The sequence below is a fragment of the Notechis scutatus genome, chromosome 2 (assembly GCF_049901735.1).
Source record: "Notechis scutatus isolate UNSWTSFEM ecotype Mainland chromosome 2, rNotScu1.2, whole genome shotgun sequence".
Taxonomy (NCBI): Eukaryota; Metazoa; Chordata; class Lepidosauria; order Squamata; family Elapidae; genus Notechis; species Notechis scutatus.
Window position 1 is genome coordinate 141199470 of NC_142010.1, and position 72089 is coordinate 141271558.

The 72089-nt window shown below is 40.3% G+C and overlaps 2 long non-coding RNA genes across 2 annotated transcripts; one reads left to right on the forward strand and one right to left on the reverse strand.

Annotated features, from left to right (window-relative positions):
* Positions 1–10593: 10593 nt before the first annotated feature.
* On the reverse strand, positions 10594–34662 carry LOC148132283 (uncharacterized). Its single transcript, XR_015747802.1, has 3 exons — positions 34397–34662; positions 11243–11486; positions 10594–10827 (listed from the first exon to the last, which is right to left on the reverse strand). It is a non-coding gene; the product is annotated as an uncharacterized LOC148132283 (long non-coding RNA).
* LOC148132284 (uncharacterized) lies at positions 26259–47076 on the forward strand. Its single transcript, XR_015747803.1, has 3 exons — positions 26259–26319; positions 27492–27746; positions 46379–47076. It is a non-coding gene; the product is annotated as an uncharacterized LOC148132284 (long non-coding RNA).
* Positions 47077–72089: the final 25013 nt, after the last annotated feature.

Here is a 72089-nt window from a genome sequence, read left to right on the forward strand (position 1 = left end):
TCAGAAGAATTAGCCTGCAGTACTGTATTCTAACCACTGCATCACCACGGCTCTTACATTACAATAGCATCTCTGGGCAGTCGGTTATGGTGAGAAATTACACCGACAGCAACTATTAGTGGGGGGACTTGAAAGGGGGTCCTTGGAGAGTCAGCCTAATAATGCCCAGTTTTGATGCTGGCCAATGGCGCACTTAATAATAACAATCATAATTACATGTTTAGTAGAATGGACTTCCTAGCAACACTTTTAAGAAAACACCCTTTGCAGTACATCATAAAACCTGTGTTTGTACCTTGATTTATAGAATGCTGGGGCATACGCTTAATAAAATGGCTTTTGAGCAGGAAATTCTCCAAGTTAAACATCATCCTCTTCCAACAGCATCATCCTCCATCAACTTTGCTATGATGAAAGGAGCCTTTTCTTCCCATTTCATTCCCATTTGCACCACAATCCATTACAAGAAATTTCCAGAAATTCTGATGCTCTCCAACTGATGGCTCACCCAGTCAGGTTTGCATATGACCTCTAGGGCAAAAGTGCCCATTGAATTAACTGGGATGGTCCCATAACCCTGCCTGCCCCTTCAGAATTGTAGGAAGTTAGCACCCACCCCTTTCCTAGAAAATTGAAATATCCTAGGAAATATTAAAAAGGCAGAATATTTCCCCTAAAAAGAGTAGAAACTCAGAAGCAGAAACTCACCTCAGAAGCAGAAACTCACCCCCATCTTTGTCAGTGGGTGGGCCATTAAGGCCTGGGCCAGAATATTTTGCATAACAAAGATCTCTAGGTAAAACTATAGCAATTGCCCAAAGCCCTTTCAGTGCATCATCCAGCAAGGCTCAACCAAGCCTGGAACTCAGGACAGCCTACAGAGTTGCCCCTGCATGGCCCCATGGGAGTCTGACAGCCAATTAGAATACAAGCTCCAATTCAAATCCCAACAGAGGGTATAAAACCCAGGTACTCTCAGCACCCCAGTTCTTTTCTTGATCTCTTCCTTCACCTTGAAGCATGTGATCATCCTTCCTTTTCACTCTGGAGCTCCAGGCCGTGTGGTCCTGATATTAAACCTTCCAAACAGCCTCCATGTTTCCAGTGTCTTTTTCCCCACTTGGGAACTGAACCCAGAAGGATATTTCTTCCAACAGAATATATTCCTACTTTTCTAGGAGAATCTTCCTAAACCAAATATTGGAAAACTACCCACCTGGAAGGTTATAACTTTGTGTACAGACTTACATTCCCAATTTATGCCCTTCTCAGTTTATTTGGAGTTGGTTTTTTTTTTAAATTATCACATTTCTCCTCTCTCATTCTTGTCTTCTGAATTTCTTATCCAGCTCTTTAAACCGTACTCAGAATTGCAACCACATAGCAATAGCATTTATATACCGCTTTACAGCCCTCTCTAAGTGGCTTACAGAGTCAGCATATTTTCTCCAACAATTTGGGTCCTCATTTTACCCACCTCAGAAGGATGGAAGGCCGAGTCAACCTTAAGCCTGGTGGGATTCGATCTGCCAAATTGCAGGCAGCTGGCTGTCAGCAGAAGAAGTTTGCAGCACTGCACTCTAACCACTGCACCACTGAGGCTCTTTCCAACCACATGTTGGGAAATTAGACTCAAGTTGGTTCCTTCTTTTGTTTTCAGTTTTCTGTATGCTCTACTCATCTCATGGCTTCTAGCTTCCATCTCCTATTTGACTTTTCCTGAATGTATTGGGTTAAACTCTCGTAACTCCTCCAGAATTATAATACCTTTAGCGCTCAAGTATGTGGAATTGTGTATTGGGACTCAAAATAAGGAAGTTAGGCCAGAGCTTGGGAACATACAAAAGAGCCATTAAAGAGAAATTTGGATAAGATATGACATAGTCCAAAGAGCAAAAGAAGCATGATTCAATTTTTGTCTAGTACAAGAGGGGATAGAGATTATCTGGGACAGGTTTTCCTGAATGTATTATGTATTATTTTGTTTTGACACCCTGTAACACTGAAGCAGATGGCGTGAACTTAAATGGACTCTGGGGATGGTAGAGGACAGAAAGGCCTGGAGGAACGTTGTCCATGGAGTCGTGATTTTGCGACTAACAACAACAATAACAAACAATAAAAAAGAATTCCTGGCAGTATCTGTCTCTTGATATAGCCTACTTTGAATAGAACTCCATTATTGACAGCACCAATTCTTCACATACTTCTTTCATCTCCCTTCAGTCTATTATTGCTAGTAGCTCTGGACTGCAGTTTTGTGGACAACCACTAGATGACAACAAGAAATGTACTTTTGGTATCTCTTTGCTGTCACCTAGTGGTCATTTCAATGTTTACTTTCCAGATCTTGGGTCCTAACCACATTCTTGAGATCAGGTGCTATTTTTTTCTTGAGGAAGTATGAGAAACAAATAGACAAGTAGAGACCAGAGGTGGTATTCAGCAGGTTCTGACCAGTTCTGGAGAACTGGTAGCAGAAATTTTGAGTAGTTCGGAGAACCAGCAAATACCACCTCTGACTGGCCCCACCCCCATCTATTCCCTGCCTCCCGAGTCCCAGCTGATCGGCTGGGTCTTCTTTTGTTGCCCTGCACAGGAGAAGGGAGCTGGAAAGCAGGTTAGTGGGGTGGAGAGGGAATGGGGATTTTGTAGTATCCTTCCCCCAGGAATGGGGAGGGAATGGGGATTTTACAGTATCCTTCCCCTGCCACACCTACCAAGTCATGCCATGCTCACTAAGCCATGTCCACCAAGCCACGTCCAGCAAGCCACCTCCATGGAACCGGTGGTAAAAAATTTTTGAATCCCACCACTGGTAGAGACCTGAGTTATATGTGACCCCTGATTCTTTTCCATAACATCCTTGGAGTTCCATCCAATGAATGTTGCCAAAAGTCACTTGTATGGTTTCAAGAGAGCTTCAAAAAGCATAATAAATTCCAAAAATTGGCTTAATGCAGTTTTTAAAAATGTGGGGGAGAAGCACACACACGCAACATTGCAAGAATTTCCCTTGACTTGAAATACAGAGCTGCACCCGAGATGAACTTTTCATGCACTCACAGACACTGGCTTTTTTCTACAGAATCTTCTGCCATAATAAGCCCAGTCCTTCAGCACAAATCTGCAGTCAGCAGCAACAAGGGCAACAGGGACAAATGAAGCCAATTTAATTTAGCATAATCTTTCCATAGTAATAGTGCTTGTCTTTAGAGGCATTGCAAGACTATCGTTTTCTCTGTTGCTGTCCTTTTTTAAAAAAATAAATACAGATTTTATTATAAATTTTATGACAATTTTTGAGAACATAGAAAACAATACAAAATAAAGAAAACAAAGGGAGAAAGAAAGAAAGAAAGAAAGAAAGAAAGAAAGAAAGAAAGAAAGAAAGAAAGAAAGAAAGAAAGAAAGAAAGAAAGAAAGAAAGAACAAAAATGAAGAAAGGATAAAAGAAATAAAAAGAAAAATGTTCCAATTTCCTCTGCAGCAAATTTAAATTGATCTTTCACTCTGTGCTCACTTTTTAATTATCCAATTTGGTTTTCACTGCTGCTGTCCAACAGGACTATCTGCTGGGAGCTCAGGTAGTTAGCCAAAAGGGTACCAGGCATGGGCTGCCAAAATCCTATGACTCATGTCAGCCGCATTCCCTCCGAATGGATTGGATTACAATTCCCACATTCTTCAGACAGCATGGGTTAAGGCTGCAGCAGGGTAAAAAAAAAATAGGCAGAAATAGGCAGGGAAGATTAATACCTGCAGCTCATGCATAGAAAATGTGAAAAGAGATGCTCTCTGCCCGACTGCTGAGCCATACAAGCTGAATTTAAGCATTCACTAGATGGCTCCATTTGTTGTCATGAAACAACAAATACACAGCAATAAAATTAGGAATTCTGCATCCTTCTCTTCCCCCCTGGCTATTTCTAGCCCCATGGGACTTGATGCCCGCATTGGTGGAGCAACAGTGCCACCTTCTGTTCACTACAATAATTGCAAGCCACATCCAAATCCTTATATATATATATATTCTTGGGGATTAAAATTATATAGAGTATGCAGGATTTTCTTCTTCTTTATTTCTTTTCCCGCACCACTTCAGGAAGACAGATTGAAAATCCGGGTCTCTTAACAGGTAAGAAATAGCCTGTGCTTTGTTCTTTTAAACAGCAATCCTGGAATGTGGGAGAGAAAATGGCTTCCTGCTCTCTGAAATAATGAAGTGCCTGTTCTTAGTGGGAACTTGATTTCAATGTTTTTTTGCAATGGCTTTTTAAATGCATTAAATGTATAACTACTATTTATTACTTTTGCTATGCAGAATAAATGTTTTCCCAAGTAATAGCTTTCTGATAATTGCATATAAAAATGTACATATGTGTATGATTTATACCCTACTCACTTCAGGAGCTGAAAGCAATTATTATTTTTAATCACCGGTGTGGTACATTTGGCTGAGAAGCCAGTGGCTGGGCCAAACCCTCTAATCAGCTTCCATAACTGAAGGCAGAATTTGTGTCTCCTGGCTCCTAGTCCAGCATTGTAACTACTACACCCCATTAGCTGTGTAGAACAGGTTTGTCCAAAGTGGTCAGTGTTGATTCCAGAGGGTGGAATGGACTATCAAAGAGGACTATCAAATATTGGTATTTGTAGTTCTATTGAAGTCATATTTTCCCATCATTTTCATATAATAAATGTTTGTGGGGATTGATGAACATATGAAACAGTGGTGGGATTCAAATTTTTTTACTACCGGTTCTGTGGGTGAGGCTTAGTGGACGTGGCAGGGGAAGGATACTGTAAAATCTCCAGTCAGTTGTGGTATTTGCCGGTTCTCTGAACTACTCACCATTTCAACAACCAGTTCTCCAGAACTGGTCAGAACCTGCTGAATGCCACCTCTGACATGAAAAGGTCAATGAGCAAAGAGTTTTTTTTGGGGCGGGGGGGAGGGCTGGTGTAATATTGGGCCTAGTTCTGGGGAAGTCTACTCCAGAGATAGTCGCATACAATTACCTTCCATTTCTTGTGTTCAGAAGAGTTGTCAGAACCTTCAGTCAAAGGCTTTCTAAAAGAACAACCCATTTTTAAGGAGAAAAAGGTCGAAAGGGGGAGGGGAATGAAGGCTGAGGGTCACCTGTGGGAGCAGAGCCTCATGGGAAACGGCAAGATGGATTGGCTGAAACTGCCAAGAGGCACTCTCTACCCCCGGCTGTCTATCAGGAGAGAGTAAAGCAACACTGCGTCATAGTGACCTAAGCCCTGCCCCTTTGCAAACTGCAGCTTGATATTACATGCACGTTGAAAGTGTTACAGCTTGCAGTATGCTGGCCTTTTTATCATGGGGGAAAATGCTTCGGATGCTACAAAATGGCTGTGTACTCTACGCTGCAACACTTTATGTCGAATCTGCCCACGCCTAGCAATGGGGTGGGGTGGGGTGGGGAATGAGGCAGCTGTATGGTCCTTGTGACAGTAAGACACGCCAATTTCTCCATCTCAGCCCAGCACCAGCTTATAGAAAAGGATCATGGTACAATCTATGCAGTGTGCATAGAACATCACCTTGCTTGAAACTCTGGAGAGCCGCTGCTAAGTCAAAATTGATGTGTTCATTCATTTCTATCCTTCCTTTCATCTGGGAACTCAAGGCAATATTCCAATTCCTGGAATATTCCTTGTAAGAAGCCATTGTGAGATGTAGGATAAGGTGAGAGCATGTCTGAACCAAATTTTATTTTGCCTGGACCAGAATTTGGCCCTCTTTGTCCAATACCTTTACTGTTTCGCCAATGGCCAATCTTGGTCTAAAGAGGCATCCAGCCTTTTAACCTGGAGGACCAATCATTCGGTAGTTCCACTACCGTTCTTTCACACAGCAAACGAGCCTCATCTCCACCGGTACCTAATTAGAGGACAAACAAACCTTGGCAACACCCTCTTTCTGATGTGCTCCTGTGAGGTTGCCTTCTTTTCAGCCCTAGGTTGTCCTTGAGTATTTTCCCTCTGGTTGCACCATCACTCGAGAGCAGCCTCAAAGGTCAGTGACTTATTAAGACAGGATACGGATCAGCCAAGTGTCGTGTCTATATGACAGGGGTGTCCAACTCGTATTGTCATGGTGGCGTCACGCGACGTATCACAACTTCCCCCCCTTCGCTAAACTGGGTGTGGGCGTGGCCAGCACATGACACATCTGGCCTGTGGGCCGCGAGTTTGACAGCCCTGCTGTATGACATATTTCTCTGACTCAAGGCACTTCAAGTCAAGAGTGGGAAAAGCCCAGAGAAAATGTGTTTTTCTCAAGGAGCGTTGGCACAAAATTAGAGGATTACAAGTATGCCAGAGGTGGTATCCAAAAGGTTCTGACCAGTTCTGGAGAACCGGTAGTGGAAATTTTGAGTAGTTCAGAGAACCGGCAAATACCACCTCTGAGTGGAGATTTTACAGTATCCTTCCCCTGCCACGCCCACCAAGCCACGCCCACAGAACCAGTAATAAATTTTTTTTGAATCCCACCGCTGAAGTATGCCCCTATTTTTCCGCTACTTAGAGGGTGCCAGAACAAGCAGAAGGGTCACCTGGAAGGGAAGAAAGTAGCTAGAAGATCAGAAGTGGAAGGAACAAGTTGGAACAGTTAGAAAGTTGGGGATATATCACTAGATCAGCTTTGTCCCTCTACTGAATGGTACATTTAAGAATAAAGACTAGGACTTCTTGAGTTATAAGCAGAATATTCTGATAATGATCATTCTCTTCCACTCAAGCTCTGGGATACATGAATGTGGAACACCTTGCCCTTTTTAAATTTAAAGTCATCACTCATCCTTCCTTATCACTCATCCCCTCCCACTTGTGACTGTATGACTGTAACTTTGGCACTTGTATCCTTATGATTTTTATGGACTGTTTCCTAGTATGATTTGATTGCTTATTGTACCCTATGACTATTATTAAGTGTTTTGCCTTATGATTCTTGACGAATGTATCTTGTCTTTTATGTATACTGAGAGCATTTGCACCAAGACAAATTCCTTGTATGTCCAATCACACTTGGCCAATAAAGAATTCTATTCTATTCTATTCTATTCTATTCTATTCTATTCTGTTCTATTCTATTCTATTCTATTCTATTCTATTCTATTCTATTCTATTCTATTCTATTCTATTCTATTCTAATTCTAATTCTAATTCTAATAATTCTAATAATTCTAATTCTAATTCTAATTATATTCCATTAAAATTTCTTTATAGAGGCTTTTCCCAGGCAGTTTCGGTTATTAAAAATTTAATTACAGGCTAACTAAAAAGGTGATGAGAGCCAGTCTGATGCAGTGGTTAAGATACCAGGTTAGAGGCCAGGAAACTGTGAATGAATCCTAGTCCTTCTTCAGTATGAAACCTTGTGATGAAATGGGCAGCAAATAAATTAGATAGATAGCAAATAGATAGATAGATAGAAGATAGATATAACAGAGAGAGAGAGAGAGAGAGAGAGAGAGAGAGAGAGAGAGAGAGAGAGAGAGAGAGAGAGAGAGAGAGAGAGAGAGAGAGAAATTGCTGCCTAAGAAACAATCAGGCAAGAGAGTCAGGAGTGCCCATGGTTTAACGATTGGAGAAAGAAACTTGGGAAGAACCCTCCCTATTGGATCAAGCAGTTCAAAGTGGTGGCAGGAAGTTTGTGCCTTCAGACTTGGAAGAGTCTGTTAATGTAGCCTTACAATAAAGTAGAATTATTTCATCTAGTCCTATTTCCTGTCTGGTATGCCTAGAAGAGTTCACAGATATGATTGACAGGCAAACCAAAACCTCTACATAGAGCCATTAGATTGATTGATTACTTGCAATCAAGTTGTTTTTGACTCCTAAGGTCCACATAGATAAATTTTCTCTGTAACATCTGTCCCTAAACTGCTCTTTCAAGTCTTCCAACAGTGCAGTGGATTCCCATTTCTCAGAAATGGCGTAGGGTCTCCCGCTTGGGTGGAGTGGGGGGTTGCACTAGATGACCTACAAGGTCCCTTCCAACTCTGATTATCTGTTATCTGCAGTCATCACCACTGTAACCAAGCCTATCCACTTTGCTGCTGGCTGTCTCTTCTCTTTCCTTCCACCTTTCCTGGGATTATAGTCTTTTTTATTTTTAGAGGGCTTTGCATAATGTGCCCAAAGTGGAATAATTTCAGCTTGATTCTTTGTGCCTTAAACGAGAACTCTGGATTGATTTATTTGATGATCCTTTGGTTTGTTTTTCTTGCCTGTCCACCGCATCCTCAGGAACCTTCTCCAGCACCAAAGTTCAAAACTGTCAAAACCCTTCCTATCTGGCTTCCTTCTTCAAAGTCCAATTTTTGCTTTCATAGAGTGTCACAGGAAATAACACACGGTTTAAAAATAACCGCTGACAATTCCGTTGAGCCATTATCAGCCAATAAAACTGTTCCAGAATCATACATTTGCTCTGTTTACCAGGCAGCTGCATTTCTCCCAACTGGGATTAACAGGAGCTACAGTTTTAAGATCTGAGAGATCAGGATTTCCCCACATCCCTTGTTATAAACCTTTCTCCCATCCGCTCCCATCTTTCTAGGGCCTCCTTCCTGTCCTTTTATTATGAAGACACACAAAACTTAATCCAGAAAAGTGCTTTATTTTATTGTGCTCGATCTCTGGATTAAAAGCCCAAAGGCAAGGCCTGGTTAATTCAAACATTCAGTGGGCTAATTACTTTTTTTTTCCGTCTAGGAGTAGAGAAAAAAAAAATTATCTGCTCTTCCCAACCCAACCCATGGCTTTTATTAATAAGGCACAGGAACTGTACAGTAGAAACTCAACACGTATACCTTTCCTAGCCTCAAGAGTCTGCCCCACAGCTGGTAAAGTGGGATAGGTAAGTGGTATCTCTAGGTAATGTTGACTTCAGCCATAAGCAGAGTGGTCAGCTGGAACATGTTCTAGTCCCAAATGTCAGTTTTTTTGCCTTAGGACACAACCTGGCTTCCTTCTCACAACCTTACAGTTTGTGTGGAATCCCACTAACCCTCCAATGTTCCCAGGGGGCTGGGTAGCTTTGGTTCAAATCCTGTGGCCCCTTTGAGCATAATATGTGAAGTGAATAGCCACTATTTTATTAAGCCCGGGCTTAATTTGGGAATTAAACTAAAGTCAGGCTCATTCAAATATTTATGGAGCTGGCAAAAAGCACAATAGAAGGAGTATTTGCTTCATTTCTATGATATACTACTAACAGACGGGGAGGCTCCACATTTTGCCCACTGTGGCACAAAGCTGTTAATATGCCTATATATATATTTTTTTTTTAAAAAAATCTAAGTTCATGACTTTGTTGTGTCCTTTTCCCAAATCGTGGATGTGTATTTATTTATTTGATTTATATATAGCTAACCCTCTCATTTTTATATGACTCTAGGTGGCATACAGTGAAATAAATAAAATAACATAAACATAATGAGTAAAAAAATAAAACACATTAGTAACAGGGCATTATCTAACCAATCGTTTATACAGCCAAGAGATGGGCTCTATGCCATACCCCTAGACTCAGGCACAAAACCCTCCATTGCTCTGTAGTATTTGTGTGACATGTGGAAATTCAACAGGAAAAATGTTGGGATGATGATGTACACAGCTCCCTTCTGGGAAATTTTGGCTAAGTTGCATGCTGGTTCAAGGGAAAGGAGCCCTGTGTGCAAGCCCAAACTTGCATGTCTGCAAAATAAGTCTTTCTGTATGTGAAAGACCACAAAAAGAGACAGTTCGGTGTAACGGTGAAGATATTAGCCTAGAAACCAGGAGGCTGAGTTCTAATCTAGCCTTGGGTGTGAAAGCTGGCTGGTTGACCTTGGGCCAATCATTCTCTTTCAACCCAACCCACCTCACAGGGTTGTTGTTGTGGGGGAAAATAGGAGGAGGAAGAAGTATTAGGTATGTTCGCTGTCTTGAATTATTCCTACAGTAATAAAGATAGGATAAAAATCTAATAAATAAATAGTTACACAGTCCAGGACTTCTGCTGGGCAGCTCTTTCAGAAAAAAAAAAAATGCAACTGAGAGTTAATTCATATTTTGGCTCAGGAATCTACTCTGTATCTCCATAAAATTTAATTGTATTTGATTATTTATTTATTAAATCTGTTTGCCGCCCATCTTTCTGGGAAGCCTGTGGCGTTTCTAAGAGAGAACCATCCTGCCAATTAAGGAATGATATACTAGACCTATATATCAGATGTAGAGACACAGCAGAAAGATCTGATTCCACATTGGAAGGAGACCTGGCCAGAACAATAACTCCCTCAGAGGTGCAGTAGGCAGCCTATTTTGCAGATAGCTAGGTCAGGCCCACAGAAACATTTAAATATTCTGAGGCTATGACATCCCACGAGAGAACCACAGATCCTATTTCTTTTTTTCATTTCAAACTTCTTTATTGGGATAAATACGTCAACGCGTTGAAAGGAAGGTTCTGAGATGCTGAATCTGGGCCTTCCCACCCGATAAAAGAAAATGGAAGAGCATAGATTATTATGAAATTAAAGCAAGTGATGCTTCAAATTTCTTGGAGGAAAGTAGTACATAGCTACAGTCTTACTTGTAAGCATGTGGCAGGGTTCTTTATCTAGAATACATTGGTCTAAAGTGAGAGGTGCCCTTTCTGCATATTCAGACGTTGTCCTCTTCGGTGTAATCAATCAATCAATCAGAATAGAACTGGAAGGGACCTTGGAGGTGTTCTAGTCCAGCCCCCTACTCAAACAGGAGACCCCTTAGTTGTTACTAAGTATATCTCTGGGGACTGTGAAACTGTAAATTAAATTAAATTAGCAATTAAAAAAACACTTGTGCTCTGTCTTAACAGTTGCCTGACATGTTTATAATTTCTGAGGAAATTTTCCTTCCAATAGAAGAGAAGAGAAAACTTTCCTTGTCAGCTTCTCTATTGTTTCGTATAATCTATTGAGAATCATCTATTGAGTGGTCTTTATGTCTAGCCTTCTACATTTATTGCAAAATAAAAGCAGCTGAATTAAAAGGGACTAATTTCCAGTTAAGTTCACAATACTGATTAACTAAGCTTCAGTTCTGTATCCACTATTAAATGCTATTATAGATTTATTTCTGAGTAAAGTTTCATATTGTACACACCTCTCCAAATTGAAATAAGAGTGGCCCTTATTTTATGAGTACAATAACTCTTACCAGAAGAGGGCGCCCTCACCTGTCAACGTTGGTAAAGATTGTTGTCCCTTCCATTGAACTGGAAGAACTCTGTTTCCAGCCTGCCTTCTTGGCCTTGGGCTTTGTGTTATCAATCTTGCAGAGGACTCCCAAAATTATATGCTATAAGGACGATCCAAATCTCGTCGTTCAAGAGCTTTTGGGAATGTCATCCAGACTTAGGTGTAGTACTAGTTTTCACCAGCAGAGGGCGGGAATCCTCTTTTTCTATCTGACTTGTTGCACTGCAGGACAAATAAAACAAGATAAAAAGAATATTCTGTATTGTGAATTATTGTATGATTATCTTGACAAGATAACCAAGATAATCATACAATAATTCACAATACAGAATAGGAAGAAAAACCCAGCAAGTGCACATAAATTTGGTGCTGAATCACAGAGGATGAAAGGTAGGCTATTATTATTTTTTGGCTGGCTTCTCTCAATAATGGTTCCTGAGGCTTTTTTAAATAGAGACTTTAACGCTATCATTTTTGAATTCTAGCAGCCAGCGTCTGTCAGATAGCCCAGTGCAGGGCTGCAACAACATTTATCAGGAACAGATTCCTGCTCATTGGATCACCAGTTATAATTATTGTAGTACAGTACATTATTTAGTCATCTCAGACGTTTACTAGACTGTTCCAGGTTAACCCATTTTTTTCAGCTTAAAAAATGAATTTTATATTTTCAAGAATGGGGACCAATCATTGTCATTCTTCAGTTGGCCCACTTAAATGTAATCTGAAATTGTTATGACACTCGTACAAAACCTACATTGGATATTGTCTACGCCACCTTAACATGATATATTTAGCTGAGTGTTCAGGATGCACACACTAAGCTAAGCCAGGCTGTAATTGTATGTATTTGGAGCATAAGATAGCTTAATATGTATATCCTTAGACCCATTGGGTCATACGGTATGCTGCAGCTGCCAAAACAACCAATGTAATTCTAGGCTGCATCAACTTGTTGCAGGAAATTATGAGACTCAGACCTTGGAATCCAAAAATAAGTTGGTTTTATTTGCGCAAACAGGTTCGGAGTATTTTAGCGAGAGTCACTTCTGAACAACTTTCTTATTGAACAGCACATGCCTATATGCTTCTCTAGAAGGGGCAAAACATAGAAATATAACTTGTCAGTCATTCCTTGGTTACTTTAAACACAGCTTTCCCCATCCCCTGTTGCTAGGCTAGGATGGTTGGATGTCACAAACCTATCTTGCTAAACTCCCTAGCTTGTGGTTTTGTTACAAGCGAGACAAGGTATCTTGGCAAATATGACTTTGTGACCGATAGATTATCCTTATGGTTTGGCATTTCACAGTTCCTTGTTCTTTCTCTTGCTAATACCACGTATTTCACTATCTATAAAACTTGTATCATTATTTCTCTAAAATTAATGTATTTTTATGTCCTGCCTTAAACTGAGTGGTAATATCAAGGCCATGTGAGATGTTAGTGCCACTTTATACTGCTTTGGTAAGTCCACACTTGGACTTGCATACTGGAATCACATACTGGATTCAGTTTTGGTCACCACAATACAAAAAAGATATTGAGACATTAGGAAAAATGCAGAGAAATGCAATTAAATATGATTAGGGAGCTGGAAGCTAAAATATATGATGAATGGTTGCAGGAACTAAGTATGTGACAGACTAGGAGTGCTACAAATAGCAGTTCTCCAATATTTGAGGGTTTATTCTAATAGCCAGGTCATTTGGAGAACCGCCTCTCTCCAATCACATCTAGCCACCCCATCAGGTCTGCAGGAAAGGTATGTTGCAAAGTCATGTCATCTAATAGGTTCCAGGAAGACAGCTGTTCTTTAGAATATCCTTCCTTTCCTCCCCCGTCAGGTTAGCCCCATCCCAACCATCTTTCTGAAAAGATCTTAAGTTTTCCAATCTGATCTGGGGAACTGTTAACACAGAGGTCTCCAAACTTGGCAACTTTAAGCATGGCTGGCTGGAGAATTCTGAGAGTTGAAGTCCACAAGTCTTAAAGTTGCCAAGTTTGGAGAACTCTGTTCAACAAGTGGCTGTATTGCTAAGGGAATGGAACACACTGTCCCCCAGATTGTTTTTAAAAATGATTTTTGTTGTTATATTCATGGTTATTTTGTTGTGTTATTTTTGTGTTTTTAACTTTGCACGCTGGTCAGAGTCACATACGTGAGATGGGAGGCTATATAATTTTTATATATATAATTCTATATAATTCTTTGAGAAGCACAAAGCCGAAGACACAAGCCTGAAGATGATGAATGAGGCATCATCGAAACGTCGCCTAGATACTTCCAATTTTACGCAGGAGAAAACCCGAATAACTAAATATAAATATAAATATATATATATATATATATATATATATATATATATATATATATATATATATATATATATATATATGTATATGTATATGTATATTATATGTATATGTATATGTATATGTGTATATATATATATATATATATATATATATATATATATATATATATATATATATGTGTGTGTGTGTGTGTGTGTGTGTGTGTGTGTGTTTTCTTAATTTTTCGTGGTACTTACATGTATGATATTCAGCTTTGTTCGGGTATTTTCCACGTCATTATAGTTGTGCTTTTAAAGTTGTAGCAACGTTTCGGCAGAATCTCATCTGATGATGGCAGATAAGATTCTGCCAAACGCTGCTACAACTTTAAAAGCACAACTATAATGACGTGGGAAAATACCCGAACAAAGCTGAATACCATACATACATACATACATACATACATACATACATTCATGAAGGCATGAATAGATGACTCCACCAGACTGTCAATTATTTGGAAGCCTGCACTCACAAAACAAAAAAATCTCCACACCACAAGCCAGGCAAACACCTGGGCACAAACAGACTCCCCCTGATACCTCCAGCTCAAACACACCCCAACCAGGCACCCAGATGAAACTTAGCTTCCTATTAAATGATAGCTGTCCATTTACCCGAAGCTAAGCCGCACTAAAGGCCTCCAATACAGGAAACACAATGTTGCCAGCCAATCAAGACAAAAAAAGCTACAAAACAGACAGAAGATATAAGTAACACCAATCAAGCAGAACAAAGCAAACTCCAAGACCAATAAACACAGACCAAGACTCCCAACCAATCAGGATGAAGAAAAAACCATTGTGACTCTGACCATATAAATATATAAATTTATTTATGCAACCAAACTTTGTTTATGAATGCATCACTTATTGTGTGATGTGGGAATTGGTTCAGGCTATTTCCTCATTAGTGATTTGTATCATCCTCTAGTGCCACACAACACAACTATTGTTGTGCCAGTTTTGCAGTAATGAAGACACACATTATATTGCCACGAAGGTGATTGGATCACACTCTAAATCACAATTCAGGAAACTGTTTTGTTTAATAAATGATTCACAGATGTGATTTTCCAATGATGCCAAGCCACAATTATGCCATGCATATTGCATAAACTCAGTCAATTCTGGCTTGTTTAAATAAACTCCAATTAAGCAAACCATGTTTTCATCGAACTATCCCCATCAACTTCAGCTACTTTTCTATCACTATTATTTTATTTACAACTTGGTTTCTAGCACCCCACCTGTTTAAACATACCTGCTGCTGAAGCATACTGCAAAAGTTTATACCTTCTTTTTGACCTTCGATTTGGCCCGCAAAAGTGTTACTCTGTTGGGATTTTGATAACATCTTTTCTTCATTATTTTGTAATCCTGTGCTGGGGTGGTGGTGAAAAAATCCCTTTGCTGGTGAATATATGATCTTGTCTAGTAAATAAAACTAAGCATTTATTTGGCAGTGCACATTAGCTCCTCTGCCAGACACTTGAATGACTTAAGAAAGGGAGTAGACGCCTTAGATGGTTGGGAACAGGGAGAGGATTGCTGCATTCCTGCTCTTTTCCAGACTATCTGAAGGCTGCAAGATGGATCCAACGTGGCACTTCTTTGTTCTGCTGGGCCAGATGTCTTTCTCTCCTTACGCAGATCTGCCCCACCTCATCTGGGGAGAGATGCCAGAGGCATATGCGAACAACCATGCTCGCAGCTGCATCTCACCTGTGGGGTTGGCAAGTGCCCTATGGGTTCCTGGCAGTACGTTTTGAGCTAGTCGGCAACCACACAAAGATGCTGAAGCTTGGGAAGATGCCAACACCTGGTTGGAGGATTCTTTGGCCTCATTATATACCAGCTGCCTTGCCAGGAAAAGGATGTATTGGGCCTATCATTTGGACTGCGGGAACAATGGAAAACAGGCAAGAACCACAGATGGCCCATTGCCAGTCTCTCGCTTTTCATATTCATACCAGCAAACGATTCAACCCAGCCTGAAAGTACAGGTAGATCCAATCCAGACCAGACTAAGATGTTCCAGATTCAGCCTGGTCCAAGATTTGAGCATAAGAAGGTCCAGTTCAGTCTTGTGATGATTTTTTCCATCTTAACTTGGAAGTACTGAGGATTGAGCCTGGAATGTCTGCCTGGAAAGCCGAGGCTTTGTCATGGCTCTTATGGTCCTTTTTGCCTTTTAGGCTGGAGGTTTTCCTTCCATTTTTGGATTAAAATTTGTGGCTGGACTCCCCCTGTTGAAAAGGCGGCTTTTCCCGCATGCACTGAGGTGGCACTGACTTACTGCCTTTGGGATAGCATCCTTACTTAGAATGGGAATTGATCTCTGGTTCTCATTTCTAAACTGTGAAAGGATTGCCTAATTTATGACTTATTTATGTTCGGTTCTTAGTATTGGCAATTCAGTTGTGTTTCCCATTAGCTTGCACTAATGTGTATCAGAAGCATCAGTGGCTGCTGCTGTCTTCCAGATGTTTTCTACTGCAGCTTCCATTTCCTTGTCATTTGTTGGGGCTGATGAGAACTGCAGTCTTAAATACCCAGCACCTCCATCTCTCAGCATTAAAAATTCCCAAAATGTATGTATTTGGGAAGCATTCCATAGTCCTATAACTTATCCTCAAACGTAATGGCTGTTACTCACTCCTTCATTTTGGTCTCCATGTGTAACCATCATTGAATGAGAGGAAACTGAGCAAGTGGCTGGAAGAACTATGTCCTGGAGGCTCCTAAGTCCTATCACTTCTGCTCCAGTGACTATCACGTATTGTTGGTATTTAGCACAGACTTTAGGCTCTATAAACCTTGCTCTGTATGAGATGGCTAAAAACAATATGCCAGAGAATGAAACAGTGTGTGAAAAATGCTTAGGACTTCTCAATCACTCCGCCTCCATTTGCAAATCTTATTCTACTTATGAGGTTTATTAAACACTAGACTTGATTATATAAAGCTGCTACATAAAATCCACCCAATTCTCTATTAAAATATCAGCGGTTGAATAAAAGGGAAAAGAAGAGATTCCCAGGGTTTATATGACTTTTCCAACTGGGGAACAAATCCATCTTCAGGTGTGAGAGCCATTCACTTAACTCTAATTGCTTTAGACTAGGAGTGGCAACTTTCCTAGCTGGGATCTGCGATTTAAAAGAGATTGTTGGAATGCAGGATAATATGGACAGAACTGAACTGAATAAGCTATTGGCAGAGTCTCTTGAGTTAGGAACACTTAGCAGTACTTAGTTACTTGTTCACCATCGCTCAGACCACCCACCAGGACTGAAGTGCTGTGTTGCCAACATGATTTCAAGTTGCTGTAAAGGCTACATGTTTTCAAGGAATTGGTATTGGTTGGCTTTTTTGTTTTAGTTTGGAGTGTATTATTCACCAATAGTATCAGCTCTGTATCATTATTATATGTATAGCTTTACACAAATAAAGAAAACAGGTCTTTGCCCTGAGAAGTTTATAATCTGGCATCTAGCCCAACGTCAACCGTGGCTAGGGTAATTTTCTATTCATTTCCAAATTGATAAACAAGCAGGAATCCCATTCCTACCCCAAATCTTCTCGGGCATGTTTCTTGGCCAGATCCACATGTACACAAGGAGGCAAAAGATCTATTGATTTCAGCCCAAGAATAGATATTTCAGGCTAATGTATTTACAGGCTCCTTATGGAAGAGGCAGAGGTCCTTTTGGGGTCAAGGGTAATTTTGAGAGCATTTCATGAGCATCCTCTTAACATGCTGCAATGGGAAATTTACTCTCATAAAATGGTGGGCAGGGTGAGGCCTATCAAAACAGGCTCATACTCCATAAGATGAACGAGCATCTCAACGTATCTTTGACCATTTCAGTGAGTACAAGGTAATCCTTGACTTACGACTGGTTTCTTAGTGATCATTCTGACCCACATGAAAAAGGCAATTTATGACTTGGATCTGAAGTTAGTCATCTCCTGACTGCACTTTGAGCACTTGGCAACGCAGTCACAATTGTAGCTGTTTGCAGCATCCCACTGTCACGTGACTGTGTTTTCCTTACTTCCATTTTATCACAAAACCATGCCAGGGTGAACGATGGGTTTATTTAACAACCACAGAATTCACTCTTACAAGCACCGTGTTCATTTAATGACAGTAGCTCCATTACCGTAACTCAAGGACTATTTGTAGTACCTTAATAGGATTCAAAGGCATACGTTCTAAATAAAGAAGATGTAAGAGGTCAGTGTATTTTCCTCTTTGAAATTATATGAAGCATTATAAGAGCCCGAGGGAACTTTCTGGATGGCCTGTTACTACTGGGGGGGACATGGTATTGCGTGTTCCTTGCAGCCCTGAAGAAGAACCAAGAGGCTACACGTCAGAGATTTCCCAACAAAGCAGGTTTAAAACGGGGTGGAGAAGCGAGAGTTTCAAGTATATAGATTACCAAGGGAGAAAGAGGAATCTTTTTGACAAGCAGGAAATCTCTAAATAAGGCTGAAGCCAATTATTCTCCTAGCAAAAGTGGATAGAAAGTAGACATTTCAAATAGGCCTCAGATTACAAAAGCAATGCAGGTTACTGACAGGAAGTTATTCATACGAAAAGCCTAGCAAATTTTGCTGAGTTGTTAGATCATTTCCATGCAAAGCTCCCCATAGATCTGCCTCTGAAGGATCCTCTATTTGAATTTTTAAAAATTATTTTTCTTGTTTTCTTGTTTCTCTGTGATTGGTACTTGGATGAGTATAGGAGGATAGGGACAACGAACTTATCCAGGATTTAGGAACAGAGAGAATTTTATTCAGTTTGGAGAAAATTTACTAGCATAAGTTGGTCTACCTCAGCTGCTGAGCCATGTTCTCTCTTGGGAATGAAACACAGAAATGCTGTTCTTACTTTTATTTTTTGAATTATGAATAATTGCTTATTGTACCCTATGACTATCATTAAGTGTTGTACCTTACGATTCTTTACTCTTGACGAATGTATCTTTTATTTTATGTATACTGAGAGCATTTGCACCAAGACAAATTCCTTGTGTGTCTAACCACACTTGGCCAATAAAGAATTCTATTCTATTTTATTATAAAAGTTCTAAGGAATAATGGTGATGGTTTCCTCTGACATCAAACCCCCCTCCCACTTCTCAACATGAAATAGAAGTGACAGAAGTGGCAGGTGTTTAGGAAGGAGGAAAAAAACCCTTTTCGAGTGGCCCAAGTGACCGATTTCAGGCACAGAAGCCTTTTGCATTGGTAACGTGTCTTCTGGACCACTTCTGCACGTGGATTTAGTGTTCTTCTGAAAAAATGTTAGACTCTTATTGAGAAATAGCCCAACTAACAGTTCATAGGTACAGAAACCCTTGTGAGAAGCATTCTGGATCGTGGTTTACCCTGCACCCTTCCTGTTACTCTGTCAAATGGATTAACAGGCACAGAAAAATGGCACAGGGTGAAATAGGAGGAAAATGTTTTATGGGCAAACTGCGTCCTTGACTAGCACTGCAAAGGAAGGTGATTCTGGTTCCAAGTGGCTATAGAAGGAAGCACCCAGAGGTAGTCCATGGAGTAGGTAAAATAGTGTGTGCAAAATAGTGTGTTTTAAACACACATTGGTTGTTTTTTCAAAAGAACATTTAATCCATGTTTAAAGAACAGGACAAAATGCTAAGCTTATAATGTATATGAAGATCCTGGATAAGAGGTGCCAGTGTTAAAATGGTTAATTGTAACTTGGTTACAGAGGTACAATAACGAGCCCTTGCTTTTTTTTTTTTGTTTGTTCACTCTGAGTTGGATTTAAAAAAATAAGTGTGAGACATGGGAATACCTAATTAAAACAGCCTTCTCCAACCCAATGCCTTCCAGATGTGTGGAGGAAGGCTTAATGAGCTCCTGAATTAAAGGTGGGATATAAATCTAATAAATAAATAAAACTGTCCTAGCTAATGGTTGGTGATAGATCTATCTTCCATAATAAAATCCATGCGTTTGTCATTGGTTCGGTTAGTAGCTGTAGTATCACTTTCTACCAGCAGAGGGTGGGTTCACAGGTCTGAAGATCTGTGATTGAATAGTTCTTTACTTGTCCATTTTCTTCACTCTTCCTTCACGCCTGGCCAAGGTTTTGTCATTGGTTGGAATTGCAAATAATTGCACTAAATAAAATCCTGAGCCCTGCATCAGATGCTGCCTTATATGTTAGCAATAAAAAGAGGCACAGGCATTTTGCAAAGTCAGTTCATTTCAGTTTAGAAATATCAATGCATAGTAAAAAAAAAAAGATCTCTTACACTTTCAGGAGCTGCTTTTAGAAATGCATGCAGCTGATAGGAAAAATCTCTAGTTTATGAGCTGTCGTTTGCCCGTCCCATTTAGATCCACAGAGCTCTTTATTTACAACACAGCTGGTGCAGTTAGTGCGCTCAACCTAACTCATCGGTTTGTTTGCGGGACAAAACAGGAAAGTGTGGGAAAAAACAATGTGTACCCAATTCTTTGAAGGAAGAGCATAATAAAAACAAGAGAAGAATTTAACTTATTTTAAGTCCTGCAAAATATCTTTCAGGCCTCCTGAGATGACATCTTGAAACACAAACAACAAATCATGCGTCAGGAATGGAAAACTCTGTACCTCCTCTTGCTAATTCTCTCCAAGAGAGAGAAGCTATCTTAATAACAAATCAGACTAACGTTAAGTCTATGAAAACTACTTTTTTCCCCCTAGAACCTGATACAAAACAGAGGCTTCCTCAGACAATGCAAAACTATGGGACTAGCATTTCCAGAGCACAGGCTGAATGCAGAAATTACTCTGTGTATCAGATCTGAGGTTGGACACAGATCCTTTTGCTCACAAACCTTCTCCTGTTTTCTCTCTTCATAACTTCAGCCAATTTCTGGAGGAGAAAAGATCTTCTGTTATTGTGGTTGCTAAACTATTGGAACTCAGAACTCTTGCCAGGGCCCTGGAAATCACCCAAGGAACTAACCAGGTCATTATGATTTATCTCCTGCTGATTTGGTCTTTGTGGTAGCAAAATTCTTTTTTTTTTTTTTTAATGGGCCAGTGACTGAATAGCTCTACGTGACTTCAGCCAGCCAGCCAGACAAGCTATAATCTGCAAAGGAAGCTAAAATAAATCCCTCCCTATTTTTATATTAAAGGGTTATATAATAAATGATTATTATGAATCATTTTAAATATAAATAATCTGCACAATGTAAAATAAAATATAAACATAATAATTTATAATGAAAATTATAAGTACTCTAAAATCTAAACTCAAAATCCCATTCATTTAATGAATATGCTGTAGGATAGCAATAGCAATAGCATTTAGACTTATATACTGCTCCCATTGTGCTTTGCAGCACTCTCTGTGTGGTTTACAATGTAGAGGCATTATTCGCATATTCACCCGCAACAATCTGAGCCCTCATTTTATTGATCTCAGAAGTATGGAAGGCTGAATCAACCTTGAGCTCCCTCAGGATCAAACTCCAGGCTGTGGGCAGAGTTAGCCTGCAATACTGCACTTTAACCACTGCACTACCATATGCTCTGGTTCTGCATTTAGATTATTCTTGTGCACATGAAGATGGAGACAATGTTCTGGCTCTGGGAGAAAATATTTAATTCTTGTTGGACACTGTGCAGGAATGATAGAGCTAATTGGGATAGTAGTTTAGGTGCTGGCCTAGAGATGATGAGTTCTAGTCCTGCCTTAGCCATGAAGGCCACCTGGGTGACTTTGGGCCCATTGCTCTCTCAACCAACTCATCTTATAAGGTTGTTGTTGGGAAATAAGGGGCAGGAGTATTAAGTAAGTTTGTTACCTTGATTTATATATAAACAAGGTGGGATAAATGACTGTGGCAATAGAAAACAAGGATAGTACTAAAAATAATGAGCACCTTTGTGAAACCCCAAAGCATCTGGAGCACTGCTTGAACACCATTGGGCATTGACAGCATCACCGTCAGTCAATTGCAAAAGGAAGTTTTACTTGAAAAGCACTTACATCCTACAACAATACTTTTGCCACCATCAAACATCAACATCTGTCTATCCCAGGTCCTTGGGAAGGGCTTGATGGGTGGGCATAAATGCCAAAGCCAGTCTAAACATCCTGGCTGACATTGGGACCAACCATGATGATGGTGATCAGAGGTGGTATTCAGCAGGTTCTGACCAATTCTGGAGAACCGGTAGCAGAAATTTTGAGTAGTTCGGAGAACCAGCAAATACCACCTCTGACTGGAGATGTTACAGTATCCTTCCCCTGCCACGCCCGCCAAGCCACGCCCACAGAACCGGTAATTAAAAAAAAATTGAATCCCACCACTGATGGTGATGTAGTCATTCTCCCTTATGAGAATCCCTTTGCATTTTCAAAGATCAAACAGCAGGGGGCAGCGAGTTGCTGGATAAACAGGGGTCATTCTGAGATCGCTAAGCAACCACTGTTTACACACACACACACACACATGAAGTCCCAGAAATATGTTTGCCCTGCACTTTGAATAGTGTCATCCTGATATCACAACCATGCTGAGTGCTCCACCTCATGAGACAGCAGGTGCGCTTCAGCAGGTGACCTGCAAGAGAGCCCCAGCAGCTCCCCAATACATTCTCCTCAGCCTCACTTGGTGCTGTTTATTTTTGTGGTGAGTTGCACAAGAATCCAGTTACTGGGAGGAGTTGCTGGGAGGGAGTTTAAGGACTGCCCTTTGAGGGCTTCCCAGCGACAGAGAAGTGCAGAAGAGGCAGGAATTCCCTCCACCCCAGCCAAACCCCGAAATTTCACCACCGAATGTTGGAGAATGTAACATTTGTGCTGTCCACAGGCAGACAACAAGCATCAGTGCTTCAAGGTGAAGCAGATTAAGAAACCCAAGTTAGGCATGCCAATGCAAGTAGTCCTCACTTAACAACTGCTTGCTTACTAACCGTTCAAAGTTATGACAGACCTCCCCAAAGCTATTTCTAACCCATTTTGAAGTTACGATGGTTGCACACATATTCCTGTAGTCACATGACCACACTGATGGCCATTTGTAGCATTTTGTGGTCAGCTGATCACAATTTTTCAAAATTTTTTGGCCAGTTTCCAGCGTGTACTTCCGGTTTCGGGGAAAAATAAATTGGAAAAACAGGTTCGCTTAACGTCCAGTGTTTGCTTAATGTCCACTGCAAAAAGGTGATAACATCAGGTGCAGTCGCATTGAGACTCATTTAATGACAGCCATGATTTACTACCATAATTCAGGGCTGAATTATAGCTGCAAGTCAAGGATTTAAGAGTTATAATTCTACTTTTATTATAATGTTACAGTAACAGAATCTTTTAAGTTGAAGTGCCTCTCCATTCCCTACCTTTATCTACACAAGAACTGGGGAGGGTTGGTCTGAGATTATATTTATACTGCAGACTCAAATTACATTTATACCAGTGGTGGGATTCAATTTTTTTTTACTACAGGTTCTGTGGGCGTGGCTTGGTGGGTGTGACAGGGGAAGAAGGATACTGCAAAATCCCCATTCCCTCCCCACCCCACTAACCTGCTTTCCAGCTCCGTTCTCCTGTGCAGGGCAACAAAAGAAGACCCAGCCAATCAGCTGGGACTCGGGAGGCAGAGAATAGATGGGGGTGGGGCCAGTCAGAGGTAGGATTTGCCGGTTCTCCGAACTACTCAAAATTTCTGCTATTGGTTCTCCAGAACTGGGCAGAACCTGCTGAATAGCACCTCTGGTTTATACTCTAGACACAGATTACATTTATACCCTGGGCTCAGATACTTTTATTTGACCATTGTCTTGGTTGTGGTTCTTCCTCCTATCCCTCCAGGTTAGTCCTTTTTCTCACTGTACCACTCATGACATCCTCAAGCACTCAGAGCTGCTTTCTCAACTCAGGCGACCCATGTGAATGAGTCAAGCTGTATATTACAAAGGAAAATCTCAGATTTTTCCTAGGGGATTACTCAGCTGGTCCCCAGTATAGTTTGGGATGGGTTGTTGAATATATTTATGGACTGGTCCAAACAATGTATGATTACAGACCGTTTGGTTGTCTTTAATTTCCCACAATGCACTTGGGTGCCCAAATACTCTGGGGTATTGTGGGAAATTTAAACGAAGGCTCAAAGATAGCATCCTGCCATTTTGTACTGTAGACCAAAAACAAACACCAATCAATATCAGACCTGGTTCAAACACATTCAATAGCTTGTTTATTGATTTATGTCAGGGGAGAAGAAGGAGCTGGAAGCTGTGTCCCCTTCCCCTATTCATGGGGTTTGACTGGGGGAGCTTTCTCCAATTTGGTATCCTTGGAAATTTTAGGGGTAACACCTGGAGGATTCCAAGCTGAAAATGTGCCGCTAAAAGAAAAAGCATCATGTAATTGCTGTTTCTAATCATGGGCTGAACCTGTAAGATGCTGCCCCTATCAAAAAATACCCCCCTGGATATGTTTCAAAACATTTTTAATTATTTCATCTTCACTTGCATTAGCATTCCAAAGCTGGGCACAAGAACTGGGGAGGGCCTTTTCCACATGGTTGTTGCATAAATGCATTTGCATTGGCTAATTGCTGCAGATCGGACCAATGATAAAGTTTATCTCCTTGCTGTTAAAAAACGTCGCTAGTTAATTCCCGCCTATGAAGCTGACAAGCTGAAAAATGGCCAGTTCTGCTCCCGCTTTGGAGAAGAAGAAAAATTAATAAAATTAAATATAATAAGGGGGTGAGAGTCAGTGCTCAATAAGGACATCTGTCTGCCTTGTATCTTTAGATGAACTGGGACAGTGCCTTATTGTAATGGGGAAAGAGTGGCTGGGAAGATCTTGCAGAGAATAAATGCCGGTACAGTTTGCTTTGATGGATTTATTATTTATTGAAGATTATACGCTGTCCTTTTAGAAGCCCACTTAGGGCAGTTTTACAAATTAAAAGAGTGCAATAAAACTATCATAAAAATTTCTGCAGTACAAATCACAAAGGAGAACATGCAAAAAGGAATCTGACTGAGCAAAAAAAAAAAACCCACCCACCCTGAACACTAGCAAATCAATGGGCAACCCAACTTCAGCTGAGACCTTGTCTAGTTCTACCCACTTCCTGACTGCAGCATGGCAGCTACTGCAGTTTTGACAGTTCACCAGATAAAGTATTTTTCCCCTAACCTGAGAGTCTATGGAGATGAGAGTCTCAGTCATCCAGGTCATGGTTATCCAAAAAGTGCTTTTTTTTTTCAGGTGGCAACTGGATTTCCTTGTTTTTTTGAACCTTGCTCACTATACAGGTAGTCCTTGAGTTGTGATCACAATTGAGCCCAAAATTTATGTTGCTCAGTGAAACATTTATTTATTTTTTTAAACAAATTTTATTAATTTTTAAAAACAATACACAAACAAAACGTAGAATATAATAACATAGAACATCTTTTCTGAAAAACAAATAAAACATCTTATTTAAAGACAGGATAATTCCAAATTATCACATTTCCATACAAGCACAATTTAATATGTATATTTATCTTATCTGTTCAACTTCATATCTTTTCCCAACTTCTCTTTATTTTTCCCTTTCCTATTCAATTATATTTCTTTTGCCTTGGATTGTATATATTCATTGTATCCATCTGTCTTATTTACAATTTCATTATTCTCTTCCAACATTCTTCCAGCGTTTTATTAATTCAAACATAGACAAACAAAACACAAAACATAAATACATAAAACTTCTTTTTGGAAAGCGGCTCAGTGAAACATTTATTGAGTTTTGCCCCGTTTTATGACTTTTCTTGCCACAGATGTTAAGTGAATCATTGCATTTTTTTTTAAAGCCAGTAACATGGTGGCTAAGTGAATCTGGCTTCCCCATGGAATTTGCTCATCGGAAGGTCACAAAAGCAAATCACGTGACCTTGGGACACAGCAACCGTCATAAACATGAGTCAGTTGCCAAGCACCTGAATTTTGATCCTGTGACCATGGGGGATGCTGCAATGGTTGTAAGTGTGAAAAACAGTCACTTTTTTTCAGTGCCGTTGTAACTTCGAATGATTACTAAATGAACTGTCTGTAAATCAAGGACTACCTGTATATCCTCCCACTTTTCAGGATGACTTCCAGCTGCTACTATACTTGTTGCTGGTTCCCTTCCTCTTCCTTTTTTTATTTTTAGAACTAAGGAAACAGGATTGGTGGAGATAAGGGAAAAGGCACCCCGGAAGGAGCAAGTTTTGGGGCACTAAATGTCATCTTCATCCTTTTTGTTGTGTAGTGGCCTCTAGAAATCTCGCTAAGTTTGGGCTGCAAATTACTTGGAAATGGAGTCTTGTTTCTATTTTCGGTGGGAAAGGATCATTAAAAAGCTGCACAGCTTTTTTTTTTTTCCTGGTTTAATAATAACATTAAAAAAATAACTTCTCTTCCCCTGAGTTTAAACATACAATAGCCAGCTGCAGCCCCAGTCCCGCTAGTGCAGTGTTTCTCAACCTTGGCAATTTTTAGATAGTTGGCAGGGAGTTTTTGGGAATTGGCACATAATATGTTATCGATCGTTTTCTTGCCTGATTGTCCAGCATCCCTTCAAATGCACCCTCGGGTCACCAAAGATTGCCCACCCTCCTCGTCTCCGGTGTCCAGTTGCAACTGAAAAAAATGTCATTAACTCAGGTCAGCATAAAGTTTGTCAGAGGGATCTACTGAATGAGTTTAACCGGGGCTGATCGGAGATGTACTAAAACATATTGAAGGAATCCACCTTGAGATATGCTGTGTTAGGGGTATCCCCATCCAGAGGTGGTCTTCAACAGGTTCTGACCAGATCTGGAGAACTGGCAAATACCACCTCTGACTGGCCCTGTCCCCATCTATTCTCTGCCTCCCAAGTCCCAGCTGATCGGCTGGGTCTTCTTTTGTTGCCCTGCACAGGAGAACAGAGCTGGAAAGCAGGTTAGTGGGGTGGGGAGGGAATGGGGATTTTGCAGTAACCTCCCCCCGGGAGTGGGGAGGGAATGGAGATTTTACAGTGTCCTTCCCCTGCCACGCCCACCAAGCCACACCCACCAAGCCACGCCCACAGAACCGGTAGTAAAAAAATTTGAATCTCACCACTGTTCCCATACATTCCAGCTAATAAGGGGAGCTGTAATGGACCACAGATGTGCCAGGTAGCCATAGAGGTAGCTGCGTGTAAGGAAAGAAGACACAAAGCTGCCTTAATATTGAATCAGAAGAATAATTTGAAGAATTAAAAAAAATTATTGTGGACTCCACCCCATTCTTAAGAGGTCCTTAAAAGGGGCGTGCATAAGCAAAGCAGCATCCCTACCGTCTCTGTTTTACTGTCCCCATTTATCTGTATTGACTTTCTTTGTTCATGTTTATGTTCATACCTACTCTTGTTATCCTGTACATGTTTGACAAACAAATAAAATAAGTAAATAAAAATAAATAAGAAAAAAAATGAAATGTTGATCTTGGTTTTGTTGATTAGAAAGATCTGGTGTTATAGAAATGGCTAGTTATATATTAATGTGCAAAAGCAAAAAGTTATATCTTGTACTGTGCTAGGAAGAGTTGGAAGTCAATGCCCCCTTTTCTTCCTTTTCCTCTTCCCCCTTGTATTTCACACCCCACTTTTCCCCCCGTTCCCTTTCCCTCCCTTAATTTCCCATTTTCGTTTCTTTTTTTGTATTTTTTTGTTTTATGTATAATAAAAATAAAAACATTTTTTTAAAAAAAGAACAATACTTTGCCTAGTTTCAAAATGCTTACAGCAGAATTAAAAACCTACGGTTCACCATAAGATTGGCTTAGGCTCCAATGGTTTCTCAATCTAATAGATGCTGGCAATTTATCCAGAGATGGCTTTGTGGACTTCTATCCAAACGCTGTCTGCTTACGGCTCTCCTAGGATTTCAAGCAGGATCGTTTTACTAATCCTGTCTTAAGTCCTCAGAAGAGAATCTGGGGCTTTCTGCAAGCAAGCTGATACCACTGGATTATAGAACGTCCCTTTTGAGTCTTCTCTGTCATGAAATGCAGCAAAGCACCCCATGACATCTGAAAGACAAATACATTTTTGGCAACCTTCACAGGTAATTCTCTGCTGCATCAGATTCCAATGCATTAGAAACAATGGATTGGGATCCACTGAAGCATAGGCAATGTTGGTTTTAAAACGCCACACAGCTCTTAGTGTTGTCTACTATAAAACTCAAATAGAGCTACCAGTGCCTCTGGTTTCAACAACCACTAGAGATAATCCTCGACTTGCCACCACAATTGAGCCCAAAATTTCTGTTGCTAAGCGACTGAGTTATTGGTTTTACTCCATTTTATGATCTTTCTTGCCACAGTTGTTAAGTGAATCTGTTAGCCTTCAAGATTCCTTTCCTTTGCATCTTTTGGCTGCCATAGTAACGGGGGGAGGGTGAATTCATTGGGCTTTGTGGGTGTGGGAAATGTACTGGAGGTTTTAGAGAATGAAGTGTATAACTTGGGGAAAACTTTATTGTTTATGCTTACTTGCTTGCTTACTGCGCAGTCGCAGCTCTTTATCAAAATAGGCCAAGGTCAACGGCCAGAGGTCTGCATCACCACCTGAAGATGCCCCACATGACATTATACACATCTTTGATTGGATGGCCAGTTTGAACTATTGTGGGTGGGAACATTGCCATCACTTTGTATATGTGTTTTTCGTGCGCAATTCCTCAGATTCAGAATTACTTTGATGCCACCACTTGATTTCCAGTAAAAGATCTTTTTTCAATATTAATGGAGTCTAAGTGTTTGTTTCTTGGATTTTGAATGGAGCACCACCTGACAGAATCACTGCAGTTAAATTAGTAACATGATTGTTAAGTGAATCTGGCTTCCTAACTTCCCAACAGTGAGGGCAATTAAACAGTGGAATAGCTTGACTCCAGAAGTTGAGGGGGCTCTATCACTAGAGGTTTTAAAGAAGAGACTGGACAGCCTTTTGTCCAAAATCGTATAGGTTCTCTTGCTTAAGCAGGGGTTGGACTTGAAGACCTCTAAGGTCCCTTCCAGCTCTTTTCTGATTGATTTGATTTGCTTGTCAGAAGGTTGCAAAAGGCAAGCGCATGACCCCAGGACACTGCAATCATCATAAATATCAAACAGTTGCCAAGCTACCAAGTTTTGATCACATGACCGTGGGGATGCTGCAATGGTTGTATGAAAAAATTATAAATCATTTTCTGTGCGGTGGTAACTTCAAATGGTCACTAAACGAACGGGTTATAAGTCATGGACTACCTGTAATGTTTGAATACACCAACTTCAGGGATGCACAGATGAGTTAGTAGTACTCCGCAGAAAGAGACTCGATGTAACAACATCAACAGTGAAATAAAGCAACTTTTCTGGGAACCAGGTAATTCAGGGTTGATTTTTTTTTCCAAATCACAACCCGAAGACACCTCTGTCCTTAAATCTCAGGCTGCATACTGTAGAACAGGGGTGTCAAACTCAGGGCCAGATTCGGGCTATGGGGTGCTTAGATCTGGCTCCGGGCTCGCCCTGAAATATTTATTTATTTATTTTTATTTATTTGATTTGCCAATTGTTTACAAGATAATAAGTATAAGTGTATACATAGTTGTGAATACATGAAATGGGTACATATAAGAAAAATAAAAGAATAAGAGAAACAATAGGACAGGGACGGTAGGCACGTTGGTGCGCTTATGCATGCCCCCTACAGACCTCTTAGGAAAGGGGTGAGGTCAATAGTAGATAGTCTAAGGTTAAAGTTTTTGGGGTTTGGGGAAGAAACTACAGAGTCGGGTAGAGTATTCCAGATATTGACCACTCTATTGCTGAAGTCGTATTTCCTGCAATCAAGTTTGGTGCGGTTTACTTTGAGTTTGTATCTATTGTGTGCTCTTGTGTTGTTATGGTTGAAGCTGAAGTATTCATTGACAGGTAGGATTGACAGGTGACGCAGCATAAGGAGATTGGCCTGTAATTTTCAACTAGGCTTGGGTCTCCCTTTTTGAAGATGGGGATGACTGTGGCTTGTGACCATAGGTTAGGCAAGGAGCTGGTCCTGAAAGATTTTTCAAAGATTATGCTTAGAGGTTTGGCTATGGCAGTGGATAGCTTTCTTAAGAAGTAGGCACATATTCCATCCGGTCCAATAGATAGAGATGGTTTTAGATTGCGTAGTGATTTTTTAACATTGTCTTCTGTGAAATCGATATGTATTAGATCATTGTTGTTATCTGTGGTACGGCTAGGAAATACTGGGCATGAGTAAATAGTGAAGGACCAGCCCGCGGTGCCTCTGCTAGCAAAAACAGAGCTTCATTTTCGCTGACAGAGGGATGGCACATGCTGGCACACTTCATTTTCACAGACAGAGGGATGCAGGAGGCCATTGTGGCCGAAAACAGAGCCCAGGCGGGCCACGCAGTGCCTCCCCGAGCTCAGTTTTCGCTGGCAGAGGGCTGCAGGAGGCCGTCGTGACCGAAAATGGAACCTCGATGAGTGATGAGCTGGCCACGCCCACCCTAGCCACGTCCCCTGCCCCCCCCCCAAAGTCAAACACAACCCTGACACAGCCCTCAATGACATCTCTGCTCTAGAACTGTCACAGAAATAAACCACTGCTGCCCAACAGAGTCAGTGCCTGGGATCAGGTAGGCATGATAATGGGACAAGTGCCATGTGGTGGGGGGAGTGCCTACAGAATTGAGAAAGCTCAAAAAGCACTCCCTCTGCATTCTCCTCCTCCTCCTCCTCCTGGAACAGTTATGCTGCTAAGGAAGCTGTACTAGTAAATATTGATCCAGCTTGGAGAAGAATTTGGATGCTTTCTGTAGATCCTACAAAACTATTTTCCATACAAATAGGCCAAGTTGGCTTTAAAATTCCAGGATTGGCTCTCATGCCCTCAGGGTTTTGGTGGTTAAGTAATAGAATTACAGAATTTCCCTGTAAGATAATTACCCCCATTTTGATGGGGAAATCAAGCTGAGAAAGATGGATGGATGAAGCCCTGCAGCAGGCTTAAACTGAGAGGGACCAGAGTGTTACGGGTTTTTTTTTGAGGCCATTGAATTACAGAGCGTAGAAAACGGGAAGACCAGTGGCTTCTTATTGCAAGCATGTTTTTGCTCTTCTATACACAGGTTTTTGCATTGCTTGAAAAAACTGCTCTGTGGTAAAAACAACAAAAAATATTCTGGGTTAAAGACAACAACACATCAAGATGAGATAAATAGACAGAGACAGTATGGGTAATGCTGCCTTCTCTGAAACCATCTTGGGGCAGACTGACATCCCTCTCATGCTATTTCTTGAACAGAGTACATCCACTTGTAAGTACAGGTAGTTCTCAACTTACAACAGTTCATTTAGTGACCATTCAAAGTTTTAACATCACTGAAAAAAAGTGAGTTAAGACCATTTTTTCACTTGTACAACCGTTGTAGCATCCCCATGGTCAGATGCTTAGCAACTGACTCATATTTATGACGGTGGCAGGGTCCCAGGGTCATGTGATCCCTTTTTGTGATGAGCACAATCAACAGGGAAGCCAGATCCACTTAACAGCCATATTACTAACTTAACTGCAGTGATTCACTTAACAACGGTGGCAGGAAAGGTCGTAAAATGGAGCTAAATTCATTGAACAAATGTCTCACTTAGCAACAAAAAATTGGGGCTCAATTGTGGTCGTAAGTCGAGGACTACTTGAAGTACAGAAACGGAGTAAGAAGTTGTAAGCCAAAGAAACTGCAGGGCAAGAGATAAAATTTGCTTCCTCCTACCCCAAAGGTTTTGCAGCCTTTTTATTTATTCCTGCAGCAAATTATCAGTGCTATTTAATATGTTCAAGAGAAGAGACTCCAATTGTCCGGGGAGATGAAAGTGAGGAGGGGGAGACTTACTCTTGACATACTCCCAGGTCTCTTACAGTGATAGGAGCCCATTTTGCTCCTACTTCTTGATACTCGTATAGCTGTATTTTTTTTTTTCTTTTGCATCTGACCACCTTCCCATTTATCAAGTCAGTCCAGACCGATTCAAAGGCACACACATCCACACGCAACTTATACAATGGATGGGGCACTTGACAATCTGTAACCTCTTAAGTTTGATGTTAGCTATTTCACTGCAGCCAAATCAAACCTGGATCTGATCAGGACCTGCGTGGTGGGCCTATGAAAGAAGAATGAAAATCAGATGAATAGCCTTTGTTCGCATGTTGAGGAGAATCTTATCACTCCCCTGATTTCTGATAAAAGTACAGATGTTCTCCAAAACAAAGTGTCCAGCTTCCCTTTGGAAACATCTGCTCCAAAGAGTACTTTGGAAAGGGCGTTTCTACCTTTTGAGTAGATTTAGAGACCACAGGCAGAACTTCCAGAGTTTTTGCTGCTGTCTTTTAGTTTCTTGTTTTTAATTAATAATAGTACTTTTGTTGCCATTTTAAAAATATGTTGCTATTTTAGATTTTTGTAAGCCATCTGGTGTTGCACTTGGGTTGGGAGAGCAGTAGATTGAGCTGGGCATTTCTCAGGCTGAGTTTTCTGCTTGTAGCTATTAATCTGGACTCATTCTTAAATATCAAAGCTACAAGGAAGTCCAGATTTTCAGTTGCACTTAAAATTATTGATCTGAGGATCCCTTGAAGTTATAATAGGCTATAATTCTATAAAAATATAAAAAGTTCAGGAAATAGCCTACTGGTGATCCTCTGGTCAGTTTTTGAAAGATCAGATATAGCTTGCAGGTTGATGGGACTCTTATTTTGTCTGGATGAATTCTGGACAAAATAAGAAATAATAATATTTCACCTAGAAAAATGTATTGTTTCTAGGTGAAATATGAATTTGATGCTTTGCACAACTCTAGTAAATCCTAATGAGCTCAATATGATTTTAGGAATGTAGATTATAATTTACATCCTTCCTTCCTTCCCCTATGTATATCCTTCCTTCTTTTCAAGATCACAAAAGGGCTTAAGCAGGGATCTTTTCTCATTTTATCCCCACTATACTGAGAGAGATCCAAGTCCTTAGCTAAGTGTGGATTTAAACTTGGATCTGCCAAATTTAATCTACTTTAACCATTACACCATGTTTCTCATTCTTAGCAATTTTAAAAATCTGTGGGATTCTGGGAGTTGAAGTCCACACATCTTAAAAGTTGGGACAGATGAAAAACATGGCATTGTGACTCCTTTACAGTAACTGGTCATGGAAAATTTAGTGAAATGTTTTTTAAAAATCATGTGAGATCCATGTTAATCCTCACAAGGGCTCCTTCTTCAATACCTCCAAACCGTAATGTATATCAACTGCGTGACACTTTCTCATTTGCTTAATCATTAATTACTGAACGGAATACATGGTCTCTGCTGCAACACCAAACTCTAGACTAGATCCAAAATGAAGTACTCAGTGGTGGCACTTCTTTAGTGCCTTCAAAACTCCCTGCCCTACACAATGTAATTTTTAAAAGAAAAATGAAGGGGAAGCTAGCATACCATCATAGAAGAAAGCATGGGCATTAAGCATAACCAGTATTCATGGTTGAAAGTCTCTTGTCAGACACAGATGCCAAAAACATTCTGACAAAATTAAATGGTGAGTGGCTGTACTTCAATGCAGCATTTATCTTCTGGTACATGCAGGACTGTCATACACCAGAGTTGCCTTATCAGGAAGACTGACAGCAAATAAATGTAATAAATAATAATTGGACTGAAAAAAATCTGGATGAATACTTGATGATCTCAAAGTCTCTTTGCCATACACTAATTAATATAAGCATGTCCAGCTGCAGGACAGAAGGTAGCTCACTTCAGCAGATCTTGAAAAGTTAAGGAGCATCAGACATGATTATTATTTGGGTGGGAGACCACGAGGAAATCCCTAGGCTGTAAACTAGATTGGGGAGTTGAAAGAAACTTCCCAAAGAAAACCATGGGGAATTTCTTTCATAATGATGCCACACATACACCCAATAAATTACATAGAAAGATGAAGCTGGAGGGAGTGTGCCCTTAAATTTCCCTTAAACAAGAATGAAACAACTGAAAATTAAAAAGTTTTACTAGAGAACTCCTCGGTTCTGGACTAAAAGCGACGACGGATAAAAAAAATCCGGACGACCATTAGTTAGTATGGTAGTAGGGTACTTGCAGCCCAGACCGTGTAGCCCAATGGATGCGTCTGCGTCGGCGCTCAGCATCCGTTTTTCCTTTCTGCCTCGCATGCTGGCGGGCGCGCTCCTTCTCCACCCCCGCCCCCGCCCCTTCCCCGAGGCCTTTGTACGTATCGATTCTTCGCACCCCTCCTTTCCCCTTCTTTTTAGCAGATTTACGGCTCGTCCTTGCCGATTGGCTGATTGGGTTGACAGCTTTGATTTAGGGGAGCTCCGGATTGGCTGGCTTTTGACAGAATTATTGATGGGCGCTGCGCGATTGGCCAGTCTGGACGTTTTGCGGAAAGGAGGGGGAAAATAATTTACGACCCCGGGTCTTGGCTAGGGTGGCGTTGAGCTGCAGCTGCAGTGTGGAATGTCTCCCTGAGGGCTGAGGCTGCGGGAAGCGTTCCTGCTTCTTGTAGGCTGCCCTGTCGTCCTTCAGTTTCTGTACTCCAGATTTGGGAAAAGTGAACCGGATTCGGTTCGGGCTGGGACTTCAAAACCCCACATATTAGCGGTGCTTCATTTCACCATCGATATGTGCGCACAGACACAAACCTACTTTTGCACAGAGGTCTCTCGATGGCTCGAATGTTTCCTTCTTTCTGCAAAAACCCAGCGAGGTTGTTGCTATTATCCGATGTGGATTTGATAATCCAATTTATAGTGGCATAAAGATTCACCTTGTGAGGGAGTAAAGATGGCCTTCCTTTCAATCAATCAATCAATCAGTGTGGGTGAACACATAGGAAAGTTTGAAAGCCTAGCCTGTAATTACAAGACAGACTGCACAAGGCACTTGCTATAAGTGGGGATGTACTCGCCCTGAAAAAAAGTTATAATTAAAAAAACCTGAATTGTAAAACTTCTCCGAAATGTCAGAACTGAGCATGACAGGCAATTTTTAAACTCAAGAGTTTTTTTTAAAAAGGGAAACACTATTTTTCTTCCACAAATTAATGAACTAATTCAACAATTGGTGAGGAATATGTATGTCAAAGTTATCTTTGACTATGGCACCAAACTGCATGTGCTCCTGCTTAAGGGATAAACTGGAAATACTGGAAATGTTCAGACAGTTGCATGTTTTCCAGAACTATGTGAGAAAAGAACGGTTAAGTCTTCCCAGCTTTATGGGAGAAGCAGGGAAACTGGACCACTGGGAGTTACTTTTTATAAGTTAAAAATGATGGTTACTTGTATTTTTTTTAAAAACAGCAATATGTGATATGTTTGCACGCTCAATTGCCTAGGAAGAAGCTCTTGAGCAGAATGGAACTTATTTTTAATTATATGTGTACAAAAATATTACACCGTTAACGCTGAAGTCTCACCTGTACTTCCCAGAAAGTGCAAAAAATCTTCCAGTCTAAATTAAAATCTTCTAGACAGAAATTCTAGGGGCTTTCCCCCCCTCCTCTGTGGCTTTAAGCTTCCTCAATACATAAACTGGCTGGAAATAGAGCTGGATTAAAAAATCCCTGGATTGGCAGATTCTGCTGTTTCTTTTTTCCCTCTGAAAATCTGCAAACAGGCAAGCAAGCGACAAAACAAAAAAAGCTCCCTTCTTATTTTTTTCCAGTTACTTGGGCTAGAAAAGAAAACTCTTATCAATTTCATCTGGTTTAAAAAAGGTCTGACTTTCTACTTTTTCAGCAATAGAGAAGGAATCTTGGAAAGGAAAAAAAAGACAGGCCAACCATTTCATGTCCCATCAGTGAATTTATTAAAAAGACCCTACCCATCTTTTTACTTGCTGAAATTCACAATATGGCTACAGAAAGAGCAATGACCAATTATCAAAGAGAAGGGGGCATTCCTGCTAACGGTACACAGTAATGAGTTGGAGAGGAGGTATTGGTGTAAAATGAAATGAGTGCAGCAAGTGAACCACATAAATTAGAAGTCACCGCTTTGGGCCATATCAGAAAAAGGTGGATGAAAAATGTCTTCTCAGTGGGGTGGAGGGCAGAAATGGGATGAAACTGTATATTTCTGCTCTTAAGAAACATCAGTGGTCTGTACTTGAATAGGAGCTCTCTCTGTTTTATCATGATCACAAAGTGAGATTAAAACATTAAGAACCACCAGAAGGTGAATTTCAAAAATCCTCTGCAAAATGGAGACATCGTCTCTCTTTATTCTGGCTGGATACTTAACAGGGAAGAGGAGAGATTGGAGGAGGGGGGAGCTATGGCTAACATGTGGTGTCCCCCCTCCTTCCACATGAAGGAATTTGGCTAGTAAATTGAAAAAGGACTCTCCAACAAGCTTTCTAGAAAGATAGAAAAATCAAGAAGGTTATTCTGAAGAAAAAAGTCAAGGGAAGACAGCAAACAGATTGCTCTGGAATATGGTACCGTTATCTGAACTGTTAATCCAGTCTGTTTTCAACAGCGGAACTATAAAATGTGTGGACTTCAACTCCCAGAAATCTCCAGCCAGCACGGGGAATTCTGGGATATATCTTAAAGTTGCCATTTTGAAAAACACTGGTTTGAACACTTGTTGCACAACTGTTTCCATTCGTAGATTTTGTTTAGAATTTCCACAAGTAGCAGAAATTGTTGGAAAGAAATTATAAGTTAACAATGTCAACTTCATATAAAGAAAACTGGTATAAATTGTTTTATAGATGGTACTTAGCACCGGCGAGGTTGGCAAGGATGTTTAAAGATAAATCAACTAAATGTTGGAAATGTCACCAAATATCTGGGTCATATTATCATATGTGGTGGACATGTGTAGAAGCCAAAAAATACTGGACAAAAATACACATGTGATTGGAAAAGATGATACAACAGCATATTGATTTAAAACCTGAAATATTCCTGTTGGGGATCTTATCTGAAATTTATTGTGAAGAGAATGTATATCTGATTATTCATGTATTAATTGCAGCTAGAATTGTATTTGCTCAAAATTAGAAAAGTGAAGAGATTCCTACTGATGAAAATGTGATCAGAAAAATATTAGAATGTGCAGAAATGAATAGATTACCACTTGCAATTAAAGAGAAGGAACAAACTGAATATTACTAGATATAGGAACTATTTTATTGATGGTTGAGAAAAAATATGAAAGCTAGAAATACATAGTGAATAGACTAGTGAAGTATAGAAAATATATTAATAGAATTAAACATGTTAAGAAGAGGAGTCTTATAGTAATAGAAATATTATGAATATCAATAAGAATAAGGTAGGAATAGAGAATTAAAATCAAAGCAATGAATTGGGTTATAAAATTTAACTGTTATTGCACAATATATTTGTACCCAGATGACACACCGTTAAATGAAATATGAATCGTATGTATTTTAAATAAAAGAAAAAACTTATTAAAAAAAGAATTTCCATGGGTAGTCCAAGCAGAGATGATCATTGAACAAATGAAACATTTCTTTGACCAAGACAATATTCTTGTCTGGATTTTAATGGAGTTTTTCTTTTTTTACAAGGTCTGAGGAAAAAAAACTTAGAATTGTTTTTATTCACAACATATTGGGGGAAGTGGAGGGACAAAAGAAAAAGCAAATAGAGAAATTTGGGAAAGAGAATAAGGGAGGCTGAAAAAGCAAAGGAGAAGGAGAATGAGGTGGGGGAGGGAAGGGGAGGGAGAAATGTGGGAAGGGACACTCAATAGAGAGGAATGAAGCAGCCAGTAATGGTGACCACCAATTTCTTTGATATTTGCCTACAATACACTTCACCACTATAAACCATCTCTTTGTGTGCTGAAAAGCATCCCTAGATTAAGTGTTTAGGGCATTGTGGGAAAGGGGTACCACAGAGTCCCCTCCAAGTCTTATGCTCTGAAGTATTTCTTTGCCACACTCAAATTTACAGGTAGTTCTTGACTTATGATCATAGTTGGGACTGGAATTTCGAGGCACCATGCGGCCAGGCTCGATTTTACGATCATTTTTGTAACTATTGTAAAGTGAATCACTACAATCATGCAATGAATCGTGTGATTGTTATGTGAATCCATTCTTCTGAATGGGCTTTTTGTTTTTGGCCAGAAACCAGCCCCAAATATCAGAAAACGGCAAAAAGCATTGCAAATTGTCATCATGTGACTGTGGGACACTTTCTCCCCTCCTTTCCTGTTATGCTGTAGAAAATTAGGCAGGGTGTCTTCTGAAATATTTCCTAGGTCTTCCCTAATTCTTTAAGCTGAAATGCTTGTTACATGCCTTTCATCCAGTCTGTGATTTCTACCTCTTGTCTGCCAAAGTCATTCCCATATACAGTAGGTGTTCTTCCCCATGGACAGAGGATCATAATCAAAGAAGTGACTATATTACGGTAATACATTTTGCTTCACGCTGAAGACTGATGTATAGTTACATATCTGACTGCAGAGCTTTACAGCTACTTCCAAATTTGTACATGTTGGGGGAAAAATGAAATTTCTGCTCCCAAGAACGAGCAAAGAGACATTTTAGATGCCACCAAATTAATCCAAATCGCCAAAAGCTGCCTATGCGAAGCCCAAAGCAGGGCATGAGTGTAGTCATATTTCTTTTCTCCACTTTTAAACCTGGGAAAAATGTTTATCTGGACAGCTCTGCATTCAATCAAGTTGTTGATGGAGACTATGGAGTTGCTGGGGCTAAAGCAAATATTGGGTGGGTGGGGGAATAAACCACCCTAAAACTATGTGTGGAAGCTTGTTCTTATTCTTCTCATCTTTCCTCCACACAACCGCTGCAGTGAACAGCCAAAAACTTCTTATGAAAAATCTAAATTCTTGTTGGTCAAGATAAGTTTGATGACTATATAAGGAATGTTTGTGTAGTTTTCTTGGCGTTAGCATGGAGGTGCTTGCCTTTTGTGGGTGGATGTCTTTGAAACAAGTGATACAATGCAAGTGAGGATTGCAGATTGTTCATCCTAATCAGCCTAGGATAGAATTATGGGCTACTTAGCATGAGGGGCATTTGGTGCTCTCTGAGCTTGGTTTTCTTGCAGACATTTCAACAAGAGCAAACCCCATTCCCTATCAGTATTGATGATGTAACCTAGTTTGGTAATGAAATATCTGCAAGAAAACTACCAAGCTCAGACCCTGCAGTTCAACCCTGAGCTACTAAATATTCTCTTCTATTGGTGCTACTTGATGTGCCAGAATTCTAGAACACCTTGGAACTAGGTGTTCATTCACAGTTTCCCTGCTTGCAGATTTTTGCTCTATCCTGATGAATGAATCCACAGTATCCATTTGCTTGTAAGCAACAGGGGAAGCTTTCATTCAGAACATTCACTTAGAAAGAGGACTTCACCCACCCACCCCTCAAATATCTTGTGACAAAATAAAAAGAGCTGATGTGTGTGTTGTCCCCCCCCCCCTTCCTCCACAGACACTCCCATTTCAATTTCTATTCAGTCGGGAAATAAAAGGATGAAAATGGGAATGTTTTCACAGCAAAAACAAAATTTTGCCTCTTTGTATAAAATGAAAGGTGTGTGTGTGTGTGTGTGTGTGTGTGTGTATGAGTGAGGGTTAGCAAAATAGTTTCAGATTGCTTTTCTTCCCAGGCTACCTTGAGAGCAATGAGCTCTCTAGGCAGCTTTGAGTATGTTACTAACAGCTTCTTACCTGCTTTGATATGCAGTCCGCTGAGGAGTTGCATTGTGTATGCATGGTTGATTGCAGAGGGTAGAAGGGGGTGGGGTGTATGAATGCTCTTGCTTTGGCCTGGAGAATTGCACTTGAAGGCTTCTAGCTTCGTGTTATTATTTTTAACCTTGGGCTGGCTGGAGTCAGCAATGAAGGATGCCAAATTTCTGTTTTCAGATACAAAGGTGAACATAGCTGCCTTGCAGAATCCACATAAGAATGCAAACCCAGTCTTGCCTTGAATGAGCCTTACTCCTTTGGGGCTGGAAAGGAATGAAACAGAAACAGAAACTCAGAATGGATTATTGTTCACTCTTGGGTGGTCCGGAAGGACATTGAAAACCTCCAGCCCAATTCAAAAAATAGGGCATTACCACTAATGGAATGTGAGGGGTCCTTGGTGCTCTCTGGCCGGAAAGCAGAAATATGTGAATGGTACATCTGAATGCAGCAAAATCACTTAGAGGTTTTTAAAAGAATATTATTCAGGCTGGAGAAATTTATTGGCTGGAATCCAATGGTTAAACAAACCTATTGAGTAAAAAGGGTCTACCACTGTATTATTTTAATTGAGATGATGGATGGATAGATGATAGATACATAGATAGATAAATAGATATTTAGATAGATAGATAGACAGATAACCAGTTCAAATACTAAAAATGTGTAGATAGTAGCTTCAAAGCAATTTCATTTATTCAGAAATGATTCCTCCATGTTAGACCTGATCTGTTTGGTCAATGAAAAGCACAACCTGGTATGCAGCTGCAGGGGTCATTCGAGAAGAATCCAAAATCCATTCAGAATATTTTTATATGGCTCCAGGGCAGATATGGAAGGTGGTCTACATTTCTGATTGCAAAAGAACACGATAAAGCTAGAAAAGGTGGCAGAAAAGGTCTAATAAAATGACCAAGGGACTGGACCAACTCTCCTACAGGGCAGGATTATATTGTAGAATTTGGGGCATTTCATCTTAGAGAAAAGATAAGTAAGGAAAAGGAGAGAGGAAAAGGATGTAAGAAACATAGATTTTAATATATGTGGATTATAATTTTTCTTGCATCTACAGATCCTCCCTCCCTCCCTCCTCCGTTTTCTTTCTTTCTTTCTTTCTTTCTTTCTTTCTTTCTTTCTTTCTTTCTTTCTTTCTTTCTTTCTTTCTTTCTTTCTTTCTTTCTTTCTTTCTTTCTTTCTTTCTGTTTTAATTGGTTTTAATGGATTTTAAAATTGTTCAGTACCCAGAGTCACTTGTTTCAGATGGGCAGCTGTAGAAATTGAATAAATAAGAACTATGCATAATGTAGGGAAAGCAGACAGGGCAATGGTTTTGTTCTCCTCTTATTATGTTACATAGCCTATAGTCCTCTAATTATTTTGGATTATGGGGCAATTCCGAATAGGCAGGTGGAAGTTTTCTACACAGCATAAAATGAAATGATGCAATTTGCTGTCATGGGATGGACCCATGGCTGCCAACTTAGAATGAGTCCTCTACTGATATCTGTACTTTAGCTTCAGTTGCAGGGGAATCTGAGTATGGGGAGAATGAAAGCTCTTATAAGCAGCTTATGGGCTGCTTGTGAGAACAGAACCCTGTTAGTTTAATCCATGCACAGAGCTTTTCCTATGTTCATATATCCTGTAAAAAAGAAGGTTCCTTTTGGGTGAGTGCCTGCTAAAGATAGCACAACTAAAACAAAAAAACACCTCTACTGCAAATGTGTTTAATTGATGGAGTATAATTTATTTGTTCAAAAAAAAGAAAAGAAACCCTTGATCAACTGTATCTGTTTAATAGGACCATTGGGGCAACTGTCTTAATTCGTGTTCGTAGAAATGTAGTGCAGCTAATACAATACTCAGGGTTTTCTGCAATAAAATACTGTATCCTTCATCTTATCTGTTTAGCTCAGTGCGCTGCTCCTAGCAAGAATAATTATCATTGGAAATGAGGTGCCCTTATATAGTAATGGCTGAATTCTAAAACCCGGGATCTTTATAATGCATATTGGGGATATAGATCCTTCTACTTGGCAGAGTGGGACATGTGGGAAATTCAATTTGGGTGACTATTAAAGAGCAGCAAATGGTCAATTAATTTGTTATTCTATTTTTATCACCATCAGTAGCCTCATTTAGACTTTCTGCCTCAGGCGCAAAATGTCATGGATCATCAGTATAATGTATTGTAAGTACGTGGAAAGAAATCAAAAGGTGTTCAGAAGAGAGAAAGCTGCCTTTTGACTGACAGATGATCTGAGATCCCATTTACTACTAAGCATCAGGGAAAACTTTGATGCTTCAGAAAAAGGAAAGATGTTAGAAAAAGGACAAATCCTAGCACTCTGTAGTTTCAAAAGTAAATTCTACATGTACCATGGGAATGCCTCTGAAGTAAGTACATTTAAAAATGCAGCCTGACAATACAGCCCTAACCAGTGCTTCTCAGAATTACATTTTCCTTAATTAAACAAAATAGGGCTTATTTTTTTTTTTTTTTTTTTTTATATAACAAGTTTTATTAATTTTTAAAACACACAAATTGTCATTATTCATTACATGTTTAAACCTTTTTTCATTGTCAATTTAACAAGTCAGATAAATTATAATTCTGTTTTAAACCATTTCCATACAACATACCAAAACCTCTTATTCAATTTCTCTTTACTTCTCTTTAGTCTTATTCAATATCATTATTATTATTTCATCTGTTTCTTTCTGACTTAGTTACCATTATTCTCAATCTATATTTCTACAATTTTTAACTAATTCTCCCCCCAAAAAGACATATACACACAACACACAAAACATAAAAAAATCTTTTGGAAAGTAACTTGGACCCAGGTGTCTCTCTCTTCATGGACTTCAATTATATTCATGCTCATCTTACATATCATTACTTATTTTATTTACCATTCTAAGCCTTCTATATTAACTTCCCACATATTTCACACTTCTTACTTCTATCTTAATTAATCATCTTAATTTGAATCATTATATTTATATCTTTTGTCCATTTTTTATCATCCCTTTGTCTCATTCCTTATAAAAAAAAAAGAAAATAAGTTTCTCCTGAAATCATTAATCAGAGTCTGATGCCTTTCTATCTCCCCCTAAGTTAATCAAATTAATCTTTAAAATAATATCTAATACCCAATCCGATTTTGCTTGGTACATTCTATCTAACTAATACATCCAACATAATTAAGTACATAATTAGACAATAAATCCAAATATTAAAAAAGATACTATAATAAAAATTTTATAATAACATCAATACCATAGTCTTATTAAACTCTTTAATTAAAACAATATTCTAAACCTCCCCTATTATTAAGTTTTAAAGCCAATCATTTTTAAACATTTTAACATTTTAATCTCTTATCAACTCTTAAATCATTACAATACTACCATCTCATCTTATGTACCTTGCAAAATCTTTTTTTTAAAAAAAAAATTATACTTTATCCATTATCCAAAAAGCTTTTTTTTTCATTTAATTTCAAGACATTGTAGCTTTTCTCCACCTTTTCCCTTTCTTTCTTCTCCCAACAAACCTTTCTACCCCCTTCTTCTAGCCTCTGCCTTGCCAGCTTCCCTTCTCTGTCGTATTCCTTTTCCTTTTGTTTACTATCATCATATTGGTTTTGCACCTTATTTTTCCCTTTCTTAAATGTTTTTTTAAATCTTAAGTCCTTAAGTCCTTTAATTTTCTTCTTTTCTCTTCTTTTCTTTTCTTTCTCTCTTCCTTCTTTCTGGATCAAGTTCTGAGATTCATTAAAGATGGCTCCTTTCTTTCTTTCTTGTTCCTCTGCTGTCTTCATCTGTTGTAATGTTTGTTGATAATTAATAAGCGCCATTTCTAAGAAAAGGAAAGCTTCTTCCACACCATCTTTACCATTTTTTTTTGCTTGTTCATATTCTTTTCTTAGTTCCTCAACAGAAAGAGCCATTATAAATCTTTTCTTTTCTTTTCCCCTTCTTTCTTCTTACAACAACCAGAATATTCAAAAGAAAATAAAAAAAAATAAAACAGTCCCAAAGTTATCAGTCAGTCCAAACCAAGGCAGAATTCTCACTTTCTCCTTCTGGGGCAATATCAATCCAAGAGAAAGAAAGTCCAAATCTGTTTAAAATCTTATTGCAATATATTCTAGTCTTCAAATCCTTAAGGCATCTGCTCCAACAAATCTTAGCATACAAATGTTTTCTTTTTAATCCTCTCTCTTCCCACTCATCGCTTAAAATCAATTTTCACCTAAAAGAAATAGGTTTCTTAATATCCAGTTATTTATTCCGTAGGAAAAGAGGGAAAGCTATCCTTTCAGCACCTTCACAGCCGCTTTTTTCCTCTTCTGGCAGGTATAATTCAGAAAGTCATACTTTTCAGGAATTTTATTAGATATGTCTTAGAGTCCTAGGAGCCAAGAAAAACTTTCTCCTCTCAATCACTTTCTCCACTTCCTCCTGCGCATTCTTACCCGGCTGCCAGCTTCTTTGTGGCGGCCATTACAGACCGCCGCTGCACCGTCCTGGGAAAAGGGAGTTCTGCCGGCCAGGGAGGGGGTCTGCAGCACCCCAAACCCTTCTCCGGATCCCCTACTCTTCAGCTGCCCCTGCAGGGCAGCCTAGCTCCGCACCGGCTGGGTCGGAGCCCCAAAACGCTAGCGCGGCAGGGGATCGCGCAGCTTCGCAAATCCCTGCCGCCGCGGGCCGACAAACCGGAAGTCCAAACAAAATAGGGCTTATTGTTTTAGATAAACAGAGATAATAAATGGGAGGTTTAATCTTTCCATTAAAATATCTGTATACTTTGCCTAACTGGTCTGTTCCTTCTTGGGCCATTTCATATTAAGAGTGCCACATTAGATGTCCTGGTCTAAATTTTAATCTGCAATATATACTTTTTGTAACAATATCAGTATGAATATGTTAATCTCTATAGTTTATATTCCCAGTTCCAAAACTAAGCACATCCATTAGGCAAAAATGTGTGGAAAGAAGAGGATGTGCATTTGAAAGTTAAAAGAAAGTTAAGAGAAGAAGAATGTCTGAATTCACTTAATCTTTATGTAAGACTCTCTTTGGTTGGCCCTATCCCAAGCCATTTATTTTATTAGTTTCTAACCCTCTATTGCAGGAATGCTATGCAATCTACTCGCAACCATAAATCACATTCTCACTTAAAGCAGGACCAAGGCTCTCTACACCAAATATTTTTTGTACAAAGGAGGGTGACAGTAAAAAAAAAGTGTGAGTGGAATCCCAGTTTTAGTTTGGCTTCACAAGAACACAGATAAGCCTTTCCTACCTTGGCAGTTGACAGATATGTTGGGATTAGAATTCCCAGAATGTCTAAATTCAGAGTTTGTAGTCTGAACATGTTGGGAGGATATCTCTTAAAAGGGAGGATGAAATAGATAACATATAGCTCTTTGTGCTTTTTGGGTCAAGCTATATACATTCCAGGTTGTCTAATTCTTGCTTGAAATATATGCACCAAGGTATTTTTACACATGTGCTATGTCAGCAGTTTGTTGTTCTCATGTATATGTATCAGGTTTATAGCATGATATACAATTTGTACTATTCTGAGGTAATTGCCCGTGAATGCATGGTCCATTCTAAGCTGTTTGTACCACATCATGGCGGGTTTGAATGAGTAGATGAACATTTCTTACTGTGATTTGGCTGGGAGGTTATGGGAGCTGAAATCCAAAAACTGGAGAACAGAAATGCTGCTCTTACCATATTAAATATGTAATTGTTCAGTTTCAAATACAGTGGTTCATGAATCTCCTTTGTCCATATTTGATATTGCATCTGGTGAACTTGCATAATCCCAATTAATGCTCAACTGCCATGGATTCAGTCAACATATACATCAACATTATCCTATGAGACAAGAGATCAAAGAACTTTTATATGATTGTCCCCAGTAATCCTTGTTTTTCTGGAATCTTCTGCTTTATTAAATGCATTTCTCAGGATTCTAGAACTATGTTGCTCATTCCACTTGATTTGGTAAATGTTCTGTGCATGTTGATGTTGGCTTCATTGTTTTAAAGATTCCATTGTTTATTAAAACTTGCAGTTTAAAAATCAGTAATCCATCCTCTGGGAGACTGGGTAAATCTCACTTCCAGCACAGCAAATAAATACTAATGGATATTGAAAGTGACCTCATTGAACTTCTCCTTACAATCTGATTACTAAATGTGAGGATATTCTGTTTTCTTAATGTTGAATGAATGAATGAACCACCATTAGGCTTCATCTTCCTTAGTAAACCACTGCCAGAGTCAGATATGCTAAGGGCTGTGGTGATTAGTGGCCATCACAATATATTCTGTGGCAATGGTTGCTCCCACCGAATTACAGGGTATTCAGTATTAGATCAGTAAATCTGCTTAATCCACTGTCCAGCAGATTTAAAAGAACTTTGTCTGAAACTGCGATGGGAATGGTGTGTCTTTCCCTGATACTATCTATATTGATAATACTGTGTGTGTGTGTGTGTGTGTGTGTGCGCGCGCGCAATATGCAACCCAAAGACTTCCCAATGGTCTTGGATGCCTCCCCCCATCCCTTCCTCTAGTGCCATGAAATTCAGTGGCCTTTTGAAATTATATGTAATGCTTTAAAATATTGTACAATAATTGTCAAGTTTATTAACTAGAAAACATGATATTTAAGGAGATTAAAATAAAAGCACCCTTATCCCAGTCAGTTTTTAAGGGCAGATTCAACATGTTACTTACAAGCAGGGGGCTCTTCCTCATACCTCATTAATCACAACAAGAGCATGGTCCTATAGTTGCTTCTTCCTGCCATATCCTCATGATTTTGCTTTTATCTTACTCCCCCATCTGCTGCAGAGGTGTTTAAAGTGGCATTCTCTCTTTTTTCCCCACAGGATAATCTTTGTGTCATGCTTCACTGAGTATATGGTTGCGGATATGACCAGAAGTTGGCATCTGAACAACTTCTCTTGTCTACCTCAGGTTGCTGCAAACACACCACTCTCTGAGAACTGTCCTGCATAACTGCTTGGGCTACAGAAGAGACCAGACTTGTGGCGTCTGGTCACATAATGCCTTCTTTCCCAGCATTTTCCATAGCACTTGTCTTATGATGTAATAGGCTGAAGAAATAACCTTGAGGAACCACCTTGAGGAACAGAAGGAAGAGCAGCAACCAATAAAAGATATTTGAACCTAGGCCAGAAATGTAATTTGAGAAAATGTCTCAGATGTGACTTTTCCTAGTTCTCACAAAGATAAAGGGAGAGAGTAGATAAGCACATTTAGTCTTGCAAGATTTGATTACTGTAATCTTATAATAGAAGTAGTATTATTTGTGTGTTTTTCGTTTCCTCTGGTCTATCGTGGCGGGCTGACATATATACAGCCTCCTTATATACATGGAGTTAGTGAAATTTTAGGCTTAGATAATTTAGAACTATGCTGCCTTCGGTCTGACCTAAGCGTAGTACATAAAATTATCCATTACAATGTCCTACCCATCAATGACTACTTCAGCTTCAGCCACAACAATACACGACCACACAATAGATACAAACTCAAGGTAAACCATACAAAACTCGATTGCAGGAAATACAACTTCAGCAACAGAGTGGTCAATGTCTGGAATACTCTACATGACTCTGTGGTTTCTTCCACTAACCCCAAACACTATAACCTTAGGCTGGCTACTGTTGACCTCACCCCATTCCTAAGAGGTCTGTAAGGGGCGTGCATAAGCACACCAACGTGCCTACCCTCCCTGTCCTAATGTTCCCTTTTATTTGTATCCATTTCAAGTATTCATAATCATGTTTATACTTATACCTGTTATCTAATACATGCTTGACAAAATAAATAAATAAAAATAAAGTATTTGGAATGAATGCTACATCTGTGCTGCATACAACATGGATCTATACTAGGAAAAGCAACTAGATTCTAACAGCAAGATGTTTTTTTACTTCTGTCACCTTTGCAGGTTTCCCTTTATTTCTGCCAACTGGAGGTTCACTCTTTCTGCTACTTGTTACTCTGGACCCAAGGATCATGTAGCTGCAGTTAGCTGGATTACATTCACTGAGGTTTCCTTTTTGTTTGAGGGGCACTATGCAGCCTCACGCTCACAGTTGTCACTGCATGCAGGTCAGTCACAACTGCGTGTTCTCCATGGCCAATCCACCATATACTCTTTGTGAGCCTACCATTTCTTGCAGTTGAAGACCCATTAGTTGAAGACCCATTTACACATTATTGATCATTCCTCACAATTCACCACACCACTTGGGCTACTCTGACATGCTTAAACCCCTTCACCCTATGTTCCTTTAGCGCCTGCTGCCTGTTCGTCAGGCGACTTGACAAGTGGCAAAACCCATTGCACTGAGCATCTGCCTATATTCTCCCAACTATATTAAGGAAAGGAATTGATGATTGTTGTTTTCCCCCCACCCCCACCTTGGCCAGTGATACTTAATGGGAGGCAAAATGATGTCAGGGGTATCCACCAATCCTTGTCCTCAGGTTAATCCACATTGTATGTAAGGAGAGCCCTATTAGCTGAGGCCCTTGCTGTGATAAAACAAGGATCAGTGATGGGGGCAGTGCAGTTTATCTCTGCATGCTTTCTGCAAGGGGGTGGGCGGGATAGCAGTTTAACTTGCCCTCTGGAAGAGCCCCACAGTCTGCTTCTGAGAGCAAAAAAGATCGCCTTCTCTAGTATAATTCATGTAAAGATTTGGTGCAAGGTTCTTTCCTAAACCTTTTTCTTTCCTGCCCACCTAGCAGTTCGAAAGCATGCAAATGCGAGTAGATAAATAGGTACCACTTTGGTGGGAAGGTAACAGTTTTCCATGTGCCTTTGGTGTACAGGTAGTCCTTGACTTACAGCAGTTCACTTAGTGATCGTTCAGAGTTACCACAGTGCTGGAAAAAGTGACTTAGTATGACCATTTTTCACACTTACAACCTTTGTAGCATCCCTATGGTCATGTGATCAAAATTCAGATGCTTGGCAATTGGTTCATAGTTACGACCGTTGCTATGTCCCAAGATCATGTGAGGAACCTTTTAGAACCTTTTAACAAGCAAAATCAATGGGGAAGCCAGATTTTCTTAACAACCATATTACCAAATAATCAGCTGCAATGATTCACTTAACAACTGTGTCAAGAAAGGTCTTAAAATGGGGCAAAACTCGCTTAACAAATGTCTCACTTAACAACAGAAATGTTCAGCTCAATTCTGGTCGTAAGTCAAGGGCTACCTGTATAGCCATGCTGGCCACATGACCACGGAAATTGTCTTTTGGACAATGCTGGCTCCCTCAGCCAAGAAGCAGAGATGCCCTAGAGCTGGACACAACTGATAAGAAAACCCTTTTTTTCCTTTTCCAAGCTGTGGATTAACTTCAACTCCTTTAATCATTCAGTCCCTAACAGAAAGCAATGTATGTAATTACTTCGGGCCTTATTATTTTTATTTTTCAAGTCCAAAATCTGGGCTGGAAAGCATCATCCACTCACAACTGTGCTGTGGACAGGAAACGGGAAGATAAAAAGTGAGGTCGAGCTATCTTGTCAGCCTCTGTCAGGATGTCCTTGAGCCCAGCCTGCCTTGAAAGCCTCTTGATCCAGATTCCCTCTATTATTATTATTCTGAAAGCGACTCCAGAGAGTCAGAGATGGGGGAACGAGGGAAGAAAAAGCCAACTCAGCTTCATCTCCTCCAGATTTTTTTTCTTTTTTCCTGTCTCCTGGGCTTCCCCCCCCTCCCTCTCTTTCTTCCCCCTTCCCTCCTTTTGATGCTGTTCATGAAGATGAAATTACCAGGTTAGAATGAATGGAAAGAACTTGGAGGAGGGTGGAGGCGGGAAATGGAGGAGGGGAACACAGCAAAGCGGAGGAGATTTATGGGGGACTCTCAGAATGCCAGCACTGGGGGGAGAAAAAACATCCCTTCTCCTTTGCAACATTGGCGCAGGCGACTCTGCGGAGCCAGGGGTAATTGTGTGGAGGGGGGGTGGCAGCAAGGAGGCCAGGAATGCGCCTTTGTGCCTTTTTAATTTATGGGCTACTTGGATTAGATTGCAGGAAGAGGGGCTGGGAGCCTGCAAAATAATGCGCGTGAGAATGTGTGTAAATGTGTGAGACGGTTGCTCTGTGTGTGTGTGTGTGTGTGCGCGCACACAGGTATTTGGACCTGAAGACCTCCATTTCTGATTTCTATTTTTATTTACTTATTTAGGAAATTTATATTGCCGCCTGTTCTCACATGGCGACTCCAGGCGGCTTACAAGAATATAAAAACTTCATATAAAAAAACAATAAAACTAATACAAGAGAATCATATAATAAATTAATAAAATAATATAATATAATAACCCCCCACCCTCCACCCTGGCGACAACACATCACATGAGCCATTTAATGGGCTTCATCCCGCTCTGGGTTCTCCAGGCCCGCTGGCAGAACCAGGTCTTCAGCGCCTTCCGGAAGAGTGTTAGAGTGAGGGCCGTTCAGTGGTGGGATTCAATTTTTTTTACTACCGGTTCTGGTGGGTGTAGCAGGGAAAGGATACTGTAAAATCTCCAGTCAGAGGTGGTATTTGCCAGTTCTCCCAACTACTCTAAATTTCCGCTACCGGTTCTCCAGAACTGGTTAGTATCTGCTGAATACCACCTCTGGGGCTGTTCTAATCTCTGGAGGAATGATGTTCTATGACGGGGTGAAAGTCTTGAGGGACAAATAAAACCTCCATGGTTAGGAGCAGTAAGCTCTCCCATCCACATACTAAGGGGCAAATGACAAGGGGGTTGTTCTCTTTGTGAGTTGTTTTATGTGAATTCTACAGGCAATGGATCTGTCATGTTGAAGAAACATGCTCTAAAGCAGAGATCTCCAAACTTGGCCACTTGAAGACTTGTGGACTTCAACTCCCAGAATTCTCCAGCCAGAATAAACTGGCTGGAGAATTCTGGGAGTTGAAGTCCACAAGTCTTCAAGTGGCCAAGTTTGGGGACCCCTGCTCTAAATGGAGTCTAATCCTAAACTGTTAGAGTATGAATTACAAATGACAAATTCTGCCCTCAGTTACAGAGATGTGGGAGTGTAACATGCTCATTAATTTAAGTGATAGGAAAATATTTTCTTTTGTATATTTGTTTAGGTCTGACTCTGAACCCTGGTGGGTTTCAGGTACAAGAAGTCAGGAACCAGGATATAGTTCAAAATTTCTGCATGTTTATTTCATATTACCTATACATACAAAAAGTACTACCAGTCAAGACAAATTGGCACCAGATAGAAAGTAAATGTAGTTTAAGAGGAGCTGGATTTAGCTCCTAGGGCAAGGGTCTTCAGACTTGGCAAGTTTAAGACTTGTAGACTTCAACTCCCAGAATTCCTGAGCTAACATGACTGGAGGAGGAATTCTGGGAGTTGAAGAAGTCCACAAGTCTTAAAGCTGTCAAGTTTGAAAACCCCTGTCATAGAGGCTCCAACTGATTATGTGTTTGATTCAATCCTCAGACTCCAGTCTGGTCATCTCCTACAGTTGGTTTGCTAGCTGAATCCTTGGGGGATCGTCTTGGTTCAGTGTTGCCTGAACTTTTTTTCGTCTTCTCTAGCTTCTGGGTTTCCGAAGAGGTGTTCTGTGTAATTGTGCAATCTATTAATCTGTTACTGCAGGTTTTTGCAAACTGTGGGTGTGGGATTCCAAGATAGGCCAAAAGGCAAAACAAACAAAAAAGACTGACTAACATTAGATCTTTGCCTCTTGATCAGGGGTTCCAGTTTTGTTTTTAAAAAAAGAAGCAAGTTCCACAGCCTAAAAACATTTGAAATCCTGTTCTCCATCTCTGCATCGTACCATACCTGTTTTCCAATAAGCATCCACTGACCCTTATGCATGTTGGCAATGCACCTGGAAAACCTTGTTTCCTGTTCTGCAACCATGAACTCATAGCCCTGTCTCCAGGATTTAATTCAGAGATGGATAACCTGCATCCAGCAGCCTTGAAGCTTGCCAGATTCCTTGGAACCTCTGCCACTGTCTTTTAGATTATTTACTCTAAAAAAAAAATTGAGAACTGCAAGTTGTGGTCCTCAACTTAAAACCATTCATTTAGAGACCATCCAAAGTTGCGATGGCATTGAAGGAAGTGACTCATGACTGGCCCTCACATTTACAACTTTAGCTTGCATCCCCAGGGGCAATCGCTGATTTAAGAATTTAAGCATTTGGCAAACAGCATGGATTTAGGACAATTGCAGTGTCCCAAGGTTATGCGATTGGCATTTATGACCTTCCCAGCTGCTTCTGACAAGCAAAGTCAATGCGGGGGAAGCCAGATCCGGATTTAACAGATTAACAGAGTTGGAAGGAACCTTGGAGGTCATCAAGTCCAACCCCCTGCCTAAGCAGGAGACCCTGCAACATTTCTGATAAATGACAATCCAGTCTCTTCTTGAAAGCTGCCAGTGATTTGCTTAATGGCCCTATTGATTTATTTAAGAGCTGCAGTTTTCTACTTAGCAACCATGGCTAAAAAAAGGATTTTGTTAAATGTGGATTCTGTGAAGACCTTGCCCACAGCCGTTTGACAAAAGTGCCCAGGAATTGGGGTCAATAGGCCACAGGTGCCCCTCTATTCAGAAAGCAAGTCTGTCACTCCATTTTATATTACATTGGAATGAAAACAATCGACTTAAAGATTTTTTAAAAAGTACTTTTAATTTTTTTGCTACTGATGAAATAGTGGCATAGTTAAATCTGGGGTGGTTTTTTTTGTGTGTGGGGGAGCTATTTAAATTGCCATATATAAGTTCCCAAATGAGAGATAGCTGTTGATTGAGGAAATAATATCCGGTATATATTTTTTGTCTTCATCCAGACACTTCCAGATATGTTGAATTATATTTCCCATCATCCCAGTAATATAGCGGGAGCTGTTATTAATTGTCCCATTTAAACTGTCTGCGATTACCACTGACTCTAAATTTATATCACAGCTGATCTGAAGCAGCCCGCTCTGATTTCTTTCCTTTCATTATGAACCCTGCAGAATAATTTCTTTTCCAGTGATTTTTATGCCACTTTCTGTGAAACACTTCACATGGATGCTGTTTAAATGGCCCCCCAAACTCTCAGAACAGAATCAAATATGGTTAGACTATGGATTCTCCAGCCCCTTTGCAGGTTGCAGTTGTAGATGGTCTTGCAAAGTTGTAGATGGTTGCTACGGGAAGGAATGTTCATAATGCTAATTGTTCTTCCTCCCTTTTGTATGTCACTCCTAGGATCCTGCCTGCCCTTTTATTCTTTCTCCAAGCAAGTGGACTTACTTCTATACAAAGCCTTCCATAATTTGTATTTTCTAAAAGGTTTGATGGAGCCCCTTTGAGCCGCAGAGGCACTCTTGAAATTAAGGAGGATGCATTGCCATGTTGTTGCTATTGTTACGGTGTCTCTGGTTCACTGCATTGGGAACTCCAAGGCTGGATCACATTGCTTCTTCAATGAGGGATTTTGGTTGGAATTTGTGTGGCCTGTCCAGAAAGGAATAGAGTAGCCAGAGAAAGGGGAAATTACATCAAAGTAATTGCAGTATGGAAACGAAGGCACGAAATAGAATCAAAACAAAATATTTGCGGTCTTAGATATTTTTCCAGGAGAAATTTCCATCCCATCCCATTCAATGCCTAGGTTTTGATGCCAAAAGTGAAAGTCAAGCGTAGCTGGTAAGTGTTCTACTTCATTTGACTATCCACTTATAAAACCCAGATTCCAGAGAAAGAACAGAAGATTCCAGAGAAAGAACAATGTTCGTATTTCACGTCCTATGCTGTCCAAATCTGAAATTCCAGGGAAAATTATAGAAGGAATGGAACAGGCTAGTGGCCAGCAATGGGTAGGCTTTTCAGAAATCAAAGTTAGATCTGTCTTGTTCATATTGACCAGCACTTGGTGCCTTTGAAAGTTTTCAGGCAGGAGTAATTTCAGTTCTACTGAAATGTTGGCTATCATAGGATCTTCTCAAAGAAGAACTGGGGCTCTGCTGCTGAAGAAGACATCCCAAAAGCTAAGAAGTAGTAGCTCTGGGAAAAAGAACAAGACTGAGACACTGAAGACGACATCATATTTTGTTCCTGGTATCCTTCTGATTTCAAAAATTTAACAAAATTGTTATCGATACAGTGTCTGATTGAACACACACCTGTGCTCTAAAAAACCCCCACAATCCTAGATTGTTTATTTTATATGGCCACCCATTTTACAACAGTGAATAATCAGTTCATGATATTAAAAAAGACCCAGGGTCGATTCACTACATGGAGCTGTAGATAGTGTCTACAGAAGCAATTTTAATCCAGGAAATTTAACTGACATATGGTTTTGCTTGGGAAGTACATATAATTATTTTCCCACTGGCAGAATTCACTGCAGTGCACTGATTGGCACCAAGTCCTGTTTTAAAGAAAAAATTCTCATTCCATACAAAAGAACCTCCAGTATCCTTTTTAAATTTCATATGGATGAATGCAAAAAATTAAATAAACCCAAAGTGTTTCCTATTATGAGAATAGCACTTAGTACTAGCACTTATATAGTGCTTCACAGGGCTTTGCAACCCTCTCTAAGCAGTTTACAGAGTTAGCCTATTGCCCCTGACAATCTGGGTCCTCATTTTACCACCGGAAGGATGGAAAGCTGAGTCAACCTTGGGCCGGTCAGAATTGAACTGCCAAACTGCTGGAAGCCGGCAGCCAGCAGAAGTAGCCTGCAGTACTGCATTCTAACCACTGTGCGCCACCATAGCTCATGAAGCCGAAAAAGGATCAAGTGACATTTCGCCTTGCAAGTCCGGAACTCCAGGTTTGGGAATTGAAATAAAGCAAGCTTTTCTGCAGAGGGGTGGGATTCAATTTTTTTAACAACCGGTTCTGTGGGCGTGGCTTAGTTGGTGGGTGTGGCTTGGTGGTAATGTGACTGACTGGGCATGGCCAACTCAATATCACTCATATCGAGGCATGCATCTCCTCGCCTGGCCTCTCATGACTCTGGGGATGCCGCAACAGTCGTAAGTGTGAAAAATGGTTATGTCACTTTTTTCAGTGCCATTGTAACTTTGAATGGTCACTCCACACAAGCAAAGTACCAGCAAAGGAAGGGAAAAAAACTCCAGAGAAGTTCCTGAGACAGGAAGTCTAGTCCTGCCAAGAATGTAATAACGGTTAACAGAGAGGCAGTTTCTGTAAGCAACACCAGAATGTTTCCTTCCTGCCTTCCTTACAGGATTAGGCCAGTAATTTCTTCTAACAACCGGTTCTCCAAACTGCTTAGAATGTTAACAACCGGTTCTACCGAATAGGTGCGAACCTGTAGAATTCCACCCCTGTTTCTGCACTGGGGAGATGGTTCTCTCCCACCAAGAGTCTGGAAAGCCAGTTTTCCAAATAGTCCATGTGGTGAGATTGAAGTTGCTTGACTTTTGGGTGTAGAGAATAAGGATGCTGACCTTGATGGAAATACGCAAGAAGTGCTACCGAAGCAAAAGACATTGAAATCATTTTTTTTTTTTTTTAAATTCCAAAACCACAAGATATCATTTAGAAGCAGCTTGGGTAAATGCCCCCTAATTCACTGGGACAGTGATGGCTAACCTTTTTGGCACCAAGTGCCCAGAGAGTAAGCATAAGTGCAAATCCCCAAAATGCAACATGCACATGTGCCGCACGCACCTGGGCCCCCCATGCATGAACACGTGACCCCCTCACACCCCTGTGCATACATGCATGACCCACGTCCACGCGCACCACACCCCGTGCATGCGTGTGACCCCTGCATGCATGCATGACTCCTGCGTGTGCACTTCGTGCCCCGCGCCCTCTGTGCATGCATGGCAGAGACCCGAAGAGCAGCTGGCCGGGTGGGAGGCGTGCAGAGCAGAGCTGGAGCAATGGCTCGCATGGCCCAGAGAGCAAAGCTCTGCGTGCCACCTCTGGCATGCGTGCCATAGGTTCACCATCACAGCACTGGGATATAAGAAGCAGGAGGTGGTACATAGGGCAACCATACTTGCAAGATACTGGTATTACAACCAGCCTCAATTATGGTACAGAAGTCTTAGCCTTCTTCTGGAGTTGATTCCTAGTGTGGTGTCAGGCCCTAAACCAAACATGACATAGCGAGATTATTTGCTTACACTTAATCGTGAGAAACCAAAGGTATAACCTTCTAACCTACTGGTACTAGATGTATCTTGAGAGATTATAGGGTGTAGGTATCCTGAACCTTTTCCTCCTGCCTCCATCCAGCGCAGGATTGTACAGTCTCGTAACCTGGGAAAGTTCTGTGTTGCCAAAATGTCTATCTACTGATTCTCCAGTTGCACATTCCATCAGATCTGGTCCACCTAGTGACATTGCTTGAAAAATTTTTATGTGAGAGAATTACTATCATTTGGAGGATACTGCTGTTTCGTGTAGGCTTTATGACTTAAACAACAGACCAGGTTCCCTTTCCCAGTCCTTTTACTTATTTATTTATAAAATTTATGGGCCGCCCATCTTACTTCAAAGTAACTCTTTTTCCTTTTTAACTTTCAAGCTGCTGAACATTTCTAGAAATCACAGTGTGTCCTGCTGATTTTGTAAATGCTTTAATTATTCCCAATAAAGATATCGCTCAATGTAAATTTTATGTTATTTCTTAAACACTAGTGCCTCTGCTTTTGCTTTTTAATAATTCACCCATCTTCCATTATCTGTAATTCTGTCCATTTGTTTGGCTAAGATAGTCATTGGCTACCCATGAGCAAAATCTTTCTACAGTGATGTACAAATTTAAAACCATTTTAAAAAGAAGAAATCACAGCGGGAAAGCATAAATGCATGCTCAATAAATTGCCCATTTCCGAAAAAGAGGCTTTTCATTAGAGGATGAGCATGGCTTCCTTTCATTTTTGCAAGTTGTAATAGAATGCGATGACTATAAATCTTCCTTCTTTTCCTAACCCATAGATTACAGTGGATAGCCCACTCCGTCCCATGAAATGATATATTTATGCTCACTAGAAAAGCTATTTTAACTGAGACAACAGTGCAAAAAAAAGAGGAACCAGTTTGGTGTACTGTAATGGTTAAGGTGCTATAATAGAAAATGGAAGACTGGGAGTTTTAGTACTTCCTTAAGCACAAAAGCCGGCTGGGTGACTTTGGGCCAAATAATTTCTTCTCAGTGCAACCCTCTTCACAAGGTGGGCGCCTTAGGTAATATGCCTTGAATTGTACCAAATAAATCTGTTATTGAATAAGAAAACATTTTACTTCTGCATATTTTAACAGAACAATACACTCTATGCTTTCTTAGAAATTATATTTTCACTGGTTCAGTCGGAGTACACAAAAAAATAGAATAGAGTAACATTTTTATCTGTTGATGTAGGGTACCCACCAGTGGTGGAATTAAAAAAATGGTTACTTCCGGTTCTGTGGGCGTGGTTTTGCGGGCATGGTGTGGCTTGGTGGGCGTGGCTTGGTGGGCATGGCAGGGGAAGGTTACTGCAAAATCCCCATTCCCTCCCCACCCCACTAACCTGCTTTCCAGCTCCGTTCTTCTGTGCAGGGCAACAAAAGAAGACCCAGCCAATCAGCTGGGACTCAGGAGGCAGAGAATAGATGGGGGCGGGGCCAGTCAGAGGTGGTATTTGCCGGTTCTCCCAACTACTCAAAATTTCTGCTACCGGTTCTCCAGAACTGGTCAGAACCTGCTGAATACCCACCTCTGGTACACACACAGAGACATTCTGAGTTGGAGGGTTTTCCTCCATGGTGCAGTCTTAGGCTTTTGGTTGGTGATATGGGCAGGGCCAATGTTCTGTACGATCCATTTGCATACTTGTAAATACCGCACCGTGATTGGTCAGAGCGCACGGTAACCTGATTGGCCGAGCGAGCCGCACTGATTGGCCCGCTGTGAATCCCCGCGATTGGTGGAAACTAATCGTGGGAGATTCGGAGCAAAGCCATTGTCGCTTGCAGCCGCTGCCAGGGAAATATAAGCCGCCACCTATCTTCCTAAACCCGAGCCGATCTCGGGACTTAATAAAGAGCTAAAACTGGTCACTGGCTCCCGAGTCTCTTTCCCGACGACGGACTTAACAGCCAACTGTTCAAGCAAAGCCATCAGGTAGGTTGTTTCTTGCTGACCAACATATTATCCTTTTTTGTGAGATGCACAGCTGTTTAAATTTTCTAAATAAATGAATATTCAAAAATGAATTTTAAAAAAATGCTGCTGTCCAAATCATTTTCATGCCCTTCACATACAGACTGAGCTGCTTTGCTTTCCATATGTGGCTTTTTAAATAAGCCTTTTACATCTTGATTTGATGAGAGTTGTGAATGGCCTGAAGATTGATTTATTTTAGGGGTTTGTGTCCCATCTTTCTACCTGAAAAGGGTGAAATACAAAAATAAGCATTTCTTTTTTTTTAACACACTTTAAAAATGCGATTCAAAAGAATTGTATAACAAACATACAAAGCCAAACATTCATTCATATGGACTAGTTTCAATTATTATCAGAAAGAAAGAAAAAAACTTAAATGGATCAACTCTTGATAATCTTTCTAAATAAGAATGAAGATACAATATAGTGCCCAAGGAAGCCTTTAATTTGAACATTTTGGTCACACTTTTTAGTAATCTATTAATCCTGGTTAGTAATCTATTAATCCTGGTTTCAAAACCAGTTTGGGGTAGTGGTTATAAGGCACTAGCCATGGAACTGGGAGACTGTGAGTTTAACAGATTTAACAGATAATCAGAGTTGGAAGGGACCTTATTGGTCATCTAGTCCAACCCCCCCCCAAGCAGGAGACCCTACACCATTTCTGACAAATGGCAGTCCAATCTCTTCTTGAAAGTCTCAAGTGATGGTGCTCCTACAACTTCCGAGGGCAAGCTGTTCCATTGGTTGATTGTTCTCACTGTCAGAAAGTTTCTCCTTATTTCCAGGTTAAATCTCTCCTTGTTCAGATACGGCCCAGTGTTCTAATATGTCAAGATCCATCTGGATCTTGAGCCTATCTTCTTGGGTGTTAGCTATTCCTGCCAACTTAGTATCATCTGCAAATTTGGTAAGTTCCCCTTCTATTCCCTCATCTATGTTGTTAATGAAGATATTGAAGAGTACTGGCCCTAAGACGGAACCTTGTGGCACCCCACTGCTTACTTCCCTCCATGTAGACTTAGACCCATTAGGAACTACTCGTTGAGTACGGTTTGCCAGCCAGTTGCGAGTCCATCTAGTGGTGGTGCTATCTATTCCACTTTTTTCTAGCTTACTAAGAAGTAGGTTGTGGTCTACTTTGTCAAATGCCTTGTTGAAATCTAAATATATTATGTCCACAGTATTTTGCTGGTCTACTAATTTAGTCACTGTGTTGAAGAATGAAATAAGATTGGTTTGGCATGATCTGTTTTTAACAAACCCGTGCTGACTGCTAGTTATTACTTTACTTGTTTCTTGATGTTGGCAGATCTGTTTTTTTATTATCTTTTCCAGTATCTTCCTGGGTATTGATGTTAGGCTGATTGGTCTATAGTTTCCTGGGTCTGTCTTTTTTTCCTTTTTTGAAGATGGGAACCACATCAGCTCTTTTCCAGTCCTCTGGTAGTTCCCCGGTGCTCCAGGATTTTTGAAAGATATGGTGCAGTGGTTCTGAGATGACCTCTGCCAGCTCCTTTAAAACTCTGGGATGTAATCCATCAGGCCCCGGTGATTTGTTTTCATCAAGATCAGACAGGTGGACTTCTGGGTTGAGCCCTCCTCGCTGATGGACTGTAGATCGCGAATGTCCGCGGCTATGGCCCGTGCTCTTTTGTCGGAGAGCCCCGATCATTGCGATTAGGGGCTGAAGCTGCGTTGGAGGGGCAGTGGAGTAAGGGGAAGCTGCAAGCCAGGTTGAGGGGAGCCTCATCTCCCCTCCTGGGCTTGGTCTTTTTCCCCCCAGAGACGACTGAAGCAGTGGTCTAAAATGGCCACCCCAAAGAGGAGGACTCAGCTGGACTAAGATTTGTGCAGGAGGGAAGAAAGAAGTGGATAACATCTGAACCAGGACAACTGGGCGAAACAACTAAACAAAAAGTACCCCGGGATTAAGGTAACATTGAACTTTTAAGAAAAGAAAAGTGAGCGGCAGAAATACAAAGGGATAGGAAAAAAAATAAGAAAATAATTTTGACAGCTAAGCGGGACTTCGAACCAGGAAAGGAAGAAGCTGGAACGAAAGAATTAAATTGGACTAAAATATTTCGGCAATAAACAGGCATAAAATAAAGCTGGACTTAAGATTGTCAAAAAATAATAATAATAAAATTTACAAATTGGAGACTGGATTTTGCTGGAATATTGAGGTTCGAAAAACGCTAAATAAAAAAATAAGGGAAAAAGGTGAGGACTTTGTATAACGGAGAGTTCCATCTTCTGACAAAAACTTGAACTCAAACAAAAGGGAAAGCATCCTGTTTCGGTATGAACTTGTGTTGATATAATGTTAGAGAAATATTGAAACAAAGTAAGAATCTTAGAAAGTGAAAGCTGAACCAGAATAAAGAAAGAAGCAAGGAAAGACTGATTGTGGAATTGACTGACATTTTTGGTATAGACCCTGGGTCGGAACAACTGAGAACTTTAGAAAACTGGAAGAAGAAAGAAGGAAAGTAAAAGTGTTTTTTGTGGACTTCAACGATTATAAAATATAAGAGTGTGTAATGATGATATTTCTTCGCGAATTAAAAATAGAACTTAAAAATATAAGAGAACTACTACAGGAAAGAGGCGAATCACTTTGCTCTGTGTTAGAAGAAATGGAAATGGCGATTGAAGAACAAGAAGAAAGAATTTTAGAGGAGGAGGAGTCGATTCAAGGAGAAGCCATCTTAAATAGACAATTAACACAAAGAACACTACAAAGATGAGGGGAAAGAAGGAAGGCTAAAAAGTTGAGATTTAAGAAGGTAATCAAAAAGGGGAATACCTGTGAAATTAGGAGAGGTAGAAAGATCCAGCAGAAAAGGGGAAAGGAACATATCAAGAAAGAGAGGGATATAAACCGGAATGAGAAAAGATATGGGAAAAAGAGGGGGAAGAGAGGCAGTAAGAAACAGGTGCATGAAATAAAGATCTATGGAAATAGTAAAATGATGAAAAGAAATAATTTTTTTGGAGATAATGGTTGATGAATTCAAAAGGGGATTCTGCAGGGTGACAAGGGGTAACAAGAATATATTTGCAATAAAAAAAATACTTAGAAAATAGGGTAATGTAGATTATTAAAGGAGGGATAGATACTGATACCTTTTATTAGATGAATATATCTTTATTTTTATTCTCAAAAGAAAAGTTAAGGTTTATTGAAGAAATTGTAATAATTGAAATGGATGTGAAGATGTTTAAAAATGAGGTTAATATCAGTGACCAGAAATTGAATAGTCAATTTTTTCCCTTTTACTTCTTTTGAAATTAGAAATAAAATTAAGGGGAGAAAATATGTTGCGGAATCCAAATGAAAAGATGTAATGATTATTGTTGTAACTACTTAAAAATAATGGTTTATTGGGAATTAAAATGAGGGAATAAAGGTATATTTTAACCACTGAGGTGTCACACTCAAAGCAGTAAAAGGGGGGAAACCTATACTAGTTTCTTTTTCTTTTGTGTTAAAACTTGTATTAACCTAGAATCTATAGAAAGAATGTGTGATGGAAAGAAAATATGACAGATTAAAGAACTACTTAAATTAATAAGCTAATACAGACTATTAAAAGGAAGGAGAGACATTTCTAACTTTTTTTTATTAGGCAAACATATATTGTTACTTTTATTTTTAAAATAAATATTAAAGGATTATATTTGAAATAATTGAAAAGAAATGAAAAGATGTTTTGATTGAGATTAATGTAAGAGACTAGGATTAATTTGCTTGTTTCTCTCCTTTCGGAAAGTTTGAAATGGAAAAGGTAATAATAGAATTAAGTATGCATATATGAATGTATAACTATTGTCATATTTGTATGTAAAAGTGATGACCTGGAAATATGAAATCAGCTCTTTTAAAATCCAAGATTCTGGTGTCATTATGTTCTGTTGCTTGTGTTTGTGTTGTGTTGAATTCTAGTATGACATGGTCACTCTCGCCCAAGGTTCCTGCAGTTTCAACTCCCTCTATCGCTTCTTCTCTGTTTGTAAGAATTAAGTCCAGTATGGCTGTCCCTCTAGTTTCACCCTCTACGTTTTGGACAACAAAGTTGTCAGCTAGGTTGGTTAGGAACTTATTTGATTTCTCACTTGGTGCAGAATTAGTTTTCCAATTGATATCAGGATAATTGAAGTCTCTTATTACTATTGTTGTGTGTTTCCTACATATGTTTGTTAGTTGGCTGGCAAAAAGGACATCTATTTTTTCTGCTTGATTGGGTGGCCTATAATATACACCTATGGCCATGTCATTCCTTTTTTCTTTTATATTGACCCATATGTATTCTAGGAGGTTTTCATCTTTGGTTTCATGCATTTCTGTAGCAATATAGTGGTCCTTTACATACAGTGCAACTCCACCTCCTCTTTTATGGGGTCTGAATAGTTTTTTGAACAGTTTGTATCCTTCTACCCATATGATCCCACCATAGGCACAAAACCAGCTGGGTGACCTTGGGCCAGTCACTTTCTCTCAGCCCGGGAAGCAGACAAGGGCAAACCATTTCTGAAAATGTATATGGAGATTTTCAATCATCCAGATCACAGTTGTCCCAAAGATGCTTTTTTTCAAGAGGCAACTGGACTTCCTGGTTTTTCTTGAAGACATTTCGCTTGTCATCCAAGAAGCTTTTTCAGCTCTGACCGCACCATCCAGTCTTGGATGAGAAGTGAGACATCTTCAAAGAAAAACCAGAAAGTCCAGTTGTCTCTTGAAAAAAGCACTTTTGGAACATTTCTGAAAACCTTGCCAAGAAAACTGCAGGGACAATCCAGGCAATCTTCAGGAGCAAGATTGATCTGAAATCACAAATAAAGCAAACAGATTCCTAGTTTAGATGCAGAATGGAGTTAGTGCCAATACCGTGACTGCCAAAACAGCACAACAACAATAGTAGTCATACATAAATAATATGGTAAGTGGATGATAAATAATCCATTCATCAAAACACAAAAGCCACACAAAAGTAAAATAAATAAATACAGTAAAGGACAATACAATACAATAATAATAAAGAAAAAAAAACCCAGCTTTCTCAAGAGCCCAATCAATTCTGCTAGAGCAAATTGATCCCCAGAAGGGCTGGTGAACAGTGGCTACTATATTTGGTTAGTGTTTAGAGGCTCAGATGGATAGCAGCTGCAGCCAAAAAGCTCCAGTGTAAAAACAGGATTTCTTTGATAGAGTATTGATTTTCCTCCATGTGCCCATAAACCAGCAGCACATTGGATGTCAGGGAGGGGGCAGAGGGTAGAAAAAAAATATTTCTATATAAAATTAATTTGGAGATCAAAGCCTGCGTGCCATTTTGCTTTCTCTACTTCTGTCCAGCCACGGAATTCATCTGTGAAGAAAGGAAGGAACAGAATAGAAAGAATAGAAGAATAAAAACCAAACAAGATGGGAAGGAGCTTTGGGTTTTGAGTGGGGAGGCATTCTGCATTGTGTCCCCTATTTTTAATTACACTCTTCCCCTAGTCTGACAAAAGGAAAAAGACAAAGTTGAGTCCATTACATCAGGAGCATGTGTGGTGTAGCGGTGAAGGTGTTGGACTGGGCCGCTAGCCACAAAAACTCCCTTGGTGATTTTGAGCCAGTCATTCTCTGTTGGCTCAAGGTACATCCCAAGAGTGTTATTTCCCAAATGAGAGGAAGGAATGCTCTGCTTCTAGATGCAAATGGTGGGATATAATTTATAAATTTAATAAAGCACAAATTAGGTTATAGTTGTGGGCAGGGCTGGAATTGTCAGTGTTATTTCATTTTAGTCAAGGGAGGGGCTTTAAGGAGCAAAATGGGGCTTTGCACACTTCTGTGACAAAATAAAATAATCATGAAACTGCAAATCAGATTTATTTTTTTTACCAGGTTTGGTCAAAGCAGCTCTCTGGACTATATAAATAGGATTTATATAGGGGGGCAAATGCCTACCATAGATCTGAGCTCTCTCCCCTCCCATAGCAGCTCTCTTCCCATGTCTAGAAGAATGACTTTTAGCTGAAGATTGTATCTTCAGATTGTAGATTGTATCAATTGAAATGATGACGGTGGGTTGGAATATGGTGAAGAGATACAGTAAGAGGAGGTTAGGTGCTTCAAGAACATCACCAAAGAAATTTGACTCTCAGGATGAGCAAGGTGAGTCTAACTGGACCAGGATTGTCCAGGCAAGGTAATTTCAAATATCAATATGCAAATGTTGGACTTAAATAGTGCCATTAAATTAAATTAAATTGCCATTGCATTGCACAATTCAAAACTGGAAACAATATATATGTTTTCCTAGAAGGAACTGTATTTCCTCAAAGACACACTTTCAGGAGCTTATGTTGGCAGTGAGTAGGCCAAAGCCCTCCTTTTTCTTTTGAAACCATCAAACTATCACATTTTTTACCCCTCTTTCTAAAAATGTTTTGAAAAATACAAAAAAACCCCAACACCCTCCCCTTCTATCCATTATTTATCCTTTCTTTTGTTTTTCCTGTCTTCTCTTCATTTCATCCCCTCTGTTACTCTACTTTACCTCCCATCTTTAAAGACTTGCCACCTCATCATATTTCTCTGAACTGCAGCAATTTAGCTGTTGCCAAAATGAAAATAAGACTTAAACCATGAGACAGGAAACAGCATCTGTGAAATCAGCAAAAAGGCCAGATGAAGTGAAGTATTTACAGTAGTTTTCTTAGCTGCAGCCCATACTTAGCCTGTTTTTCTATCTCTTTGTAAGTCAGCTTCTACGTTTGATGTTTCAACATAACATAATGAATGATTGGGGGGGGGGTTCTTTCTCTCTCTCTCTCTCTTTCTTTTCCTTCTCTCCCTCCCTTCTCCATTTCCTTCCTCCCTTCCTTGTTTCTTTCTTTTATAGCAGAACAATTGCATTACAAATTTTACAGCAAAATCATGACATTATGAATAAAATCACAAAGTGTTTACTTAATAAAAATGGAAAGTCAGCAGAAGTTAGGTAATAATTCATTTCTAGTCATCTAACTGCCCTGAACAAAAACCAGAGTGGTTTTACAAGTAGGAAGCTTTTAATTAAAGATACAGTAGTTGTTCAAAAACTTCAGTTATAGTTTGACTAGTTACAATATACTTGGCAGGCTAGTACTGTAGTGCAACTGCACTCTATAAAACATTTATTATGTTTTATATATTTTATTCTATATTTTATTTATATATATATTTATTATATAGCAGTGGTTCCCAAACTTTTTCGGTCCACTGCCCCCTTGGTGCTACAAACTCATCCTCAGTGCCCCCCACCCAGGGGTGGGATTCAAATTTCTGTGAGTGTGGCCTAATTTGAGGGTGTGGTTTGCTGGTCACATGACTGGGTGGGCGTGGCTTGCTGGTCATGTGACTGGGTGGCCGTGGCCAGGTGACTGGCAAACCAAATACAAGTGGTCCTCACTTAATGACCAGTTGTTTAGCAAGTGTTCTAATTTATGACTGGCCTCCCCAGGGCTACTTGACCAGTTTTTGGAGTTTTGACAGCTTTAGATCAGGGGTCTAAATCCCACCCCTGCCTGTGTGTGTGAGAGAGAGAGGGAGAGAGAGAGGTTGGATCAGATGAGCCTGAGAGAGGGAAAGAGAGAGAGAAAAGAAAGAAAGAAAGAGAGGAAGAAAATAAAGAGAAAAGGGAAAGAAAGAAAAAGAGACAAAGAAAGGGGGGTGGAAGGAAGGGACAGAAAGAAAAAGAAAGAAAAAAGGAGGGAGGGAGGGAGGAGAAAGATAATGAGATATCTAATCTAGTCCAATCACCTGCTCCAGCAGGGTTAGAAGGGAGTGTGTGTGTGTGTGTGTGTGTGTGTGTGTGTGTTCTCCTTGTAGTTTACCAGTACATTTTGGTTTTGCCTTCTTCAGAATTGGCACTGTAATACATTGGGGAAAAGTAATTTTTAGGGTGGAGATCTGGTCCAATGGATCCTGTTTAAAGCCTCAACAAAATGTGAGAGCTTCCTGATAGTCTTGGCCATGTTTCGTCCACAAAACCTTTAATAGAAGCCAAAGAGGTTTCAATGTGCTGGCAAAGATGTTTCAATGTGGAAAAGGGCCTCAGTCTAAACTAGGCCTCATTCAATCTGATGCATCAGGTCTCTCTCTTTCTCTCTCTCTCCCTCCCTCCCTCCCTCCCTCCCTCTCAGACTGGCTTTGCTCTACTTTCCCAATGTGCCTGCGGGGCCAGCGCTTTGAACATGGATGGATGGATGGATGGATGGAGAGGGAGAGAGAAACAGACAGACAGACAGACAGGCAGGCAGGCAAACAGACAGAACTTTTGGATGGATGGATGGATGGATGGATGGATGGACAGACAGACAGAATGTGACAGTGGCGGCACTTTGGGAAAGCAGTGGCAGCGGCTTTTCCCAACATGCTGCCGCATTCGAGGCACCAGTTCTGGAGCATTACTACAGTCAATGGGTGAACCTGTAGGGCCAGCACCTCGAATGCCCCCCTGCCACCTCTTAGCATCCCCAAGGGGGCCGGCAGAGGGGGGCAAAGAGGCGGCAGGGGGGCGTTTGAGGCGCCGGCCAGCCCTGCAGTTTCACCCATTGACTAGCACTGCTCCGGAGCCGGCGCCTCCAATGCGGAAGCGGTGGCACGGTACATGCCGCCACGGCCGCGTTTGACACGCCGCCCACCTACCACCTCTTAGTGCCCTTCTGCTGGCCCCCTTGGGGATGCTAAGAGGTGGCAGGGGGCATTCGAGCGCTGGCCATGCAGGTTCACCCATTGACTGTAGCACCACTCCGGAGCCGGCGCCTCAATGGGTGAAACTGCAGGCCGGCTGGCGCTCGAACATCCCCCTGCCGCCTCTTAGGGCCCCTCTGCTGGCCCCCTTGGGGACGCTAAGAGGTGGCAGGGGGACAGTGCACTGAACGCTGCCGCGGCGGCACATAACGTGCCACCGCTTCCGCATTGGAGGCGCCAGCTCCAGAGTGGTGCTACAGTCAATGGGTGAACCTGCAGGACCGGCACCTTGAATGTCCCCCTGCCGCCTCTTAGCGTCCCCAAGGGGGCCAGCGGAGGGGTGCTAAGAGGCGGCAGGGGGCGGCGCATTGAATGCGGCCGTGGCAGCACGTAATGTGCCACCGCTTCCGCATTGGAGGCGCCGGCTCTGGAGCGGTGCTATAGTCAATGAGTGAACCTGCAGGGCTGGTGCCTCGAATGCCCCCCTGCCGTCTCTTAGTGCCCCCCTGCCAGCCCCCTTGCCTCTTAGCGCCCCCCTAAGCCATCCCACTGCCACCCAGGGGGTGGTACCACCCACTTTGGGAACCAGTGTTATACAGTATATCCATTCTAAGAAAAAGCATGGAGTGTTTGCAGAAGAGTGAAACTCTATGACAATGATGTCATCTGGGAAACATAATGAATTAATATAGGATACCAATTATCAAGAAAGATATAATTATGCAGAACGTACCTACATAGTTTCCTTTGTTACAGCGTTTATTTTGGCTGCATGCTGCTTTTAGAGTTCAACAATCCTGTCCTATAATTTCTCTTTTAAATAATTGTGGGGAAAAAGTGCTAGGATATTTTTCTTGGATTTTTGTAATATTAATATATATTGTCTTAGGTAAATTGAAAGGAGGGGATATGGGGGTCGCATTTATAATGAGGGAGTACAAGGGAGGCAGTCTTGTCAAATACAAGCATAAGGAAGAATTAAGATGTTCATTTATGTATTAGTTCCCTATTAGGCACCTATTTCAAATGGTATTTTAAGAAAATAATTTGCATGCATGAAATTTTACTTCCTTGCATGAATTGTTTGACAAAGTGCTATGTTTGGGGGTTTTTTTTTTTGCCATTATTTATTAATTAATGTGGTGACCAACAAATGCTTTCAAAACACTTTTCAAAACAAATGCTTTCAAAACATAACATGGGTTAGCATACACTGTGTATTGGCACAGAGATGAAACAGTATATACCCATAATATGCTCTGTGCAGTTTTCATGTTCCATCAAACAGCATATCTATGGGCGGACCCAAATGTTTGCTTGGCTCACTGCTTCCTAAGCCCAGAAATGAGTGATGATGCCCCCAATGTTCATATTCTCCAGGTTTCTCTGTCTCAGCAGCCTTAAGCCCTTTACAGTGAATAATTTCTGGCATATCCTTCTATTCTAACCGCAGATGCAGCTCTGATTGGCTGCAGTATCTGGCCTGCCCTTCCTCCTTCAGTGCTGACTGGCTGATTGTTGATTGGTTCCTGTGTTGACCAATCAACCAGTACCTTCTGGAGCTGTCAAATAACTATTTTCCCCACTGGTGGGCAGCTACCATTTTTTAAAAATAGTTTTGCAGTTGATCCAACAATGGTTGTTAAATCAAGAAACTGTCCCAGAACCTGGCATTCCATTCACCCCTAACTTTTCCCTATGGACATTTTTCAGTTTCTGCCTTAAGCTCTGAAGCAAGCACTCTTTGCTTTCCTGCCCTCTTCCGACAGAAATACAAATTCTCTTTATTTTTTTAAAATAATTTTATTTTGCAATACAGGAACGTTGCTTCTTTGTTTCTACAAAGTGGTGCTATCAATTCCTCCTCTTTCCACGACCCAGGAGAGAAGCGAGAATGGAAGAGCAACTGCTCCCAACTGCTTTGATTACAGCAGGATGAGAGCAAAGATGGATCCATAATGACCTGGGTTGCTGCGGGAGAGTCTGCCTTAATGTCAGTTGGGACAATGTGGGAAGAGGGTTATGTAAACATCTGGGAATGTATATGCAAACACCTGGAAAAATAAGATGAGAACCAGTGAGGAGGGAACAATCCCTTCAAAGAAAAAGGGGATACTGGTAGATTGGCTCACAGGCTTAAATGTTCTTCAGTTGTGGGGTAGCCATAATTTAGATTGAGCACCAGTCTGGCCCTATTGCCAATCTCCTTCAAACCAGACCAGAATTTGTAAAGTTGGCTTTAAAAACAACCTGGAACAATACAAGATACAGGTAGTCCCTCATTTATAACTTCATTTAGTGAACAAAGACGTACTTTAAAAAAAAGTGACTTATGACTTTTTTCCACACATACGACTGTTGAAGCCTCCCCATGATCAAAATTAAGATGCTTGGCAACTCATGTATTTAGGATGGTTGCAGCGTCCTGAGGTTATGGATCACTTTTGGATGACTTCTGATCAGCGAAGTCAATGGCAAAGCCAGATTCACTTAACGACTGTGTTGCTATCTTAGCAACTGCGGTGATTCTCTTAGTGAATTGTGGCAGGAAAGGTTGTGAAATGGAGTAAAACTCAACTATTTTGCTTAGCAATAGAAATTTTGGGCTCGATTATGGTTGTAAGTCAAGGACTTACCTGTACAAGCAGCTTAAAGCCGGAGTTCTGAACTATTCTAATTTGAAAATGTTCACTCCTCTTAGGTGGTTAGTAGCTAGGACTGGTTTGAAGGGGGAAAACCCCCACATGACTTTATTTTTATTTATTTATTTATTTGATTTGCCAATTGTTTACAAGATAATAAGTATAAATGTATACATAGTTGTGAATACATGAAATGGTTACATATAAGAAAAATAAAAGAATAGGAGAAACAATAGGACAGGGACGGTAGGCACGTTGGTGCGCTTTATGCACGCCCCTACAGACCTCTTAGGAAAGGGGTGAGGTCAATAGTAGACAGTCTAAGGTTAAAGTTTTTGGGGTTTGGGGAAGAAACTACAGAGTCGGGTAGAGTATTCCAGACATTGACCACTCTATTGCTGAAGTCGTATTTCCTGCAATCAAGTTTGGTGCGGTTTACTTTGAGTTTGTATCTATTGTGTGCTCTTGTGTTGTTATGGTTGAAGCTGAAGTATTCATTGACAGGTAGGACATTGCAATGTATGATTTTGTATACCATGCTTAAGTCAGACCAAGACGGCGTAATTCAAGGTTTTCTAGTTCTAGAATTTCAAGTCTGGTGGCATAAGGTATTCTACAGCGAGTAGAGGAGTGGAGAACTCTTCTTGTGAAATATTTCTGGACTTTCTCAATTGTGCTAATATCAGATACGTAGTGTGGATTCCAGACTGATGAACTGTATTCGAGTATTGGTCTAGCAAATGTTTTGTATGCTCTGGTTAGTAGTGTGATATTACCAGAGAAAAAGCTACGTAGGATTAGGTTAACAACTCTTCCTAATTTCTTTCTAGCTAAAAGAACAGGCCCAGGACCTCTAATTCTTTGGCTCCTCCCCCACCCCGAATTTTGGGCGAATTATGAAACTGTCTTTATCTGTGGTAGTCTTATTTTGTAATTGTCAAAATATATGTATCTATATATACATAAACTCCTTAAGGAGCCATGCATTTCTTGTGCCACAAAACCTCTGAAGGAGCTCTTTAGAAATTCATAAAATCCAGGTGAGTGATCCCCACAGTGAGGATAAGTCATCCTGCCACTGGATCCACCGTGATCACATGTCTGAAGCTTGTTTAGTTTTATTCCCTTTTTCCTTTCCCTAATCAGACTAAGTTTGGGGAAATTGCCATTTTCACATCTCCAATGAAAGAACCCTTATCTTTCCATCTTCGTTGTTGCCAGTGACAGAGAAAAATAGCCAGCCAATCAAGACAAAAAAAGCTACAAAACAGACAGAAGATATTAGAAACACCAATCAAGCAGAACACAGCAAACTCCAAGACCAATAAACACAGACCAAGACTCCCAATTAATCAGGATGAAGAAAAAACCATTCTGGCACAGCAATAGGCTGCCCCAAATTTAAATCTGAAACCACTGTAAAAGTCTGACTCACAGATGAACACTTATTTGTTTTATTTATTTATTTTATTTGGTTTGTCAATTGCTTACAAGATAATAGGTATAAGTAAAAACATAGTTAAGAACACATGGATACATATAAGAAAAATAAAAAGAAACAACAGGACAGGGACAGTAGGCACGTTGGTGCACTTATGCACGCCCCCTACAGACCTCTTAGGAAAGGGGAGAGGTCAATAGTAGAAAGTCTAAGGTTAAAGTTTTTGGGGTTTGGGGAAGAAACCACAGAGTCAGGTAGAGTATTCCAGACATTGACCACTCTGTTGCTGAAGTTGTATTTCCTGCAATCAAGTTTGATGCGATTAACCTTGAGTTATTTGCTCATTTGCTCTTGTATTGTTATGGTTGAAGCTGAAGTATTCATTGACAGGTAGGACATTGAAATGTATGATTTTATATACTATACTTAGATATATGTAAAAACATGATTATTAATACATGAAATAGGTACGAATAAAAGGGAACGTTAAGACAGGGTTGGTAGGCACGTTGATGTGCTTATGCACGCCCCTTACAGACCTCTTAAGAATGGGGTGAGGTCAATAGTAGACAGTCTGAGGTTAAAGTGTTTGTGATTAGTGGAAGAAATCACAGAGTCAGGTAGAATATTCCAGGCTTGATTTGTTGCTGAAGTGGTATTTCCTGCAATCGAGTTTAGTGCGGTTTACCCTAAGTTTAACCTTGAATTAAGTAATTCAAGGCAGCCAACATACCTAATATTCCTTCCTCCTCCGTTTTTTCCCCACAACAACAACCCTGTGAGGTGGTTTGGACTGAGAGAGAGTGATTGACCCAAAGGCACCCAGCCAGCTTTCGTCTGCAAGACAAGACCAGAATCCACTGTTTCCTAGTTTCTAGCCTGGTGTCTTAACCCCTAGATCAAACTGGCTGTCTTGTAGCAATTGTCTGAAAAGTTGGTATTCTTATTCCTTTCCAAAGAGCAGGGGAAAAGCCCAGAGCAATCATTACGGGCTGCTTCTGACCAGCTAAGATTGTCAATATTTCTACTGGCTCAACTGAAATGCCTTTTACAGCAAAGAGACCCTGAGCAGCTCAACTTTCTTCCCACCCTCACTTTGTCCTCATGCCAAGAAAACTTTGTCTTCTTCACTTTTCTGCCTCTGCTCTTCTAAAGGGAAACAGTCCTAGCCGTTTCCTTTTTTCCCTCCCCTTTTCTTGGTTACCACAATTCCCTGTCTTTACACTGGAGTGGGGCAGTATATTTTCTTTTGTAAAGCGTCTATATACCGCAGTATTAAGAACAATATTGTAAATTTTTCTTTGTCCATCAAAAAGGCACCTATCCTGGCTTAGAAGAAAGAGGTGATCTGTGAATGACAGGATGAATGTTTTGAGTTTGTAAATCTCCATCTGTGAGATTCCCCCCCCCTACCCAAACTTGGGATGGGGTGGGGTAAATATGTAAATCTTGGATAGATTTATTGGAAGGAGGGTAAGAAAGCACACAAAGATATAATAGCATCAGTGAGACATTGTTGGCTGCTGTGTCAAACTTTGGCACCCGTATTTTCTTTGAAA